Source organism: Crocodylus siamensis, chromosome 2 (assembly GCF_052110815.1).
Source record: "Crocodylus siamensis isolate JL-2025a chromosome 2, ASM5211081v1, whole genome shotgun sequence".
Lineage (NCBI taxonomy): Eukaryota > Metazoa > Chordata > Crocodylia > Crocodylidae > Crocodylus > Crocodylus siamensis.
This window is the reverse complement of record NC_143396.1, coordinates 6531332-6603420: the sequence shown is the minus strand read 5'-3', so window position 1 is coordinate 6603420 and position 72089 is coordinate 6531332. Positions and strand designations below refer to the sequence as shown.

Genomic DNA, 72089 nt, shown 5'->3' with positions numbered 1-72089 from the left:
TCCCTCTTCTTCCCTTATTCACCATCTTGTTTGGCTTAAATATAACACCACCCACATAGGACTGCTCATTACCCCTTCTTGAAAGCCACTTGATAATGCCACGGTAAGGAGAACATCACATTGCTGCCTACATGGAAACTTCATATATAGCATAGATATATAATGGTGATAAACACAACAGCAATCGCCCCTTTTCCACAATTTCCCCTCCAGACACTTCCTTCCCCACCCCCACATACTTAGCTGACTTATGGCCCTGTTTTTTCCAGTGTGATGATAAGATTTTTCCCACAGTGCCCCTTGAAATGGGGTAGAAGTAAAGAACTGCAGGTCTAAACTGGCTGTTTTAAAATTAGCAGCTACTGGAAGACTGTTGCTGTCCTGCCTGCTAAGTCCCTGCTGTGTTTCCATTCTTTTTCTTGAAAAGATGGTGCATTGTCACAGATATTGCTTTATAACTTAGGCAGATTTAATTAAACTTGTGTGTAACATCTCGGTGGGTGCATCTACAAATGCAAGTAGTGCAATGCAATAAACTCCCACATGGCTCACATCAGAGTTTATTGCTCCTGAGCATAGCATTTACATGTGCACCTGGGACTGCAGCACATGGAGCCAGGTTGGAGCAGCTGCAGCTGGCAGGGGACCCAGGGGCAGCTGGCAGGGGACCCAGGGCATCAGCCTGCCAGCCTGGGGCTCAATGTGCTGCAGAGGGGCTGGCTCAGGCACAAAGGGACTTCAGTGAGGGGCTAGCCAGCAGGCAGCTCCAGCAGGCAGCTCTCACACTGAAGCACCTTCCTGCCCCAGCCAGCCCTGTCAGCATCTACACATGTGTTGTGGTACAGTAAATAATGGTGCTACAGCTTAGTAACTGCATTAAAGTACTAACCTACAGTGGCGTTTATTAGTTTCCTGCAGCCTAATCGGGCCACACATGTAGATGCTGAGACTTTACTGAGGAGCTAATTAGGCAACTTGCAGTAAAACATTACGTGTAGATGCACCTAATGGGTAACTAGCTGCTGTTTAAGTGGTCACTGCATGATGTGTAATTCGTTTTCCTTCACTAAAGCCTTGGATTCAAGATGTCTCAGTGAATGTTCTGCTGTATCCCCCGTTCTTGTGCGTGGGCTGTGCCAATGGAGGTAAGATGGTTCATGGGATCTTAATTCTGAGTTTTCAGAGTTTCAAAGCTGTTGGTTTAATTGAAAAAACCCCACAAAATTACACACCTTATTTCTGTGTTTACTGCACAAACCTTCCCCCAAAATCAGCCCTCCAAAATTGAGCTGCATACCTTTGAGCAGGGGAAACTGATTTTTTCACCGGGGTAGAAGCATGAAGACTGTGCGCTGCAACACGGCTTCAAGGGTCTCTCTCAGCAAGTAAGCAGGAGGACCGGTGTCCAGTGCTAACCCCATTGCAGCTGCTCTCAGGTTGCTGGCTTATTTTTTGAAAAGCAATTGGTGCTACCACCATGTGTATTTGTAATCTTCCTGATAACAAAGTGTTTTGTTTTTTGAGAGTGATTTCTGTTTAAATGGGCACTCCTGTAGTGAAGTAAAGCTCAGTGTGGGGATACAGAGTTAGACTCCCCTGGTTCAGCCAGCTCTGCATTGATCTTTCAAGCTTTCTCGATTGAAATCTTTGAGCACCACTTTTTTCAGGTCTGAATTGTTGAGTTTAATGACTACGGCTGTTTACTTGCTGTCTAGCCTCCATCACAGCTTTCTCTAGAAGTGTCTGCTATTTTTTCCAATTGCACAAGAGATTTTAGCCTCGCTTCAAGCCTGAAAGGTGAGAAAACAGCAGCCAAATACAATAATGAGGTTCTGCGTGTAGTCACTCTGATATAAATCCATTGTTCTTGATACAGCTACATGAGTGTGATGGATCAGATTCTGATCCAATTGTCAAAAAATGACTAGTGATTTTTGGGAGGGTTCTGATTTGCAGAAACTATGGGGAGAACCTGCTCTTGCAAAGCTGAGCTCCTTTCAGGTTTTGTAAATTTGGGATCACCAGCATGAGGAATGCAAAAGTCATTAGTCCTTTAAAAAAAATTTGGCTCAAGACATCCCCAGCTTTGTGAATATGTGAGTTTGTAACTCTCCACCTCGGGAAGCATCAAATAAATTTCTGAAGGAAGTCAGTTTTGTGAACCCCCATTTTACAGAATGGGAAACTGATGTACAGAAGTAAAATGACTTGCCTGCCAGTATATGTAGTGACTGAGAGGCAAAGCCAGGTATAGAAGCCAGTTCTGGGGCGTCCAAACCCAGCGCTCTATCCACTAGGTGCGAGTGCCTTTCTGCCACTTCGTTTAGGTCCATAAAGTTAATCATGACCATGCTGTGAAGTGGCAGCAGAAGTGGGGTCCTTCCTTGAGAAGTCTCCATGATCAGAAGACTTTCAGAATGAAAGGAAAAAGCCCCCAGACCACTTACTGGCACCAAGACCTGCTGGTATTTATTTACTATAACCACCCTCCCACTTAGAGACAAATCCACCCATCTGAAAGGCCAGGTACGGTCTCCTCAATGGTATCCTGAAGGATTTTATTTAACTGGTGCTTTTCTCACAAGCCTTCCTTTTTTCTATTCCCCTGGAGGACTCTCCCCATGGTGATATCTAATTATATTGTATAGCATGGGGAGCCTGATATTTCATGATTCTTACTGGGTTTTGGGGTTACCAGTATGCCCTGGCAGTCTCAAAATGAAAACCCATCTGGGAGCCAGAAGTAAAACAGATGCATGCAGAAAGGAGCTAAAGCAAATGGCCTTTGCAAATACAGTTCTTAAGCTAATAGAAGCTAATTTTATTCCCTGGTTTGATCTTTTATTTAGGAAAGGGATTTCCTGCCGGGACGTCTATGTTAATGCAGCACTAGGTGGCAACTGCCATGAGAGCTGTAAGAATGGACTTGAAAGAAATGGGCTGGGGATGGGAAGGAATTTAAATGCATACAGAAAGTTAGTTACTAACTTTGGTTGGTAATAAGCCTGGGAAATAGTAGCACGTTGAAATCAGATGGCTAGAAAGGAGGTCTGTCACTGCCCTCTCCTGGATGCCATTGGAACTCTTGGGTTGTGTGTCAGATCGTAGGATCCTAGGGAAGTGGGGCTGGAAGGGACGTCCCAAGGTCATCTGCTTCTCAAGTAAATCCCAGGACATCATCCTCCCATTGTACTCGGCCTTGGTGAGGCCGCAGCTGGAGTACTGCATTCAGTTTTGGGCTCCACCATTCAAAAAGGATGTGGAGAAGCTTGAGAGGCTGCAGAGGAGAGCCACGCGCATGATCAGAGGTCAGGGAAGCAGGCTGTATGAAGACAGGCTGAGAGCCCTGGGACTCTTCAGCCTGGAAAAGCGGAGGCTCGGGGTGATCTGGTGGCCACATATAAGTTCATCGGGAGTGCTCATCAGGATCTGGGGGAACGTCTGTTCACCAGAGCGCCCCAAGGGATGACAAAGTCGAACGGTCACAAACTCCTCCATGACCACTTCAGGCTGGACATAAGGAAGAACCTCTTTACTGCCTGAGCCCCCAAGGTTTGGAATAGACTGCCACCGGAGGTGGTTCAAGCTCCTACTCTGAACACCTTCAAAAGACATATGGATGTTTATCTTGCTGGGATCCTATGATCCCTGCTGACTTCCTGCCCCTGGGGCAGGGGGCTGGACTCGATGATCCTCTGGGGTCCCTTCCAGCCAATGTCTATGAAATCTATTAAATCTAAGGCTGAGACAGAAGAGCAGCTCCCCATTGCAACTCATAGCGCTTTGCAGGAAGCACTATGAGTTGCAACAATCCCTCAGACCCAACAGAAAATTGCTGTTGGATGGGATTCCAGCTGCTTGCTGCAAGCCTGCAGCCCAGTCTCTGTAGCAATGCTACTCCTCCCTCCCAGCCCGGACGCTGTTTTCAGAATGGAAGTGGGGGAAGGGGAGCAGAGGGAGCTCGTTCTTGGGGTGGTGTGGGTGGGAGGCTTCAATCCATGCTCCCCACCCTCTAGCACCGGCTGAAAACATTCTACCTAGTGTCATTTGCAAATTTGCTAAGCATGCACTCCATCCCATCATCCAGCTCATTAATAGAGATATTAAAAAATACTGGACCTAGGAGAGAACGCCTGGAGAACCCCACTTCATACCTAGACATCAAGTCATGAAGTACTACTTGCTGAGTGTGATGATCCAACCAGTTATGTACCCACCTTATGGTACTTTCATCTAGCCTGTATTTCCTTAGCATGTTAATGAGGATATTGTAGGGGTCGGTGTCAAAAGCCTTGCTAAAATCAAGGTATACGACGCCCGCTGCTCTCCCCTCAGCCACAGAGCCTGTCACTTTTTATCATAGGAGGAAATCAGATTGGTCAGGCATGACTTAAATGTGGTCAACCACTAAAAGAAATTCTTCTTCAGTGCAATGGTGTTTCTGGGTCAGAAAGCTTCCAGTGAAGCCATTTGACCTGAAGGCCTCAAAGCAAAATCCTTGCTTAGAAATTCCCTTTTGTGTCCTAAAGGCTTGGATGCTTGTGGGGACCTCACTGTGTGTACAGTCCTAAGAGAAGGCAAGCAGCTCGATCCTGTGCTTGGACACTAGTCTCCTGCATGACCATTCACAACTCCCTTGATGTGTAACTGGCCAGTACTGCACCCTCAGTGGTGGTGCACGGTGCAGGAACAATGCTCAGAGATTCACTTCTGCCGTGGGAGATATCGCTTCGTCTCTTTGCCATGGACAAGTGCCAAGCAGTCATTGTAAACTCCAGTTTTTAGCAACCAAAAAGATGATGGTGTCCTGCAGCAGCAGTTAAGCCACCGGCCACTGTTCACTGCCATGGGTGCTCTGCCCTCCCCACTGTTGGAGCTGGATCCACCTCGGGGAAGGGGCCAGACGGAGGAGGAGGAGGGAAGATGAAGTGCATTGCAGCACCTGGGACTCATACCCTGCCCACCCACCCATCATTACGCTGCTGTTTGAGTGACTTATGTAGGGCCTAGGTCCAAAATTTAGGTCCTGAACCCTGACCCCCACCTCCTCCTTCATATGTTATCTCCTCTGAAGGCACTTTTGGTAAATGACCCAAGTGCAGGGATGCTCAACCCCCATCCAACCCACCAGATCTGCCCCCCAGAGCTGTGTCATCTGGCCTAGGGGGGCTCTTTATGGATCTACAAATTTGGCAGCTGGAGACCACTTGCCGCCCCACCTTTCTGCCAAGTTTCTGGACCTGTGGGAAGCCCCATGGGCCGGATAGCATGGCCCATGTGTGCCAGATTGGCCCAGCAGTGGTGGCATGGCACCCAATCTGGCTTGCAGACTGGCCTCATGTCACTTATCTGGCCTGTGGGTCCAAAAGGCTGAGCACCACTGGCCTGGTGTTTTATTTAACATAATAGTTCCTCAGATATCTACGCTTTGCTTCAGGGTGCATCCAAGAGTGCCTTAGTCTTGCAAACTGGGGCATTCCCCAACCCCCCTTCACCAAGAGACCCAGTCCCTCAGGCATTTGAAGTGCTGTTTGGATGGGGTTCCTATCAAACAGTTGGAAGAGGGAAGGCTTTCTTCCAAAATGTTGGGCAGGAGGTCGCACCCTGGCCCCTTTTATCTGCTCAAGCCATGGTCATGGCTTTCATCAGGACACAGCAGACCTGGGTTTCATCCCCTCCTCTCTTTGAGTCGGTTTCTACCCATAGCACCTCTGCCTCTGAACACTGCCCTGCCCACCAGCATGTAGGCAAGGCTGGGAGGTGTGGGGGGCATTTGCCCTCTCTCCTGTTTAAGTTGATCTCTCTCAGCCTAAAAGTTTTAAGGATTCAGTGGGCCTAAGGAAGTGAACAGAGTGGTTGTGACGCTTAGGGATTTGAATCCTCTCCAGCACTGGAGGGTGTTGAACTCGGGTATCCTACATTAGGTAACAGGACAGAAGTGGCAGCAACTCCTCCACTAACTACGGTCGCAGCAGTGGCTGCAGCATCTATGCATGTGATGGAAGTGATGGCACGGTTCTTTGGGGAAATCAGATATCTTTTGTTAGACCAACTCAAAACATTGGAAAAATTCTTCTTTGCAAGCTTTTGGGTATCAATACCCTTCGGCAGGCTGAGGAGGCCTCTGCAGTTGGCGTGCACTCTTCCCGCAGGGAATGAATAGTAAAGAAGGCAGAGGCTGGGCTGCATGCAGGACAGGCAGTCAGTGAAGATGTAAATTGAGGAGTCAGTGGGTGAGGGACAGGCTGGGAGGGCTGGAGGGGAATGAATGTAGCTGGTAAATAGTGGAGAGGTACCTGGGGAGTCAGATGTTAGGCAGGTTATAATGTGTCATAAATCCAATGTCTATATTTAGTCCACAATAGAAGTGTTGGCTTTCGCACAGGTAAGAATCAGCTTGTTCCACTGCTGCCTTTCAGTGGCCCCTTTTCTGAGATGCTCCCACCTTGCCTTGGCATTTATTACAAGTCCAAGTGAGCCAAAGCAATTTTCCAAGGCAGGACTGAGAACTGTCATCAATTCAATTGACAGCGATGCTCTAAGAATAAGGGTCCAGGATGTGAGCATCTGCTTATGAAAAGTTTGGAAAATGCCAGCTACCAAGAGGGAAAATGCTCAGTGTTGGAACTACAGAAGTGAGAGAGAGAATTTAATCAAGACTTAGCTAGGCTCATAAATGCCGATATGTCTGAACTCCATAGATGGACAGTCTATTGGAAATATATCTGGGGATTGCTGCTTTTCCTCCTGTTGACTCACATCCAGTTCCTTTTTGTTCTCAATAATGCAGGCACGGGCATGCAGCGCAGCCCTTTGAGAAGACGTGAAGGCATGATATGTTCGAGGCAAAGACCTTGTGTAGCCAGATATCCTGAGCAAGGTGAGAATTTGCTCAGCAGAGACTTTACCCACTTTCAGTTCTGCCCATTTAATTAAGCATATCGTCTGGCTCTTGTGGCAGCAACAATGACAATATACTTGAAAGGGCGGAGGTGGCATTATAAAGCACATCCAAAGCACTTAACATTTTGGAGGAGCAGTGGAGGTTGACTTTTACACTTCCTTTAGTGAAGGGGAGACACTCATATTATGAAGAAAGTGGTCTTCATCCAGAAGATGGAGATAAGCAGAGATAACCAGCAAGACACCCTCGTGTATCAAAACAGAGTCAGAGTCCATTGTAGGTGGTACAATTTCAGCATCGCTCTGACCTCGGTGGAGCACTTCATCATTTATACATCTGTAAATGAAATCAAAATCTGCCCCATGATTCCCTTTTGGATCAAAAGAGTGCCATAGTGACTTGTGATTGCAGTCTGAACATTTGAGTCATCATATAGTAGCTGCGACCCATTATAATCCATTACTGGGCCTTTTCAGCATAGCTCAGCTGCAACTTGTACAGCCAGACTGGAAGGATCTGCCATCAAGCGCAGCCAAAAGCTACAGTACCTTGCAGCCCCCTGCCAAAAACTAAAATTCCCTATTCAGCAAACTCACTTAATTAATGGATCGTGTTGTATTGCATTTCCTTAACTACTCTTGACACCTGAGACTTCCAGCCAAAATCTGTATGTCATAGCTTAGCTTGATGGCACAGATTTACTAATGCGGAGACTCTGCGGCATCTCTGTGGTCTCTCGAAGCATTAGGAGGTCTGTGAAATAGGTGGAGGCCTCTTGTAAAGTCTGTGTGCTTGCAAGCATGCATGTGGCTAGGATCTGGTGGGGCGTTGCAGAAGGGATCCCTGGCTTCAGAGAACCGTGAGGCCCAGAGGTATCTTGTTCACTTCTGTTAATATTACACAGCCAGCGTGGAAAGCATCTTGGAGTCTAGTCTACTCCTTAACCATTTGTGAGCCAAAACCCAATGGCAAAGTTGCTCATTTTGAAGAGAGGTCGATGTAAGCAACAGAAGGCAAATAGCTTGCTTTTTTTTTTTTTTGCTCTCTGCTTGTGTTTCAATGCTGGCAAATAGGAATAAGACACCCACGTTCAGGCTGGTGTCAGTGGAGCTGAACCTGTTTATCTCAGGTCTGGATTGCTTTAATTTGCAAATTCAGCAACCTGGCATTCTCCGAAAGAAAAACTCCCAGTGCCGGATCCCAAGGTGTTTTGCTGCCTTCCTCTGTACCGCCACGCATTGTCACCTGTTGCATCAATTAGATTCCCTTTGATTTTGAAGGGTCAGATTCAGGCCTGGTGCAAACGCGGACTGGGATCTCTTGACTGTATATTAAGAGCCTTTTTACAGACACAGGATGTTGGCTGCTGTGGCTTTACCTGTGGCAGGTTCGGGTGTTGCACTCTGGTTGACGGTAGTTTTAAGAAGAGTTTAGATCATGGATTTGAATGGGATAACAATGGATTTGTATGGACAGGGCTGATCCTGCCTTGGGCAGGGGTTAGACTAAACAGAGGTCCCTTCCAGCCCCATTTCTCTGCTTTTATGTATTTTCTTACCTCGAGTCAGACAACTTGGAGCCCACATGCCTAATTCATAGTTTCATAGTTTCTAGGGTCGGAAGGGACCTGAGCAGATCATCGAGTCCGACCCCCTGCCATGGCAGGAAAGAGTACTGGGGTCAAACGACCCCGGCAAGATGTGCATCTAACCTCCTCTTAAACACCCCCAGGGTAGGCGCCTGCACCACGTCTCTTGGAAGCTGGTCCCAGACCCTAGCCGCCCTGACCGTGAAGTAGCGCCTCCTGATATCTAACCTAAACCTGCCCTCTGCCACCTTGGGACCGCTATTCAATTCTTGCTTAAGCAGCTATAATTTCTATTGACTTTTATTGGAGTTTTGCTCACTTAGGCTAGAACTAAATTTAGCAGCACAACTCCCTGTTTCTCTATACAGATTTGTTCAATAAGGGATTTATTTGTAAAAGGAATATTTATTTTTTCCTTTGCATTTCTCTGGTTATCCCTGATAAGGGCTTGGCGGCTAGTCAAAAATAGACATTATTATTCCTATTTCTTCTCTTCATCTCAGGCTATGAAAAATAAAACAAGCTTTGCGTGTGGCAGTTTTTTGCTGGGTTCCTGTTACTGCTGCTTATTTTTCTCTCTCAAAATGTACTGCAGCCTGTTCTCCGATGGCAAATCGTATCACGTGGCTTGTCCACGATATTTCGAATATACTTGGAGGATGAAGTCACAAGTATTAAAGGCAGGTTATAACCTATGAACCAATGGATGGGGCATGCCCCAAGGGGGAACCTCTGTTCCCAATCCAGTACAAGGTAGGAAGGAATTAATAATAGTTGGAGTGCTGGACTAGGACTCAATCTGCTTTAAATCTACTAATCTCAATCTACCTGGATTAGTCTGTAAAATGCAAATCTACCCTGGTTTCTATGTGACTTCAGACTACCATGGCTAACTAGATGCAGCGGGGATTGAATAGCCGCCTTGAGCTCCCTGCAGGGGGGCTGCAAAGAGGATGGAGCCGGGCTGTCCTCAGTGGGGGCAGATGGCAGCACAAGGAGCAATGGGCTCAAGCTGCAGCAAGGAAAGTTGAGGTTGGATGTTAGGAAAAACCTTCTCACTAGGACAGTGGTGAAGCACTAGACTGGGTTACCCAGAGAGGTTGTGAAGTCTCCAGCCTTGGAGGTGTTTAAGACCCGGTTAGACAAAGCCGTGGCTGGGACGATGTAGTTGGGGCTGGTCCTGCTTGGAGCAGGGGGGTGGACTAGATGTGACCCCCTGAGCTCCCTTCCAGCCCTCTTCGTCTGTGATTGCATGAACTACAGCTCTAGGACTCGAGACAGATGAGGTCAGTCCCTACCCATGACACAGGCTTCTTATATGACCCCGAGTACATCACTTCCTCTCTGGCTGCTGTAGCAGTGGAGGGAATAATTCTTTCTCCCCCTGCTTTCTCTGTCTTTTCTATTTGAATAGAGAACTGTCCAGGGCTGGGTTGTCTGCATGCTCAGGGCCTGGTGCAATGGGAGCTTGATGGTGTTTGCAGCCTCTGGGAGTTGGGATAATAATAAGCCGTCTGTACATTAAGGGAAGGTTGTCAATAGCTGAAATCCTTGCTCATTTTTAATGTACGAGCCTGTGGGAGTTAAGAAGATCAAATATGCAAGAACAAGAAAGGAGGGTGATAGAAACCTGGGTCCTTTTCCTGTTTTGTGACAGGCCTGCTGCATTGCTGGATCTTGCACTCTTGTGCTTCGTGGCTTCATTTCCCCAGGGATAAATTGGAGTCACTGACTGCTCAGAGGTTTCGTTCATTGGTCTTTGCATGATCCCTTGATTTCCTTGGGTAAAAGATGTTCTAGACAATGATTGTCCTACAGATCCCATTTCTCTGAGTGGCTGCTGCTGCCTCCCCCACATCACCACCCCAACACACCTCTACTCATTTCAGTGCCACATTGTTGAGTACTGTGTTTTCTTTGTACCTTTTCCACGAGAAGTCAGCTGGGGTCACAGGGTCCCAGCAAAATAAGCATCCAAATTTCTCTTGAAGGTGTTCAAAGCAGGTGCTTGAACCACCTCCGGCGGCAGGTTTGGGGGCTCAGGCAGTAAAGAAATTCTTCCTTATGTCCAGCCTGAAACGGTCTTGCAGGAGTTTGTGACCGTTCGACCTCGTCATCCCTTGGGATGCTCTGGTGAACAGACGTTCCCCCAGATCCTGGTGGTCACCCCGATTAAACTTATAGGTGGCCATCAGATCACCCCTGAGCCTGCGCTTTTCCAGGCTAAAGAGCCCCATGGCTCTCAGCCTGTCATCGTAAGATCTGTTTTCCTGACCTCTGATCATGCGCGTGGCTCTCCTCTGGACTCTCTCAAGCTTCTCCACATCCTTTTTGAATTGTGGAACCCAAAACTGGACGCAGTACTCCAGCTGCGGCCTCACCAAGGCCGAGTACAAGGGGAGAATGACGTCCCGGGATTTGCTCGAGAAGCATCTATGGATGCAAGCCAGCGTTTTGGATGCTTTACTAGCCGCAACATTGCATTGCAGGCTCATGTTCATCTTGTGGTCAATGATGACCCCCAAGTCTCTTTCTTCTGTAGTGCTATCCAACGTAGCACTGCTGAGCCTATAAGGAAGCTTCAGGTTTTTCCTCCCAAGGTGGAGAACCTTGCATTTTTTGGTGTTAAACACCATGAGGTTCTCATCTGCCCATTTGCTGAGCTTGTCGAGGTCAGCCTGGATCACCCGCCTATCTTCTGGCATGGATGCTTTGCCCCAAAGTTTGGTGTCATCGGCGAACTTGGCCAGTCCACTCCTGACTCCAATGTCCACATCGTTAATGAAGATGTTGAACAAGATGGGTCCCAGGACAGAGCCTTGAGGGACCCCACTGGTCACAGGGCACCACGATGAGTGACTGCCATCAATCACAACCCTCTGGGTCCGACCACGGAGCCAATTTCCCAGCCAGCGGATCGTGGTGGACCTGAGCATGGCCCCACCAGCGGGTGTACAAAAGCCCTCTGAGGGCAAATGAGCTGCCATATGCAGTTGGCCACGGCTCCAGAATAAAGCCTTTTTTCTTACATTCTGCCTTTCAAAAACAAGGTGTGTGTTTTATTTGGGCTGTGATTCATTTTGCACCCACTAAAAGGCTGCACCACAGGCACACATGTAGCAGATGTGTTGCATGATAACTACCGAGTAATTTGCTCTGGCGCATTGTAAGGACCAGCGACGCAAGCAGCAGTTCTGCACTGGCTGCCGGCAGTAGGTACCGTGAGAGCTGGGCGCGAGGTGGCAGAGGAGCTGGCTTGCATGAAGCAAAGGGCTACTGCAGGGAATGAAATGGGCCATAATCCACCCTGTAACTTTCCCACATCGCAAAGGGACTGCCCATTTTGTTTCTCCAAGGGGTAACTTTACTGGCGCTGGAGCGATTTACTGCCCTGTAGGGCTGTTCATCGTGTATCCACTCCACTTTGACTGCGTCATAAAGTCAATTTACTACCTAGTAAATGGATCTCATGTTTATGCAGAACGGGTGGCGTTTTATTTCTTTGGTCAGTCACCTTGTGAGCCCGGTAATTCTGCGAAGCCCCATCTGCACCACCGTAGCACAGAGCTGCTGTACAGTAGGCGGTACACTGGATGGCTGCAACAAGATTAGTTAATTAGAGTCATTTCGGATGTCATGGGCAGGGAGCACGGCTTGCCCTTCTGATCTGCCTGGCCTCTTGGGGAGCACAGAAGCGCAGGCTGTAATTAAGGGGCCTTTGCACAGTGTTTTGTGATTTCCATTAGCTGGGTCTTCAGCAGGAGGTCTCGAAACCAGGCTGTAATCGGAGTTGTGCAGAATGGTATTACACACCGAAGACGCAGCATGTGAGGAATGTGACTTAGTGAAGAACTCTCCCCATCCATTTTATTGGCCCTAAAACACAGCCATCAGACTAACCCAGGCTTGTAGGGGTCCATCTGTTTGCAGACGCGTGCTACCTCCTATTGACTGAGATCATTGTCCCCTTACCTCTTGCTCCTGCTTTCCAGTGAAGCTGTCTACTGGGATATAAAAGCTCTCCACGTTGCGACGAAACCCGGTCTCTGAGCTTGGAGATGCCATCCAGCTATTGACGGGAGCGAGCTCGTCTCGCACGCAGCTGTTGCCAGGACATCGTTCCATGAAGGTTCGCTTCGGGAAATGGGACGTAATAGCAGCTCGCGCCTACCAGTCTGTGTTTTAAATCCATCAGGAACAAGGGTGGACGGCAAGTTATTGAGCAGGATGACCCGTGACTGCACGCGCTACATATTGATATGGCGGCGCACACGCTACAGATAAAAATGGTGGCCAAGCTAATAGAAACGTATAAGACTTGAAGTGGCCACCTTGGGCCACCACCTGCATTTGTAGATGAGATTGCCCCAAATCACCCCTTCAGGCCTCTATACACAACTTCAAGGCACAAAATCTTTCCGAAAAGGAGCTTGGAGAGAGGGAGGTTAAAGGGGGACACGATAGTGGATTTGAATACCGTATTTTCTCCAGTACCATATCTCCAAATATAATACGCACCTTGTTTTTGAAAGGCAGAATGAAGAACAACATCGATTTTTCCAGCGTTGTGGCTGCATAGAGCATGGACAGAACACAACCTTTAGCTGCTTCACCCTCCCTTTCCTACATAACTAAGCTGAATCTCTAACTGCTGCTGAAGGGTAGTTTCCATGGGTAGATCTACGATTCTGAAAGGAGCTAAAACGTCTGCGCTGAAGAGCCTGTGAAACCGAGATGCGACTCTTTTAGGAACAGCAATACAACTAACCCATCTCGAGCCTTTCAGTCCATTGCAACCACCCGGCCCCTCTCTACCAGCCTCTCTCTCCAATTTCTAGCCCTGGTTCTCTCTCTTTCCTCCTTATGAATCTCTCACGCTCCCTCTTGGCACCTTCAACTTCTTTGACTTGTCTCCTCACCTCCTTTGCTGTAGAAGGTCCTTGCTCTCGACCCTCTTCAGTCAACCTGAAACCCTGGTTGAAACCTTCCTCTCAACAAAAGTGCCATGCACTTCACTGGACGTGCATCAAGCACTGCCTTCAGTATTAATGAGTCACCTTCTCTGCTCTTTCAAGAGACAGCGTTGTCCATCACCTCTCTGACCCTACCCAGTCCACAGGACTTCCTTTCACGCCTAGTCAATGATTTCTTGTCTGCTCTGTGCCCCCTCTTCTTTCCCTCTGTTGATCTGGTAGCTGAATCTCTCTATCCTTCGCCGTCCTCTACCATTATCTCTTTTACCCACATTTCAAACTGAAGGTCTAGCAGCTGACCCCCAGCCCTAGTTCACCTCCAAAACCCACTTCTTCCAACTCCTGCTCTCACACTGTAGGTCTCTGGCAGAAATCCCATAGCCAGCCAGACCCCCCGCACTGCAAATTTCTTCTCACTTAGCTCAGCTGGCCTCCTAGCTAAACACTCCTGCCTTCCTAGCATGCCTGAACCCCATATCTGCAATCCCATCTCTCCCGTCACCACCTCAAACTCCTCCTCAGTCTACTCCTTCGGTCTCCATTTCAGTTCTCGCTCTGCAGATGATTTCACTCCAGAATTTGTTGCGCCCCATCCCTGCCTTTTTTGCCCGTCACAGACACAGGAGGGTCTCATCTGCTCTCATCCCCCTGACCTCCTCCACCCCCACTCTCACCTCCTCATTTACTCCTTCCTTCTCCTTCTCTCCTGGTTCTTCTCCCTTGTGATACCAGTGTATTTTAGTCTCTCCCAACTTCAAACCTTCTTCTTTTACCTCTCTTGCCTCTCCACCCATTAACCCTTTCTTCATGTGGGTTCATTAAACATGCTCTTCACAATCATCACGCATGGCTGCCTTCCTCTGATCCCATAGGGGCCTCCCAGTTCACCTTCTTCTGGAAACTGCTCTTTCAAGGGACTGATTTCTTCCTAGCCAAATGCCAAAAGTATGACCCCAGAAGAGTCTCCCTTGTCCTGTCAGCCACAAGATCATCTTGCTTCTACCTCCTTGCCCCATCAACCATCTTCAGCAGAGTTAATTAGGTGCTTCTTCTTGAAGTCTTGCCCTCCCCTGTTTCCCAGGACTCCCCCTGATCTGGCTCTTCTCCCTACCTTTTAATTTTCTTTTTGCCATGGCCTTCAGGTGAGCTTCCTCATTCTCCTTCCAGGTCCCTGCGGGCATCTCCCAGGCTCTGCCTTTAAACCCTTCTTTCTCCCCTTTGCACATCATCTCTGGGTATTCAAGTATCTCAACACAAATGCAACTCCCACTTCGTGCTGATGGCTCAGCTCCAGACCGCTTTGCTTCTGAGCAAAATAAGACTTCATCCTGCCACACTGGCATTTTTCAGTTGATTTTCAGTTCAAGTTCAGCACAGGTGATAGAGTTCATCATGTCCCTACACACACACATCCACCTTGTTATCTATTTTCTTCACTCCTGTTAACAACATCCGGATCCTGCCTGTCACGCAGGCTCATAACCGGTCTGCCATCTTGGATTGCAACCTGTACCTGGCTCCTTGCATCCAGACAATGTCTTCATCTTGCAGAATATTTCTCCATAACTGTTCTCTGATAAAGCCTTGACTCTCCAAGCTCACAGATGGCTCCAGAGCAATTTAATTGCCACAATGCACAGCCTTAACAAATGCAATCTTGCCTTCTTTATATCCACTGAGAATTAGAGTTGACTCAGTCGAAGGACCTTTCCATTGGGGACTGACAATCTGGCAAAACCAAAACATTTCTGCAATACCTTATTCGTTTTTTTTGGTGAAATTTTGCTTTGGAAAATACCTGGACATTTGAAAATGTCAACATTTTTGAATGATTCTTTAAAAAAATAAAAATAAAATTGAAAATCTTTTGTGAAATGGGAAATATGCTTGCAGGCAGATGCAGCAAACAAAAGTAAAAGAAAAATTGTCAAATGCCTTTGCCTTTGAAACATTTCAAAAGGCCAGCGGGACACATGTGCAAGCCCTTAGAAACCTGTCAGATGTGTCAGAAATACTCCAATACCTCTTTAAGTATATGGTTCTGGAGCATTTGACTTCTGGTTATGTCTGCACCAGGACCGAACGGCACGGCTGCCACTGGGATTGATGCCAGAGCTTGAAGGACCTCACTGTAAATGCTCACAAAATGAATGCACTATCTTCTTTCAAACTGCTTCTTAAATCTCCTTGCCCATGATGCCTGCTAAAAATGGGACAGAATTAGGCTGCTGGTGTACCCATCCTGCTGTCTGCTGTTGTCTCGCTGTTTCCTATCACTCCTCTACCTGTTTCTTGTCTATACTCAGGCTGTGAGCTTCTGGGGGCATCGACCATCGTTGTTTGCTTGTTTTGTGTTTTGACACCATCTTGCAGCCTGGGTCCAGGACCACAGCTCTTCAGGCCCAACAGTAATGGAAATAATGCCTCTTTCTCAAGATGCACCAGAAGCTCCCATCGTCATGGTAGTTCATGGGCTGGGGGGGATCATGGGAAATGTAGTCTGGCTGGCGAATCCAGCACACAAAGAAGAATGAAGATGTGAAGCGTCCGATCTACAATTTCCAGGAGACACTGCGGCAGCAATTCAAAAAATGGTAGCAGTAGTGATAATAACAGTAGGAGCAGTAATAGTAGGCAGGATGCTGGGCAGGGTGGCACCTCAGAGACTAACTCATTCAGAAATGCATGGACTTTTGTAAGTGATGGCCTACTTCCTTAGAGGCTAACAGTAATAGTAGTTACTATACTCGTAGTATAGCAGTCATCGTTGGCAATCCCTTGCAGTTGAAGATGGTCGTCCTCCACAATTGCCTTACCTTGGGTTCCAAGATGGTTGACACGGCCGATCTAAGATCGACAGCCTTTGTTGTGGCTCAGGGTTTCCACGCGGGGTGGGTAGCTCTGCTTTCTTGGTTTGGTTCACGACACGCTGTTTCCGCGACTCCCGTGTTTCCATCTCCTGTTGTCACTGTGAGGTTTCAAAGTACTGAGATTCCTGCAGCAAGCTCTTCCTCCAGTTGGGGCGGTCCTGGGTGATCACCTCCCACAGGTTGATGCTGATGTTGCATTTCTTCAAGTTGGCCGTGAGGATGTCCTTGAAGTGCTTTCTCTGCCCCCCTCTTGAGCATACATCTTGACTGAATTGGGAAAATAAAGCTTGTTTCAGGAAATTGGAGTCGGACATCCAGGTGACATGACCGGCCCAGTGAAGTTGATGTTGGAAGAATAGTAGTAGCACTAAAAGGAGTTTTTAGGCATGAGCCCTTTTGATAGAACATTTCAGCTTTCCAAGAAAATATTTTTGGGGGAGGAGCCCTGTTTAGCCAAACCTTGATTGTCCATTAAAAAAAGGCTTTTTGATGGAAGACTTTGAACCAGCTTTTTACTCTGACTTTTCTTTCTTGCATCACTTGTTAAAGCTGCTTCAGCTTTATAAATGTGCAATAACTTGTTTTCTCACCACTTATATTGTCCCATAAAGTTGCTCATTTGAGATCCCAAGAAGAAATTCCAGGAACATTCAAGTGGGATATCTTGTATTTCTCTGTAAGATGCTAAAGGGATAGCGATGAATGAGAGAGAATTCCTTGCTACTTTATTTTAAACTGAACATATGTTTGGGGCGGTGGAGTGGGCTGACGTATGGTGCATATATTTAGGAGACTTAACTCAGAAATTCTGTTCCAGGTTCTGCAACTGATTTGCTGCGATTTTAGGTGGGTCACTAACTCTCTCATGCCCCAATTTGCCCCCTCCCTGCTGCATGTTTGGGTACTAATAGCTATTGCAGAGGGGTGTGAGCACAATTCAAGTGCATCTGAGATCACCTACGGACTCTGATGCCAAAGCAGCTCCTTTCCATATCGTTACTCATTAGCCTATACTAGTCATTAAGATCACAAGGGGCAGGGATGGGGATCTGGAGGTAGGAATGTTGTAGACAACTTGCAAGTGCCAATATTTAGGACCGGGGATCATGGAAAAGCCTCAGGGGGCTTAAGAATTAGAGTAATACCCAGGTCATAGCACCAGCTCAAAGTGCTCTCCATGCTTCTGGGGTCAGCAACCGCTCTAAGAGAAGAGTCTTCAGATCCCCAAATCTGTAACAGCTACTGCTTGCTTCCTTTCAAAATGGATCATGCTCTTAAATGCAGATCATCAGCAGACTGTCCTTGGATGCTTTCCTCTGTTTCCTTCCAGGGACAGCACTGCATTGCATTCATCCCATCTTTCTGGCAAAGGAAGGAGCCCTTGTTAGTCTCTTGGAGTCATGGTACTCCAATCTCCAGATGACAGCCATCAATCATCATGGAGTCGCTGCAGCTCTTGCTTTGGTGCCATTGCCACAAGGGAAGGATAAGCGATGGATGTTGTTATTCAAGGCCTGAATTGCAGCCTGTTGCAATGGACAGGAGTCTTTCCATATGCTTTTCATCAGCCCCCATGAGAAATGAGATAGAGGGTCATAGGCATAGGCCCAGGCTTTCTCCACTTTGGTAGCAGAGAGTAGTCAAAGAGTATTCAGTGATTAGTCATCATCAATGGTGCAATGTCTAATTGAGAGGAGAAATCCACTGGGGTTCCCCAGGGGGCTGTCTTGGGTCCTGTACTGCTTAAATCTTCACTAATGATTTAGATGATGGGATCAAGTGCACGCTTAGCAACTATGCAGGCAACACCCAGTTGGGTGCAGTTGCAGATGCTCTGGAGGATAGGACAAGGATCAAGAATGACCTGGATAGACTGGAGAAATGGGCCACAATCAACAAGATGAGATTCAGCAAGAACGATGCAAAGTCCTATATTTGGGGTTGAATAACTGCATGCACAAATCCAGACTGGGAAATGACTGGCTAGGTCCACCATAACCAGGGGGTTACGGCATACCGTAAGATGAGTATGAGCCAACAGTATGCTCTAGTTGCTTAAAATGTCACCCATCATCCTGGGTTGAATGAATGGGAATCATTTGCAAATCAAGGGAGCGATTCTTCCGCTGTATTTAGTTTTGGGCCCCACACATCAAGAAAGAGATGGACAGTTTGGAAAGAGTCCAGTGCAGGACAACAAAAATGATTAGGGACATGGGATGCGAGACTTATGAGGAAAGATTGAAAGAACTAGGATTATTTAGTCTGGAGAAGGGAAGACTGCGGGAGGATTTCATACCTGTCTTCAAATACCTGGAGCACAGTTACAGAGAGGATGGGGATGGGCTGATCCTAGTCCTGGGCTATGATCAATGGCCTGAAGCTGCAACAGAGGAAATTTAGGCTGAAGATTAGGAGGAACTTTCTAACCATGAGGGTGGTCAGGCATTGGAACAGGCAACAAGAGAAGCTGTGGCATTGCCATCCTTGGAAGTTTTCAAGACCAGGTTGGATGAACATTTGGCTGGGCTGGCTTGGTCAGTGCTGGTCCTGCCTAGAGCAGGGGCTGGACTAGATGACCGTGGGAGGTCCTGTGATCCTATAATGGGGTGCAGTTCAGCAGGGCATCAGGTGCATCGTGTTCAAACCTATCCTCCAAAATGTTTCTTTTAACGCAGCTTCTGGGGGGTAGTAGAAAATGAGAGCAGATCTGTTTTCTCTCCATGGATGGCAAAGAATGAAGGAAGGGGTAATCATTCAAGAGGGATGAGAAAAGAAAATGCCTTGTGCCTTGTTTTGAGAAACTATCCAAGTTTCCTCTTCTATCAAAGACAAACTGCCCTTATCCCTCCATTGACTTCCCTCTTATCCTTGCATGACATGTGAAATGCCAGCAGGCCCAGCACTGCCCTATTTACCGGCCCCACTTCCACTCCTGAACTGCTACCCATTTTCCTTGGCCATCTGTGAAATCCTCGCACCTGCCCCTGTTCTTTCAGATGCGCCTTATAAATAGCCACAAAACTCTCACCCACTCCCATAGCGCTTGCAAAACACTTGGCGTCAGCGATGATTAGACAGTGGGGGGTGGGTGGTGACTGCTGTTCTCATTGCACTTGCCATAAGTGCCTGGTTGTTACCTGGCACTCCTCTACTCTCTGCTCTCTATCTGTATCTTGAGCTGGTGGAGAATTTTCCAGTGAAGGGTTTTTTTGGTAGAAAATACCAGTTCCTGGAAACCAAGTCTTTTATGGGAGCTGCGAACTTATTTGGATAGGTGTGGAAGTTGGGAATCCAAGCAAGAGTGCAAGGCTTGTTCCTCCAGAATAGCCAATAGTTTGGTTATTTAGAGCGTAAGTGGCTGACGTTCAGGTCCCTGCTTTGTTGCATGTGGAGCAAATAGCTGAACCCATGTCTCTCGCATTCAGGTGAGCCCTCGGTATCGGGCTATTGGCTCTTCTAAGGGAAGGGGATCGCTCTGACCTTTGGATCAAGTCTGAAAGGACTTGAGCTGTGGGACTGGAAAGTTTTTTTGAGGTTGCATGAACTTCTATGGACTGGGGGAAAAGTCATGGAATGGAAGCAAAATTTTGTTTTGCTGCCAAAGTGCAACCAAGGGAAGACTCCTACAAATTAATCGTGTAACTCGGAGTTACATGGTTAAAGTATAGGAGCGATTCTGTCATCCCGTCTGGGTCCATATGTGCCCCTATTGCGGGAGCAGAGACGGGCAGACGTCTCCGTGTTCCTATAGCGGAGGACTAATGGAGCCACTCCTGCACATTAGCTGGGTAACGCGGAGAAGATTGCACGCTGCACTTCGGTCGCCCACTTGGTGAAATGCAATCCCACCCCTCGTGACTCCTATTTCCTAGTTAGAGCATCAAGTCCTTGAATCGTTCTGCCTTGCCGACTGCTTGAAACGCTGACTGTCTCTATGCTTGTACAGCTCTCAGCCGAACTGGGTCCCTGCTGGAAACCTCTGGGCAATGCACATATTCCCTTCGCCGAGGCAATGAAGTAAGTGGTTGCTGCGTAGGCTGGTGTTATGCTAACAGAGGCTGTCACACCACTTGGAACAACACAGCCAATTTCCTTTCCTTATCCTTTCTCCCTCTCCATTTTACCCAGCTTCGGCATGGTGCTGTTATTTCACAAGGATGTTTTCGAGGCTGAAAGGCTCGAGGCTTCATTTCTGTTTGTTAAGGGCTATGGGAACTGCAGAGGGGAGATGCTGTGGGCCAGGCTTGTAAAGCTGCATTTCTAAGAGCAAGATCACGGGTAGGGCAGAGCACGTGACCTTCACATCCCAGGCTCTTTTCAAGCCGTCCCTTCTACACTTTCACTAGTTTCTCAAAGCAAGGCACAAGGCATTTTCTTTTCTCATCCCTCTTGAACAATAACCCATTCTTTGCCATCCATCCAGAAAAAATGATCTGCTCTCATTTTCTACTACCGCCAAGAAGCTGTGTTAAGTGAAACATTTTGGAGGACAGGTTTGAACACGATGCACCTGATGCCCTGTTGAACCATTTTAAGATCACACTACAGAGGCAGCTCTGTTACTAGGGCTTTGTTAGGCACTATCCCCTTCTCTGGCTTGCATTAGGGTCTTCTTTTCCCTGCTAGGTGACTGCTCCTAAACCAGACAGCATCTTTCTCAAGGCTTTTTTGCCCTTTTCAATAACTGCTTACATAAGAAGGTAAGCAATGCCACATCAGGTCAGACCAATGGTCTGCCTAGCCCAGCATCCTGCCTCTGACAGTAGCAGCTGTAGCTGCTTTAGAGGGAGAGTGTATGAACAGGGTAGATCTAGAGAGCCGTCTTTTTTGTCATACCTTCCAGGCAGCCACCATCACTGGTTAGAGAGATGTCCTCCACTGTACTGTTTAATAGCTGTTAATGGGGCTGTCATCCATGAATTTGTCTTTTTGAGCTTGGCTATGCTACCTGCTTCTGCCACCTCCTGTGGCAATGAGTTCCACAAGGTAACGCTGCGCTGCAAGAAAAGCCACTTTCTCTTGTTTGTTTTAGCCGTGTCTCCTGGCCTTTTCAGTGGGTGCCCCCTGGTTCTAGTGTTTGGGACTTGGCGAATAGCAGTTCCCTATTTGCTTTGTCGGCACTCTTCATGATTTTATAGGTAGCCAGGTGGTAGCTGTATGGGTCTAGAGGCAAAAGCCATCAGGACTCGTGGTAAAGGTGAGATTTTCTATTAGACCAACTAGATTTTTGCAAAAAAAATTTCTTTGCAATTAAAGAATTTTTTTTTTGCAAAAATGTAGTTGGTCTAATAAAAGCTACAACCTCTACCATGAGTCCTGATTTTATATTGTATCTCCCCTCAGCTTTCCCTTTTCCAAACTGAAGAGTCCTAGCTCTTTTTGGCCTCAAATCAAGAATGACCTGACCTGTGTTTCCTTTGGCCTGTAATCCCACAGTCAGAAAATGAGTGTTCTGCCACGGGGATTTCAAACCCGGCCAGATCTGGACCCTGGGGCTCCTCACGCACCAGGCCCAGCCTGCAAGAAGCCTCGCTGGCTGGATCCAAACCCAGCAGCAGTGGCAACAGGGTGAAGGGTGGCTCAAGGGGTTAGTGCAGTTGCTGCTTGCCCCCGTCATACATGGATGTCCGTTGTGGGTTTCCATATCTGGGAATTGGTTGGTAAGTCCTACGCTTGCTTGTCCGGCTCCTATATTCCTGGCTGGCTGGATGTCTCATCAATCCCCTTGTTCTATCACATTGCTACAAACAACCAAGGGAAAAACAACCCTGGGTGGGAGCTGCCATTTGCAAAAGCCAGCTCTCAGACTCCGGTGTATTCCTCTTCATTGGAGTAAATTATAGCTTCTGAATATAATTAGCAGCAAGTTAGTACACAGTGAGCTGCTTTCAACCTGACTCAATATAGTCTGAGTAGCATGCTCAGGGAAAAAAACAACAAAAAACCAATATTCAAATGAGGTTTTTCAGCCAAATCACGTGGTCCAGCGATGACAAACAGAAGTTCCCGACGACTTTGGCAAGCTTGCGTGCGAGGGGCGAGAGTGACAATGAGACTTGCTTGGTGTGTAGGGAACAGGTTGAGAGAGGGAATCAAAATAACAAATGGCGCGGAGAAAGTGTGAATGAAAAGGCTCCCGGTTCCTCCTCTTGTTCAAGATGTTCAGTATAATTGGTGGGCAACCAGTTTCAAGATACTTAAAAACCAAGTGGATATTTAATCCATGGAACTCATGGCCGCAGGGGACTGAAACCAAACCCTTAGAGGGACTTGGGGAATTAAGACTTCAATTATATGGAGAGAGGCTGCTTATGGATGTGAAAATAAAAAAAAACCAGTGCTTTACTTTAAACTCAGCACATCCCGATGCTGAGTGCAGCTCATGCCCAAAAGAGGCATCGTATTTGACCCGGCTCGTCCAACATCCGTATAGATCGGCTGCTTCAGCAGGGCTTTTTTGACATATTTATCTACTAGTGGATTGAATCAGCTTTAGATAAAAGCACAAAAAAGTCCCACTGAAGCATGCGATCTATGCAGACATTGCGGAGCCAGGTCGAACTAATAATGTGCTGCCTCTTCCGGTAAAACCTGGGGATTATTTTTTCCTTCATGTCTGTCAGCAGTCAGACTGTCCAGAGTCCTATAAGGTAGGATAAAAAAAATGAATACTAAGAAAGAGTTCAATATTAGCCCTTTCTACTCCTCCGCCTGCTCCCACCAAAGTCAGTGTTAGACCTTTTGGGCTTCAATGGGGCAAGTTAATCAGCCACGTGCTCTCTGAGATCAGGAAAAAAAATTCCCAGTGGTCAGATTTTTATACTCGCACATGAGTTTGTTTGCACCGCCCTTTCAGTTGTCCCATTAGACAATAGGCCCTCTGATTTGACCAGGTATGCCAGCTCCTATCCGGCTGTCCCTAAAGTGCTCCAAGTTCAGAAAAGTCATGTTGTTATTTTAACAATTCCCATCCCAGCAGGCAGCATCCCATGGAAGGAAGATGAAAGGCCAAGAGAAATAAATTCCCTTTTCGTTTACGTCCTTGCAGTCTGCACGTGAGGCTGGGGGAAGGTCTCCAGTCCATGACGGAAAAGCGGTCGTTCATCCCCGCGGCCTGCTTGTGGCAAGCTCAGCAAGGAGCAGTGAAACTCGGGGCCTCGTTGCACCATGAGCCGCACAAATGGTGCTCAGTGCTCGTGCTAGCTTGGAGTATGGAGCAGTCGCTCCTCAGGCCAGATCCAGCTGTTGTGAAACTCTGGATGAGCCCTGCAGCTCATCGTGTTCGCGCCGCTAGTGAGAAAACAGGAAGCGGGGAAAGCTCTCCATAGCAATGAACCCATCTGCAGTGGAGCTATTTATCACACTGTTTCACATAGCTCGGGCTGGTCTGCAGTAACCCGGGCTCATTAAACAGACTCCCAAAATGCCAGCAGGTCAGCTAATTAGCCCCACGACAATTCAATTAGTGTGTGCGATTGGAGACACCCGGCGTGCACGCATACATGCCGCATCGAGGACAGAGCTACTTCAAGGAGCTCGTTGGACGAGCTGCTGTTAGTAATTCCTTTGAAAAGAGTGCACTTGGTGTGACCCTGGCTGTCGTTGGAGGCGTTCAAGGATGCTAGCTTTTCCTCCTTTGAAAATGTGCTTTCGACCTTGCTGCTCTTAGTGAGGCTGAATCCTACAGAAATGAGGAACATAAAACATCGTGTATTACCACGCGGGGGTGGGGAGTCTAGTGTATTTATCCATATCAGTCTCATAGCGCAAGTTGCTTATAAAGTACCAAATAATTTTTTTTTTCCTTTACTTATCTTCATATGCCAGATATGGTAATGACAGCCTTTCTGACTGTTTTAGGGCAAAAGACTGGAATCTGTACAAAGCCAATTAAACTTACCGGCAGAACTGTCATAGTCTTCAGAGAGGAGAAAATTACACATTTAATAGCAGCCCATGGGCCAGCATTAAAAAGTCGCCAGTAGATTTGTTAGAAAAATAGTTCACGGGATGCATCATTCCCATCCCGCACCCCAGCCAATGTTGAAAAATGCCATTTTCTTGCAATCAAATGTTCTATGGGCATGTGTCGGATACAGAAATGCAATTCAGCTGAAGGAAACCATTAAAGTGAAGTGTTTCAGCAACATTGAAGCATACCGCTTCAACATTTCAGGACTATTTTGATGAGTTTTGTTTCCAGACAGCTGTTGGTTCAGAAGCTCATCTAGCTTAAACATTTAAAAATGCCACATTGAAATATATCATTTCTCAGGTTTATGGTGATGGCATGTTTCCATCCATATGAACCATAAATATTTTTTTTAGTGAAAACCTTGATATGTGATATTTTACTGCACTGGAGAACTAAGAGAAATTTGAAAATAGCAGAATTTGCCCAGGCAAAGAAAACCGTGGTTTCATCACAGCTCTTGTTAGCAGCAGACACCTACAGTTTACAGAAGCTCTCCCATTGAGAAGAGTCACAGCAGGGTACGACTGAACCTGATGCCATTATTCAGTTTTTCCTCCTACAGATGAAAAGTCACTTGACTCGTAGGTCGAGCTAAGCTTGATACGAGGACTGGAGTTGAATTTCTAAAACCCTCCTGAATTCTTTAGGAAACAAGGTGCTGAATGGATACAACAGCATCATCCTAAGCATGGGCAGATCTAGAGCTTCGGAAAAGGGGAGTGCAGACAGTGAGGTGCATCAGCACATACAAAAAACAACACATTTTTTCCTCCAGTTAAGCTAGAAACTTTGCTAATGCTCTAGGGGCCCAGGATTGTATTGTTGCATAGTTTCATAGTTGATAGGGTTGGAAGGGACCTGAGCAGTTCATCAAGTCCGACCCCCTGTGATGGCAGGAAAGAGTACTGGGGTCAAATGACCACAGCAAGGTGATTGCCTGGCCTCTTTCTGAAGCCCCCCAGGGTAGAAGCCAGCACCACTTTTCTTGGAAGCTGGTTCCAGACCCTAGCCGCCCTGACCGTGAAGTCGCGCCTCCTGATGTCTAGCCTGAATCTCCCCCCTGCCAGCTTGTGACCGTTATTCCTGGTCACTCCTGGCGGTGCTCGGGGGAACAGGGACTCCCCCGGTGCCTGCTGGTCCCCCCTGACTAGTTTATAACAGGCCACTAGATCCCCCTCAGCCTTCTCTTGTGGAGGCTGAACAGGTTCAGGTCCCGTCGCCTCTCCTCGTAGGGCCTGCCCTGCTGCCCCCGGATCATGTGAGTGGCCTCCTCTGGCCCCTCTCCATGCTGTCCACATCCCTCCTGCAGTGCGGCGCCCAGACCTGGATGCAGTCCTCCGGCTGCGGCCTGACCAGTGCCGCACAGAGGGGGAGGATCGCCTCCCTGGACCTGCTCGAGATGCATCTGTGGATGCATGCCAAGGTGCGGTTGGCCTTCCTGACCGCGTCCCCACACTGCCGGCCCACGTTCATCTTGGAGTCAATGATGACTCCAAGATCCTTTTCTGCCTCTGCCCTGACGAGAAGGGAGTTCCCCAGCCTGTAGGTATGGAGCCGGTTGTTCCTCCCCAGGTGCAGCACCTTGCACTTGTCAGTGCTGAATCCCATCCTGCTCTCATCCGCCCACCCCTGTAACCTGTCTAGGTCCGATTGCAGCCTATTCCTCCTGTCTAGCATGCCCACATCCCCCCACATCTTAGTGTCATCAGCAAATTTGAACAGGGTGCTATTTACCCCCTCGTCCAAGTCGCTGATGAAGATGCTGAACAGTGCGGGCCCGAGGACCGAGCCCTGGGGGACCCCACTGCCCACATCCCTCCAGGTTGAAAATGACCCATCCACCACCACTCTCTGGGTGCAGCCCTCCAGCCAGTCGGTGACCCATCTGACTGTGTAGGCATTGATACCACAGTCGCCTAATTTCTTAATGAGAATGGGGTGAAAGTGTTGAAGGCCTTCCTAAAGTCCAGAAATATTGTGTGCCAACAGTCCCACAATGACCTCTGCTAATTCCCTCAGCACTCTGGGGTGGAGATCATCAGGACCTGCTGATCTGAACACGTCCAGTCCCTCCAGAAGTTCCCCGACTAGATCCTCACTGACCCTGGGCCTGGCAGTGCCTCCCCTGGGTCCGTTGGGGATCCCAGTGGGAGGGATGCCCCAATCCCTGCTCAAAAAGATGGAGGCCAAGAAATTATTAAAGAGGTTAGCTTTGTCGTCTGGTGTGACCCCCAGATTTCCTAGCGTGTCCTGCAGAAGCCCCACGTTACCCGGTACCTTCTTTTTACCCCCTATGTATTTAAAAAAAGGACTTCTTGTCCTTTATCCGGGTTGCTAGTCCCAGTTCCCCCTTGTCCTTCCTAACAGCCCTCCTACAGTCTTGGGCAATGGAGGTATGGTACTCCCTGGTGATAGCCCCTCCTTTCCATTGGGTGTACACCTCCTTTTTAGCTTTGAGATGTTCATGGCTTCTGGTGAGCCATGGGGGCTTTTGAGCACTCCTGCCCCTTTGATCCACATGGGGATTGTCACCCTTTGGGCTTGGAGGATCGTCTCCTTAAGGAGCAACTACTCTTCCTGGACTCCCAGCTCCCTACCCCTCTGGGACCTCAGTGCCTCCCCAATTAGTCTCCTTACCTCATTGAAATCTGCCCTCTTGAAGTCCAGGGCTGGTTCTGTTTAGAGGGGTCTGGTAGATTATAATAAGCCATGAAGTCAAGTAACTCCCTCAGCACTGCCTGAATAGAAATGCTACCACTGCTGCTGGGCAGGTGGTTTTAAACTTTGAACGGAGCAGGAATCAAAGTGGAGGAGGGCACAAGTGCACCAGTAAATCCCCTCTAGATCTACCACTTGTCTTATGTCAATAATTTGGGCTATTCTAGTTGGGGATGATTCTGCTTTGACCAGGGAGTAGCACTAGATGTGACCTCCTGAGGTCCCTTCCCGCCCTTCTTTTCTATCATTCTGTCACTCATACTGCGGTAGCCGATTTCATCATTGTTGTAATTATTTTGCACTTGCTAAGTGCTATAGGTGGCCATGTTCGCATGTGTTTGGTGTTTATGTAACAAGTGCTGGGTGGATGGGAGACTCTGGGGCTGCAGCGTGGAAGCAGCATGCGGCTGGAATTTTCCGCACGGGGTCTCTCAGGGGGAAGTCCAGGGCTTGTCAATAATGTGACGGTCACCACCCCGGGCCAATGAGAAAGCACCACATATAATTAGACCACCCTGCATCACAGCGAGTATAAAAATCATCGCGCTGTGAACTTTGGGGTCTTTGCGCGCCCGGCGGAACGTACCCTACGGATTGAATCGACACGGAGCGACCTTCGGCCTGGCCAGCCGGAGGGAAGGACACCAGACCCGCCTGATCCCGGCGACCCTTCCCGGAGATACAACACCAGTGTGAGTGGGTGCTCACTGGTGCACCCAGCATAGTTGATTTTGTTTTGTTTAAACCTTATTAATAAAATTAAGCCTGACCTTTAAAGCGAGCGTGATCTGCGTAAGCCCGACTGTCAAAAGATCCTGTCCACAATCATCATCTCAGCCCATTACAAAGGAGGCCGCCTATCATTATTCACATCTTGCAGACAGGTGAACTGACCTGCCCTAGGTCACCCAACCAGGCAGTGACAGAGCTGGGAATAAAACCAGTATCCCCTAACTCCTAATCCAGTTGTCTGGCCACACCATCTCTCAAAACCTAGCTCCTATTTCTTTGACTAAAGCAGGGTTCAGCAATTTTCTGCCACCACAAGCCACCTCTTCTGACCCACTCTAAGCCCCAGGCTACTCATAGAGAAGTAGGGTTGGAGTGCCCAAGCTGCTTGCACATCCCCTCACCACTGATCTCCATTCCCAATGGTAATGGAAAAGGGCAGATTCTTCAGTGAGGATAAGCGCAGGCATGAAGTAACAGCAGGAAGGACTGTGGAGGGATGGGGAACTAAAGGGGTGGGTGGCACAGTGCATCTCTGACTCCCCCATGCTTTCTGGGCCAGTCTGGATCTTCACAGGCCAGATTCAATCTCTTTCCAGGCTGGATTCAGCCCATAGGCCATAGGTTGCAGACCCCTGGACTGGTCCACCTACTTGAATTGCCTTGCATTGCATAAAGTTACTGTAGGCTTTGTAAGCAAATACCTCCCCTCAGTCACCCCTTGTATCTCAGATTGGGAGCTGTGAACCTCAGCAGGTCCCTTTTAAACTTCTCCCATGCACCCCTTAACTTTAATACCCCACATAGCTGGGAATATCTGTACACTGCAAGCACAAGCCTTAGAAGGGTTGTGCTACTCCTGGGGTATCAAACTCATCCAGCCCTGAGGATGAGGGTCACTGGCCTGCTCTGTGGGCTGGATCAGGACCATGTACCAAAGGCAGCACTCAGGGCTGGGAGCCTTATGGGAAAATCTTTGGAAAAATTATCAAGGATCACCTTTGTAGGAGTCCAGCGGGTAATATTATGCTGAATGGCAACCAGCACGGGTTCATAGCAGGTCGATCCTGCCTGACTAATCTTGTTTATTTCTATGACCAGGTCACTAGGAGCTTAGATGCTGGAGTTGAGGTAGATGTCTTCTACTTGGACTTTAAGAAGGCCTTTGACACGGTATCCCATCCGATTCTTATAAACAAGTTGAACGGCTATACTATAGACAACTATGCAGTCAGGTAGGTGGCAAATTGGCTTAAGGGTCATGGTGGTGGATGGGTCGGTATCGACTTTGAAAGATGTGGGCAGTGGGGTCACCCAAGACTCAGTGTTTGGACCAGTGCTATTCAATGTCTTCATCGGTGACTCGGACAAGGGTACAGAGAGTACCCTCACCAAGTTCACAGATGATAGAAATTATGGGCAAAGTTAACACACCAGAAGGTAGGGAATGGATACAGGCAGATCTCGACAGGTTGGAAAAATGGGCAGAACGAAACAGGATGCAGTTCAACAAAGATATGTGCAAAGTGCTGCATGTGGGTAAAAAGACTCACCAAGGCACTTACCAGCTGGGGGAGGACCTCCTCAGCAGCACAGTGGTGGAAAGGGATCTCGGAGTCGTTGTCAACTCCAAGATGAATATGAGTCATCAATGTGACAAAGTAATTATCAGAGCTAACCGCACTTTGTCATGCATTAGTAGGTATATCACGAACAGGTCCAGGGAGGTCTTGCTTCCCCTCTATGCAGCACTGGCCAGGCCGCAGCTGGAGGACTGCGTCCAGTTCTGGGCGCTGCAATTCAAGAAGGATGTGGACAACCTTGAGAGGGTGCAGAGGAAGCCACTCATGGTTAGAGCCCTGCAGGGAAGGCCTTATGAGGAAAGGCAGAGGGACCTGGACTTTTTCAACCTCTGCAAGAGAAGGCTGCGAGGTGATCTTGTGGCAGTATACAAATTCATCGGGGGGTAGCAGGGAATAGGAGATGCTCTGTTTACCAGGGCACCCCTTGGAATAACCAGAAACAATGGCCACAAGCTGGTGGAGAGCAGATTTAGGCTAGACATCAGAAAGAACTTCTTCATGACAAGGGTTACCAGAATCTGGAACGGGATCCAAGGGCGGTGGTGCTCTCCCCTACCCGGGGGTCTTCAAGAGGAGACTACACAAGCACCTGGCTGGGGTTGCATGATCCCAGCACTTTTGCTTCCCACTGGCAGGGGGTCGGACTCAATGATCCTTTGAGGTCCCTTCCGACCCTGGCATCTGTGGCACCCCCTGCTATTTGCAGTGCCTGTGGCACCCAGTCCAGCTCACGTGCCAGACCAGTTCTGCATGCCACGTGCAGCATGCGGGATCAGTCCACGAGCCACTGACTGGATCACAGGATGAATCCAGCCCAGGGGCCATATATTTGGCACCTCCGTGCTATTCAGTCACCCACTTAGCACTGGAAAGCGCTTACCAGAGGTATGGTTCAGGCAACGTTATTAATCCATTGTGTGCAAAAGCCCACATGGAGCATGGAGGTTTCTTATGTACAGGGAAAGGAAGTATTTGCTGACACAGCTTGTCAAAATCCAAGCAACCCGGGAATCTGGCATTTCAGCCCCAGCTCAGCTGGCAGACTGCAGCATCTTTCTCAGAGTGGCTTGCAAGCAGAGGCAGCAAAGTGTGGTTTGGCAAAGGCATGGGCAGAGGCAAATTGGGGAGGACTAGGGGGAGACTGTGTGGTCTGCAGACTTTATTAACAAGCAGTCGAAAAATGACTATTTTCCAGGTCACAGCCATAACAGAGGTCACATTCCCATGGTACTAGTGGCTGTACACTTACTTAATACCATATTTTCTCACATACAATGCACCCCAGAAGAAGACGTGCACCTTGTTTTTGAAAGGCAGAATAAAGAAAAAAAAGCTCTTTCTTTGTAATAATAACTGCATAGCAGCAGCAAGAGAGCAAAGCCTCCTCCAAGCCTGGTAAGTGCTGAAAATTGTTCTCGCTGTATTTCTCACATATCATGCACACTCTAATTTCCAGCAGCTGATATTTTTTTTTTAAAAGATGCACGTTGTACACAAGACAATATGTTAATAATATATATATATTGACACCTGATTCCCACTGGACTCGAAGGAAGGTAGGCAGCTCTTGAGGATGGGAGTCTTGCAATGTAAACGGATGAGACGAGCTGCTTGTAAGCTTTTCAGGGCAAGGACCATCTCTTAGGACCTAATGGCAGTCCAGATGTGGAGGAAGCAATACTGGCTCCATTATGAGAAGGGGGGACAGGTCAGAAGGAGGATCTGGGCATCTCCAAGTTAGGCACCGGGCCCCCAACACTGAATCCAGAGTCCGGCACTGGGATCTGGGCTCCTTATAGAGGTCATGATGAGAGTCCATTTCATTTGTCATCTGCCAGTTGGAACCGTTTTCTTCTGGTGGGCTCCGCTCGCTTCCTGCAGGTCACAGTTCAGCCATCACCTTTCACCGCCTCTCAAAACTCGAAGGATAACAGGGTTTCGGGATCTGTGGTTGGAAAGCCATAGGTTTCTGACTGGTGAAGCATATTAGTCTTTTTGGGTCTACTTCTGGCAAATCCCAGGGGAGAAATACATGAAATACATGTTGGAATACGTGGCTTGCCCAAAGTCAGGCGGCAAGGCGTTAGAGGCCAGATGTTCTGAGCTGACAAACACATCTGCCCTAACCAGTGGACCATACTATCACCATAACAAACCATATAATAGGTTTTCCTGGGGGACTCTATAGCTTTCCAAATTGTTGCTCCTTCCTCACCTCCTTTGCGTGGTGCAATATATGCTTTCCATCCTGCCGGAAAGGTGAATGCCCGGGGTCTGTGCCATCCCAATAGTTACAAATCTGTAACTTTGTGTCTTAGATCAGTATTTCCTTTTCTTCTCCACAAAACCGAGAGTACTTGGAGGTGTTGTCATGACTACTGAAGAGTGAACTTGACTCATTTTCGCAGCTTTTGTTGCTTAGAAAATTCTGATCTAAAAATTGGGAGAGGTTTTTTTTTTTCTTTTTTGTGTTTTTTTCATTGATTGTGAAGTATCATATATATATTTTTCCTTGGTAGTAGCTTTTTATAACACCCACTCAGCTGGTTCATGCAGAGACACAGTGGCAATCCGTGCTTGCCATAATGCAGCCCATTTTAGTGTTGTAGTGTAGCCTAAATTAATAACTCCCGAATTGCTGTCTCTCTCTATTTCCAACAATCTTTTTGTCATGTATCAAAAGGTCAATCTGTTTTGAGCTCTTTTGTAGTCGACAAAGCTTTCCTATTCTAATGTATCATAATGCATTCTGATCTGTGTTAAAATTGGTGTCTCTTTTATTTTTATTTTAATGGAACTTCCACTGTCAAATACATTCAGAAAGAGTATTCAAGAGAACTGAAATAATGTATTGCATGATTGGACTGAATGCATGGCGATGTGCCTTTGACTTCAATGGAATGGTACTGGGGGATGACTCTGAAGCATCGGGAATAAAGTTTTATGAGAAGTTTCCAAAGTACTGCCGTTGCTCAACATTTAATCTGAAACTGCATTTTATTTATCTGTCAGGGGAGCATGGTAGAGCTAGGGTGAGAACTTCACAGTTGCTTCGTCTTGGCCTTGCTGGAAGTTTCTGATGTTGTTCGGAGTAGAGTTGGTCCAGTGCTGAATGCTCCTGGAAATCCCACACACGTTTATATGGGCAAACCTGTGGGCTGGAGCCCATAAAAAGCAACTAACGCCGATTCCTGTGACCACCAAGGCGGATTTTGCTTTCCCTTTGTACATCCAAGGACAGCCTTCTCATCACACAAGTGTGTTTTTGACACTTTTGCATGGGTGTTTTTCCCCCTGCTGGGTGGATATGCAAGCATGTGTGCATACACTGAGCATTTATGATAAGCTGCATGCTGCCTGGGCAGCTACACAGCGACATACACGGGCCCATTCTGCATGCAGTCACAGCAATGTAGCTGGCCAAAAAACCCACAAGTCTTCTGCCGTGGCAGGTCCTTGAGACGGGGATGAGTCTTCTAGCAAATAGAGAAGTCACTGGTGAGTCCGTACATAACTGAGGAGGCCATGAATTACAAGTACTGGATGGAAGAGGGTAGAGGCGGCGGTGGCAAGCTGTCCCATGTTTTGGCCCCAGTAGCTGAGTGGTTGGGGCACTTGCCCAGAAAGTGAGAAAACCCAGACATAGCCCTCCCTGAGCCAGGCAGATTTAAGTCTGTATCTCTGACTTCCCAGCACAAAGCTGTAACCATCTTGCCTTTTCCCCCTTGGCTTTATGCCAGACTTGATCTCTGGTACCTGTGTACACGACCGGTCAGCCTACTAGACCTGGGCAATCTATGCACACGTTCTTGCAAGTCTACAGCACAGAGTCGGGGCTGAAAAAGCCCACTCAGATGCCCCAAAAGAAGTCGAATTCCACCCATAACATGACTATATCGTGTCCCTGGTGCTCTCCTGAGCACACCCAGCCCACACGCTCATGCCTGCACATGCCAAGCCTGGCAATGCAGCAGTGCAGCTGGGATTGTCCCAGATGAGGTGATGCAAGTTATAATTCAAAAGTGCTCCCCAATCTAGAAGAGCTGGGAATTGGGAGACTGTCCTTCAGGCAGGGAGTAGTTAGAGAAAAAAACATATATACAAATGTTTGCCAGACCCAATTTTGGATTACGCAGCTTGCTTAAGTTTTCATGCGAGGAACCCAGTGTAAGTAACTCGGGGTGCAGGGCGGGGCAGGTGGGATTGGGAGGGGCTGGCGGGGTTTGGGGGGAAGTTGGTGGGTCTGCGGCAGAGATTGGAGGATGTTGTCCATCCTGGGGCAGAGGGGTCAGGAGGTTACAAGTAGCCTGGTCAGGGTTGAAGGCTAGGAAGGACGCAGCCTTGGGGCTGGAGAGAGTGGTTGATTTTTTTCCCAGCCCCAGGGCTATGCTGTATCACACAGAGCTGCAAAATGTGTGTAGACATTTAATAGCTGGGCTAACCCATTCCTGATAAGTTAGTTCACCTACTCAGGTGAATTAACTTAGATCAGGATCACCATTTGAGTTAGGATGGTCTAAATGTTATGTTTGTACATACCCAAACAGACTTGTCTGCTGCTCTGCGACACAAGGTTGTTGCTTAGCTCTTCTTACTCACGCCTGACTGTCTTTCTGGAATCAGACCTTGTGGCAGAGGTGAGATCTTGTATTAGACCAACTAGATATTTGCAAAAAATACTCCTTTATTTGCAGGCTTTCAGGCACACTCACCCTTCTTCAGGCATAGGTGAATGCAATTATCACATTTCTCCTAGGAGAAATTTGGCAATCTTTGCATTTGCCTATGCCAGAAGAAGGGTGATTGTCCCTGCAAGCTTGCAAATAAAGACATTTTTTTTTACAAATATCTAGTTGGTCTAATAAAAGATATCAGCTCTGCCACGCGGTCTGATTCCTTTTGCCTGTAGGCCAATACAGCTACAACCTGGATACCTGACTGCCTTTAGCGAACCCAATGATCACTATACTCTGCATGCAAAAGTGGCCATGTGTCACAACCTGGAGTGGCTTCTTGTCCAGGCTTGGTGCATGCAGGTGGATGGATGGAGCTTTCCTGCCTGAGAGCCTGGTGTAGACGGGCTCTTCATGGATCAAAGAAACCTGAGACCTAGATAGACAGAAGGAGGGAGTGTCTACTGAGACCTGTAAATAAGAGCAGGCTGCTTCTCATTTGAGTGCTTTTTCGTATGCTATTTGCAATGTTAAAAGGCCATTAAGTTTTGACGCTGGAGATGGAGGAGGCACTAAAATATCCATGTGTGATAAGGACTGGCCAAGCAAATGGTGTCAGATAGGTTTGCAGACAGAGGTCATCCTCCCCTGTGCTATGGGCTACAGTGATGGGGTGAAGTACCCGTACGCCAACTCATGTCAAAAAAAGGGTATGTGCTCTGGAGTTTTACCTTTTGTGGTGAGGACTTAGGTGGGGACTGGAATATCTCTGCTCCTCTGAGGGACAGAGGAAGAGAACAGAGATGATGTTTAGGATGGTCTCCCTCTGAAGAGGTGTAACATTGCAGAGTTTGTTTTTCAGCCTATGATGCTCTGGAGCCAGAGCCTGGAGCTAAGAGGGAGTGGAGCAGTATTGACAAGGAGTAGGAGCAGCAGGCCAGAGGCATGGAGACAACAAAAAATAGCAGGTTAGGCTAAAGCTACTGGGAACTCTTCAGTGAGTTAAAACAGAAAAAAAAAAAGCTTGCAAGAAGTGGAAACTTGGACAAACAACTAGGGAGGAGTATAAGAATATTGCTTGGATGTACAGGGATGAAGCGAGGAAGGCCAAAGTGCAATTGGATATGCAGCTAGCAAGGGACGTGAAGGGTAACAAGAAGTGTTCCTACAAGTCAGCAACAAGAGGAGGATCAGGGAAAGTGTGGGTCCCTTCCTGAACGGGGGAGGCAACGTGGTGACAGGCAATGCAGAAAAGGCTGAAGTGTTTTTTTCACCTCACTCTTCATGGGCAAGGTCAGCTCCCAGATTACTGCACCAGGCAGCACAGTTTCAGGAGAAGGTGAGCAGCCGACAGTAGCAAAAGAACAGGTTAGGGACTATTTTAAAAAGATGGACCTGTACAAGTCCATGGGGCTGGATAGGATGCACCTGAGAGAGTTGAGAAATGTCATTGCAGAGCCATTGGCATCATCTTTGAAAACTCATGGCCATCGGGAGAGGTCCCAGACAACTGGAAAAGGGCAAACATAGCGCCCATCTTTAAGAAAGGGAAAAAGGAGAATCCAGCCAGTCTCATCTTGATCCCTGGAAAAATCATGGAGCAGATCCTCAATCCATTTCTAAACACTTGGAGGAGAAGAAGATGATTAGGAACAGTCAGCATGGGTTTGCCTGATTGCTTTCTTTGATGAGATGACTGGCTTGTGGATCCGGGGACAGCAGTGCACTTGATATACCTTGACTTTAGCAGGGCTTTTGGTACAGTCTCCCACAGCGTTCTTGAAAGCAAATTAAGAAAGTGCAAGTTGGATGAATGGACTGGAAGGTGGACAGAAAACTGGCTGAATTGTCAGGCTCAGGGGGTAGTAATCAATGGCTCAGTGTCTAGTTGGCAGCCGGTATCAAGTGGCGTGCCCCAGGGGTTGGTCCTAGGGCCCGTTTTGTTCAATGTCTTCATCAATGACCTGCAAGATGGCCTAGACTAGAGCACATCCCCAGCAAATTTGCAGATGACACCAAGCTGGGCGGAGTAGTAGACACACTGTGGGGTAGGGCTATGATTCAGAGAGACCTAGACAAATTGAAAGACTGGACCTAAAGAAATCTCATGTGGTTCAATAAGGACAAGTGCAAAATGTTGCACTTAGGATGAAACAATCCCCTGCACCGGTGCAGGCTGGGGACCACCTGGCTAAGTAGCAGCTCTGCAGCAAAGGACCTGGGGGTGACAGTGGACAAGAAGCTGAACAGGAACCAGCAGTATGCCCTTGTTGCCAAGAAGGCTACCGGCACCCTGGGCTGCACTGGGAGGGGCGTTGCCAGCAGATGGAGGGAAGTGATTTTTCCCCTCTATTTGGCCCTGGGGAGGCCACATCTGGAGTCCTGTGTCCAGTTTTGGACCTCCACTACAGAAAGGGTGTGGACAAATTGGAGAGAGTCCAGCAGAGGGTAACAAAAATAGTTGGGGGGCTGGGGGACATGACTGGTGAGGAGAGGCTGAGGGAACTGGTTGCAGCTGGTGGGCGCTCCCCCACCTTGGCCACTCCCTATGCCATGCGCACCCCTTGCCACACATCCACATGCCATGTTCCCCCCACGCACCCTATGCCACACCCCAGAGCCAAGCGCCATGCCGTAAGGCCGCAGCCAACAGATGTCCTCCCACTATGGCCACTCCCTGTGCTATGCCCCATGGCCGCTCACCTCCCCCTGCACGCCATGCACCCTGCATGCTCTGTACCGTACCCTGGGGCCATTCCCCATGTCACACAGCAAAAGCCAGTAGGCGCTCACCATGCCATGCCATGTGGCCATGTGACACCCCCCGCCCCATGCAACCTTACGCAACGCCTCCCAGCATGGCTTGTGCCACACCACAGGGCTCCACACCATGCTGCCACAGGTGGCAGCTGCTCTCCCTGCCATGGCTGCTCTCCCATGCCATGCCACGTGGCCATGCGCCAACCCCCTGTGCAGCCATTTGCCACACACCCCCGTGCACCCTGGGGCCACTCCCCATGGCACGTCCTGCCCCGCAACCATGTGCCATCCTCCCAGCCATGTGCCATGCCCCCCGCACATGCCCTGCACCACATCCCAGGGCCAGTCCCCACACCATGGCTGCTCCCTGTGCCAGACCCTGAGGCCATGCCCCCTTGCATGTGGAGTGGGGCTGGACCCAGAGCAGCAGGGGGAAAAGGGCAGGACTGGGAGCAGCAGCAGGGGGTGGGAGAGCAGAGCAAGACCCAGAGCGGCAGCAAGGAGGGGAATGGGGGGATTGGAGCAGCAGGGGGAGGGTGCAGGGCACAACACTGGTCTCCATCCCCACCCCCCACCACCGTCATTCATGACGGGCATTTTGCTAGTATTGATCATATTTTCCTCCAACTTCTTAATAAAAATGTTTAGGTCTTTAGATTTATCTTCATATTTTAGTGTCTTCTGTTCTATTCCTTGTTCTTCTTCCCTGCATTCCCCCTGTTTTATACATTTCTGAGGCCCTGGGTCAATCATTGAATCTCTCTGAAGAAGTATTAAGACAACAGATCCCTTCTGCGTCCCAAATTTTGACTTTCTTTGCTGAAATCCTGTAGTATATGACTCCTGGCAAGTCTTGGATTTCATGGCATAGCTGTCAAAGATGGGCTTGTGTCATACACTGTTAACTTGGAAAAGATTAGCGATGGCAGGCAGGCTGGCTTGTATGGATAGTTTCAGAAAACAATCTCAGGGGCATCATTCTCCAGTATCTGACACCTGGTCACTCAAGACTTCACATGGATTTAATCATCTGACACATCATAGAAATGTTCGTGACTGACTACAGCCATAGCCTCAAGCACATCAAAGAGGACAGTAGCTCCGTCGTGATTTCACCCTAGAATTGTGGACAGGACCATTTGTTTTGCAGCTCTGTGTGATACATCTTGTTCCTTGTCATTAATGATTTAATTCACCTGCTCTTGAATCTCTGAAGCCATCCTAAAATTAGATCTGGGTAGGAAACTGTTTTCTTGTCCTGGGAAAATGTTGAGGATTTCAAAGATGGGTTCCCATTTGTAGCAGGCAGCTTTTAAGAGAGCTTTTAAATAAGATAGAGTAAGTGAGCGATAATTCTCCCTGCCATCGCCAACACCCTGGCTGTGAGTAGGGTTGGCATGTTGTTACAGCTGTGATGGTCCACTTAGGGCATGTATGTTCCCTCCATCAGTTGTAGGAGACTTTGGGTTCACATCTCTGCTTTAACTGGTTCAGTTGCTCTTAATCTGCTCTACTGGAGCTGATCTACTTTGTAAATCGGTATTTGATGGACTGTACAGAGAGAAACTCACTGTATAGCCTCATAGGTAGGGACAGGTGTCAAAGGTTGGAGATCCAGGTTCAAATCCCTGCTCTCTCCTTGCTTGACCATAAATTCACCAGATGGCTCTTGAGGTCCATCATCATTGTTAGTAATCCCTTGATTCGTAGATGATTTCTACAATAGCTCATTGATGGGTCTTGAGGTGACTTGAGAGTCCAATCCTTGAGCCACAGATCTGTCTGTAGGAATAGCAGGTCTTTCCACAGGGGAAAGTAGGTTGCAGGCTGGGATTCCCCTCCTCTTCCTTCCTTCCTTCCCTCTCTTTTCTCTGCTTTGAGGGCAAGAAGTTTTACCTCAAAATGGGCTGTCACTTGGTTGAGGTTGCAATGCCATTGGAGTTTGTTAGCAGCCAGCTCCTCCCAGCTCTTGATGTCAGCATCTGTCTTCTTGGGGCTTGCCTTCAGTTTCTTCTTCTAGCATTTCATCTGGTTGCCATGAGATCTCAGGCCACAAAAGAAGGTTTCATCAAAATCATCAGGCTTTCATGTAGGGCTTATTTTGAGAAATCAGCATTTTCAGTCCACAAAAAAAAAAAAAATCCCAGCAAGCTCTATCTTAATTGTCTCCCCTAGAAAGTCAAGGAACACCAAACACAAGAGGCATTTGTATGTACCATATTTTTTGCCCTTTCTTGTGCTGCAACAGCATGACTGTTTTCATGAGTGGATTTTCTGGATGCTTTAATAGTCTTTCTAGAGCATTAAAGTAAAACTCAGATGTAGTTTAGTTTAGCTCACTGAGAATTAAAGCATTGGGTCCATGGATTCATCGCGTGCAAACACAAAGGCACTCAAAGATGTGTAATGAGCCTCTTTGTCCACTAAATGGTGCTGCAGCTTTTTTTTGTAGTTCACCCTTCAAATTGCTTTTGCTTTCAAATTGCTTCCATTTTTTTTTCTTGTGCCATTTGCTGGCTCCATGCTCCCACAGCTATGTGGCAGGGCATGGCATGGGGGGCCCTGGGCTGGGGGGCAGCACTGGACTGTTGCGCTCTCCTGCGGCGCCAGCCAGGGACCCGGCTTAATTCATTCAAAAACCTATGGTGTACAAACACTGATATGACACTCCAAAATAAACAACTTTAAATTTTATAAACCTATTTAATTTAAGGAGGATTAAACTCCATGGTGTGTACAGATACCCAAGAGAGTAAAACTACACACTAAGCTCCACCCCAAACCTCTACATTGTGATCCTGTCTACAGTGCCCCAAACCCTGCCTCTCTTCTCTGCAGACTGTGTCTTTCAACCAGAGCTATGGGGGCCTCCCATAGCATAACTAGGGGGGCAATTGGGCACCATCCCTGAGTGTTGTTTACAGGGGTCCCTAGGAGCAGCCTCCTGGGAATCTGTTCATCTGCCTGTCCTTTGGCTGCAGGAGGTTAAGCCTAAGCTGCTACTGCCCTGTAGCAACTGCCTTCCAAGTGAAGAGATCCCTGGCAGGTAAGACTTCGCTCCTCCTCCACTCCAGCTCCATTCTCCAGTGGCCAACAAAAATTCCCCTGCCCCAGGTGCTGAAAGAGTTTGCTATGCCTCCGGGAGCCTCTGAAGCATCCTAAAATGTCTGGCCTATGTGGCATTTTCTGTGTGCAGCAGTGACTTTCTTTGGGTGTAGGACTGGGAGGGGCCTGAGTATTCAGAATCTGGAATGGACTTCCCAAGGAGTTGGTGCAGTCTTCAAGAGGAGACTGGACAGACACCTTGCTGTGATCATTTGATCTCAGCAGTATTCCTGCCCAGAGCAGGGGGGTTGGACTCGATGATCTTTCAAGGTCCCTTCCAGCCCTTCATTTCTATGATTTCTATAAGAGTAGAACTAGTAGACCTGCCAGCCATAGACACCCAGGGGTGAGCTCAAGTGTTATGGAGACAGCCTTGAAGGCTGAGTGTCTCAGCTGCTCTGTGCCTGGAAGATGTGCCTCTATGCAGCTCCCAGCACATATCCCACTTTCCTTACTGTACATTGATATCCAGGTCCTTTTAAGCATATCTTGATTCCTTAGACACTGTTGGTGAAACCCCAAATGCTACCAGGTGTAGCCATCCCTATTTGAGATGCTAAAAGAAACCCAATCCTGGCTCTTATTCTCCTCCCCTCAGAGCATGGTTACTGGGAATTGCTTTGATCCTATAGGGGTTTCACAGAGCCCCTGAAGTTCCTCACTCCAGCTAAATCTCCCATTGCAGTCCTTGGGATACTGGCCTCTCTACAAATTGGCCCTAAAATGAATGTAGTTGCAGTTGGCATCACCCTGCTGAGCCTTTTACCATGGGCAAGCGTGTAGTGTGGATTCTTGTCTCCTTTCTATACTATCTCCAGCTGTGTTGGAGTAGTGATGGCAGAGGTACAACAAGCAATTTTTGCTCCCTGGCTAGTGGGTGCAAAAGCGTTTGCCTCCAGGACTAGTGTCTCATTCGCCCACCCCTTCTTACCCGCTGCTGCAATTGTCCAAGGAATACGCAAGAAGTGGTATCTTTTTTTAGTAATAGCTTTTACCGAACAAACTACATCATTGAGATAGATGTTAGATGAACTTTTAGGCTTTCCACAGTGATATAATTGCCAGTGGGGGGGATTGATGAGAACCACTTCCACGGAGTGATCCCTGGTAACGTCTCTGACGGCCAAGGTCTCCCAAATCAACAAAAAACACCAAAGTGCACAAAGATAAAGATACAGACACCGTTTTTGTCATACAAAAGAAAGAAGAAGTGCCTGTGGGGTCCAGATAGGTTAGCAGAAGGAGACTGGATAGACTTTCGACAAGCTTTAAGAGGCATTGGGTGTTGGCTGCAGCCATGGTTGGGAATTGTGGCTGGGCTGTGCCATGCCAGTGCACCCCAGGACAGCACACAAAAAAAAAAATCATTGGCCTCTTTCAATTATATAGCATTGAGCCAATGAAAGATATTACCAAAAACATGTTGCTTGTCTAAGCTGGCTTAGAAGAACTAAGTTAAATTAAAACTTCAGCTGTACAGAGCTCGGCAGGAAGCATGAGTTGGCAAGGTCTGGTCTGGTTTGGTCTGCTGTAGGTGGGCTGTGGACAAAAGCAGCTCATGGACTGCTATTTTAAGAAGCATGACAGCTACTATAAGTGCTGCCTGGTGTTAACCAGCATATGGAGAATACATCATTTAACACAGGAGGGACTGGATTGTGTTTTTCAAGCTGTTTCTCTTGGCCCTGTAGTGAAGCAACAGGACAAAGCCTTTCACCTGGAAGAAGGTCAGGCTGTATTTTCACCGGAAACTTGCATCTACCCCAACCCTGAATCTCTCAAGGTTCTCAAGAAAGTGTCCCTGTTCCTCTTCCCCCCTCCCCCCCCGTTTCATGCACCACTTAATGTCTTAGCTGCTGTCAAAATGCAAAGCAAAAACACTAAGACACTATGAGAAAACATGTAGTTCTTGCATGAGCACCCTTCCAGGTCAGAAGCTGTATTCATTTCATGGGAGCGTGTTTGATCTAAATGTCCATTTTGAAACATTTGGGCTCTTTAGGCAACTCAGTTTCAAATTCCCAGCAAGGGAGACTCGGTCCTTCTTCCTCTCACACAAGCTAATTGCACAATGGGCCAGTCTTTCTAAGGAGATATTAAAATTAGAGTTGGCTGGGAAAAAAATTCACTGAACCATCTTTGATTTTTAAAAATGCTGGTTTAGTCCAGCAAAATTTGGAGAAAGTTAATTTTTGATAAAGCAATCATGACTCATGGTAGAGGTGTTATCTTTTATTAGACCACCTAGATGTTTGCAAAAAATATTATGTCTTTAATTGCAAGCTTTTGGGCACAGACACCATTCATCAGGCATGGGAGAAAAGATTGTAAAAGTTCTCCTGGGTAGAAATGAAAGTTTATATTTCATAGGAGACTTGGGCAACTGGTGCCACCTTAGTCGGGGGGGGGGGCACATGCCCCCTCACCAACCAGTCAGCAACTGGGGGAGGGATCCCCCCATGGCCAATCTCCCCAACCAGGGGGTGTCCCCCCACAGATGGTCATACTGAGCAGGAAGTGGCCATGGCACTCCCAGAAGTGGCCATGGAGCTACATCTGGCTCTCCAACTCTCCAGCCGGTGCTTGCAAGGGGAGCACCAGTGCTCCCACCTGCCCCCCCTGCCCATCGCCTAAGCAGGGAGCACGGCCTATCAGGGGGTGCACCAGTGCTCTCCTGGGGTGCATGTGTACCCTGTGCACGCCTTACGCATTGCCACTGATAAGAGAGTTCAAGGTGGTAAAAATCTCCTGTTAGGAAAAGTTCATGTTATATGCAGATTAGGCTCAGAGAAAAGTTGGAATAGTCTGTTTACCTCAAAGTTGTTTGTTGGCAAGCAGGATATATTTGTATTTCCTTCGGGTTATGGTATTTCATATTTCACAGAGGAGTCAGTAGATGGAATGGTCCTCTGGGCAGGAAATTCTTATCTCTTTTCTTTTGATAAAAGCTTTCATAGGGAAAAAGTTTGGAAACCACTTTTTTTCTTTATAAATTGTTTATTTCAGAAAATAATAATAATAAAAAAATGGATTTCTGATTTTTTTTTTCTTTTTTATTATGTGTTATGGTAGGTTTTCGAGGATTTGTCACTTTTTAAATCACTTTTTCATAGCATGTCTCACTTGCTGACATGGTACAACATAATATAATCATAGAATAACATAAAATGAGGGCTGGAAGGGACCGCAGGAGGTCACATCTAGTCCAACCCCCTGTTTCAAGCAGGACCAGCCCCAGCTACATCATCCCAGCCAAGGCTTTGTCTACCTGGGTCTTCAAAACCGCCAAGGATGGAGATTCCCCAAACTCTCTGGGTAGCCTGTTCCAGTGTTTTACTTCCCTCCTACAGGGAAAGTTTTCCCTAATATCTAACCTAAACTTCCTTTGCTGCAACTTGAGCCCGTGGTGACTGGCTCATGGTCTCACAAGAAATCAGTGGCATAGCTAAGGTTAAGAGCCAGAGCTCCTGAGTCTTGGGCCCCTAGCAGATAATACATTTAGGATATCATTGACCTGTTAATCACATCTTAAGTAAGAACTTGGCCATGTGTTCATTCAGTTAATGATGCAATAAAACAGGCAATAAGCCACAAAGTTACTGCACAAAATAGATGCTGTAACTTTATGGCTGGTTCTCTTGTGCCTTAAATTGAACATGTGGTCAGGATCAGCTCCTTGGCGGTCCCAGTCTCAGAAGCACACCCTTGACTCTGATGCATTGCCAATGCTGGAGCACCGATCTCCTAACCAGTGCTCTTCACCAGGCATACTGGGCACCTGGCTGGCTGCTTGTCAGTGTAGGGGAGCCTGGGATCGTGATCCCAGGCTACCGCTGCACCGGAAATAGGATGCAATTGGGACCTGATCCCTAATACTACAATGGCGCCTCTTGTCTTGTGCACATGGCATGGTAGGAGATGCAATCGTTGGGATCATGGATCAGATCCCAGAGTGCCTTTAAGTGAACTTCTGCTAGGGGCATTGGTATAGTGCTCTGTTCACTGGGACGCACCACTGTCTGTGGATACGAGAGCCCGTGGCATTGTTTAACAAGCATTGGCTCTTGGCCTTTTTGGCTGTTTTCCCTTCCCATCACTGTTGTGCAATGTATTGCATGTCAGACCCCTTTCAGTCATACTGATGTGTAAATCACGACAGGATCACTGCTTTATTTGTACATGGCCACAGGAGAAGAAGCAAAGGGCAGCTAATTCTCTGCAGCTGCAGAGTCCAGACTCCGTTATATACTTGTGAGAAAAAGACACACAGAAGTCTCCCCCTTAATACCTTCTTGGCAGTCTGACAATAAATCACCCTGGAGTCCTGCTAGACCAAACGTGTTTTCTCTAGCTGTCTCCCAATAAGTTCTCTCTCAAGGCCCCTTTGTTTTCCAGTTTCATAGATTTCATAGACATTAGGGCTGGAAGGGACCTCGGGAGATCATCGAGTCCAGCCCCCTGCCCAAAGGGCAGGAAGTCAGCTGGGGTCATAGGATCCCAGCAAAATAAGCCGGGATACGTCTTGAAGGTGTTCAATGTAGGTGCTTGAACCACCTCCGCTGGCAGACTGTTCCAGACCTTGGGGGCTCGGACAGTAAAGAAACTCTTCCTTATGTCCAGCCTGAAGCGGTCTTGCAGGAGTTTGTGACCGTTTGACCTCGTCATCCCTTGGGGCGCTCTGGTGAACAGACGTTCCCCCGGATCCTGGTGGTCACCCCTGATAAACTTATAGGTGTCCATCAGATCACCCCTGAGCCTGCGCTTTTCCAGGCTAAAGAGTCCCATGGCTCTCAGCCTGTCATCGTAAGATCTGTTTTCCTGACCTCTGATCATGCGCGTGGCTCTCCTCTGGACTCTCTCAAGCTTCTCCACATCCTTTTTGAATTGTGGAGCCCAAAACTGGACGCAGTACTCCAGCTGCGGCCTCACCAAGGCCGAGTACAAGGGGAGAATGATGTCCCGGGATTTGCTCGAGAAGCATCTATGGATGCATGCCAGCGGTTTGGTCGCTTTACTAGCCGCAGCATTGCATTGCAGGCTCATGTTCATCTTGTGGTCAATGATGACCCCCAAGTCTTTTTCTTCTGTAGTGCTATCCAACGTAGCACTGCCGAGCCTATAAGGGTGCTGCAGGTTTTTCCTCCCAAGGTGGAGAACCTTGCATTTTTTGGTGTTAAACACCATCAGGTTCTCATCTGCCCATTTGCTGAGCTTGTCCAGGTCAGCCTGGATCACCCGCCTATCTTCTGGCGTGGATGCTTTGCCCCAAAGTTTGGTGTCATCGGCGAACTTGGCCAGTCCACTCCTAACTCCAATGTCCACATCGTTAATGAAGATGTTGAACAGTACTGGTCCAAGGACAGAGACTTGAGGGACCCCACGGGTCACAGGGCACCACGATGAGTGACTGCCATCAATTACAACCCTCTGGGTCCGACCACGGAGCCAATTTCCCAGCCAGCGAATGGTGGTGGAGCCAAGGCCACAACCGGCCAGTTTGGCCAAGAGGTGATCATGGGATACCAGATCAAAAGCTTTTTTGAAGTCAAGATATATGACATCAATCTCTTCTCCCTTGTCCAGGTGATAGGTCACCTGGTCGTAGAAGGAAATGGGATTGGTCAAACAAGACCTACCTGCAACAAACCCGTGTTGGCTATCCCTTAGGATGTTAGCCTGGGCCAGTCCCTCAAGGATGGCCTCCTTAATAAACTTTTCTAAGAGCAGTGTGGCGTGACGGTCCCTAGGGGTGCCGTGACCTCCCCTAGTGCCCTGGCCTACCATGCCAACCCGGGTCCTGAATGCACCCTCTATCTCGCCCACCACGTCTTTGATCTTATTATTATTAATAGGAGGCTGCCTTCCTGCCCGTACTCGGGACGGGGCTGGTCTCGTTATACCGGGATTCCATTCTAAGTAGCTCGCTCCTTCTCGGGCCTACTCGATCTACTCATTCCTTCTCTCCAGGGGCCTTCCACTGGGCTCGCCCCCCCTTCTGGGGCTTTCCCCTCACAGGCCGTGCCCCACTGGGGCTCTTCCCAATGTAATATATGTGCCCTCTCCCAGGCCCTGTCCGATGTCCAATATTCACGCCCTCTCCCGGGGCCTGCTCCAAGATACTCGCTTTCTCCCCCCCACACCGGGGCCTTTGCTCGCGTCTCGCGCGCTCCCCTGTCCACACTGGGGCCCTTGTTCATGCTCGTCGCCCGCACTGGGGCCCTTGCTTGCGCTTCTCACACTCTCCGCCCACACTGGGGCCTTGTTCACACCTCTCGCGCTCCCCTGCCCTCACTGGGGCCCTTGCTTACGCTCGTCACTCTCGTCGCCCACACTGGGGCCTTCTATGCCCAATGTGGGCTTCCCAAGGTTGGGGCTCAGGCGGCCTCGGCCTCGGCCTCACCTGGCCCCCAGACTCGCCTCAGGCCTTCTATGCTCGCACTTCTCGCGCGCCCGCCCACACAGGGGCCTATGATCGCGCTCTCACGCTCCCCTGCCCGTAGTCGGGCTTGCGTGTGCGCTCCTCGCGCTTGTCACCCGCACTGGGGCTTTCTACGCCTGACGCGAGCTTCCCAAGGTTGGGGCTCAGGCGGCCTCGGCCTCACCTGGCCCCCAGACCCGCGTTCTCGGGTCTATGCCCCACTGGGGCTCTTCCCAATTGGGGTTCACAATTGAGGTTCATCCCACTGTCGCCCCGCTGGGCTGGGGTTGGGACCCCCCCCACTCTCAGACCCGCCTTCCTGGGCCTGCGCCCCACTGGGCTTCTGCCTCTACCGAGTTCTTCCCGAAGCTGCCCACACTGGGCTGGGGTCGAGACACCCCCACAACGCGGCACCCTCAGTGGTGCCAGGAACACCCCCACTTTACTGGGGAGCTCCTGATGAGGCCTCCTCCACCCCTACAGCCTCGCCCAGTCCTCCGGTCTAATGATCACAATAACCCGAAACGGACACTCAAAGCCCCTCGGCTACAATGTAAATCTTAAGCTGACCTGGCTAACTTTCTCTCATCCCTGTCAGGGTCCTCTCCACCCTGTATCTGCACACTGGTGCACAACATCGCCCTGCTCGCTCTAGCAGAGCTCTTGCTCCTTAGGCTGCCAGAGGGGAACTGACTCTGGCCTTAGCCTTCTCTGTTTATAAAGGCCAGGCCCTGCCCCTGGCGGTCAGCTGACCCACTCTGTTGCCATAGTAACTCCCACCTGCTGCCCTGGTGAGTGGCAGCTGAGCCCATTTGCTATTATTCAGTAGCAGGCACCCTAGTGCCCTGCTACATCCGGCCTTTACTTATGCTCCTTATTATGGCTTAACTTTATTTTTGCTTGGCCCAGTACTTTTCCTCATTGTCTCCCCCGTTGTAAGCACTTGTGCGTACATCTCTATATTCATAATACCTTTGACCTCTTTTTGACGCTCACACTCGTAGGCCACTTCTCTGAGCACCATCATCCACAACTCAGTAGCAGACAACTTAGAAACACTTTGGGCAGTTTTTGCTAAGCAAAGGTGTGAACAGCACAAAATCATTTGGACAATAATAAAAAGAGCAAAAAGGCATAATACACTTATAATCTACCACTTCAACAGGGATTTCACCCATCCCCTTAAATTTGGCAGCCAACCCCACCAATCAAAGAATTTCTCTTCGGCAACAGCATGAATCACTTGCAACTGCTTTCTTATGGTACGGAGATCCCCCTGCACTCACTGGTGCTGATCTATCCAGGTGCAGCATGTGTGGTTCACAGCCGCACATACCCTGCCTTGGGCGGCTAGGAGATAGTCCAGGGCCGTACGATTTTCAACAGCTACTTGCCCCACCTGGGTAATCTCATCATTGAGAGCTCCCAAAGCATTGGCACTAGCATTGATAAAATTCTCCATGACTCCTAAAATATTTATAATGGCTTTTTCTAATTCAGCTACCCCTAACCAAGGGAGGAAGGCCCTGATAAATTGGTGAAACCCCGTGTGTCGGAGAACCAGCGAGTTCTCAACTGCACGCCGATGTCTGGGCAAGCCAGGCGGGAAGTTGAACACTTCGTGCCACAAGAGGCTGGAGTGCAAGTTGAACATCGAGACGATTCTGCCCAAGGTACAAGTGCCAACCCAAATCCACGGTAGAGTCTTATGGGTGTCATCCCCGCATAGCCAGGAGCTGCTGCAGTACTAAGATCTCTACAGGGCGTGTTTCCCTCCCGACATTTTCGATTGACTTGTAGGGTGTAGGAAGGGGTACGTTGGCTTTCCACCATTCTGGGGTGAGATATTGTTTGGTTACAGAAAACAGGACCTAGCGCCACATGAAAATCAAAGCCATCGAGCACTAAACTAGACATCACACTATAGTTCCTATCTGAGGGTGTAAAGATGGCGATGGGTGCCCAGTCACAAAAATGGGACTGAACCTCTCCTGACACTTTCCTCTTTTCTCAGTCCAAGGCCAGGTGAAGGTCACCTTGCATCTGGAGTAATGCCCTACAAAGTGGCCAGCCTCCTCCGTCCTTCCTGTCTTATTAAACTTATAACAGAGGGCCGCTTCCAGCCCTGAGGACAATTTCCAGCTGTCTCGAGCCGCTTTCCACCACGTAGGTATTGACAGCTGGTTCCTGCTAGGAGGGGGGAAAACCTGACAAAGCTGGTATTGGAGTCAGTTCTCCAAACCTCAAGGGGGATTGGCACCCCAAGCATTGGGATCCCCTGGGTCGGGTGCATGGGCCCATGTATGCATACCCAGCAATTTGTGAGGTTTCCTGCATGAGCAAAGCTCTGTCCCAGGAATACAACACTGTTTTCTTCCCATGCTTCAACTGGAACCCCTGGCAAGGGACAAAGCAAAAGAAGGGACAACATCTCAGGCCCTGCCCGAGCGCTGTCCCAACGCAGCTATCTCTTGGAACTCGGAGCAACTTTCTTTGACTAAAATTTCGGTCTCCAGCACACTACTAATAACACAACACTAATCACAAGACTATAAAACAGTGTCACTCCCTGGGGAGTTTCTAAATCTACGCAATTATCTGCAATTTTCCCACGGGTTAGTGCTATTCACACTGATATCACTAAAGTATAGTAGTACACAGAACTAAAGGCTATCTTCGAGACTTCGTCATCTAATCTTCACTCACGGGAACTCTTCCAGATTTCGTCATCTGATCTTCACCCACAGGAACCCTCTGGATCTTCAAGGAGGTATCGCTGGTGAGAGAAACCTTCCACCCCGTCGGGGCAGATACCTTCTTGGAGTGGGAGGTATAGATACAAGCAGAAACCTCGGCAACCTTTACAGCAGTTGGGGTGGTCAGCAGGACCTGAAAAGGCCCCTTCCACCGGGGCTGCAGGAAATCCTTCCTCTGGTGGACCTTAATCAAGATCCAATCTCCCAGTTGGACCAGATTGACAACCGAGTTGCCGTCTAGAGACTAATGTGATGGTGTGGCTTTAACCTGCAATGAGATAACCTTGAGGGTCTTGGTGAGCCCTTGGCAATAGGTTAATAGAGAATCACGGAGATGAGTCAGATGTTGGGGTGGAGGAGCGGCGAGTCCCCTCATGGGTCGACCCATAACAATCTCAAGAGGGGTCAGACCCGAGGATCTCTGAACAGAGTTTTGGATTTGGAAAAGAACCAAGGGGAGGGATTCTGGCCACTTTAGACCAGTGTGTTCACAGGTCTTTGCCAGGCGAAGCTTAATATCAAAGTTTTTCCGTTCCACTTTACCTCCACTCTGAGGATGGTTTGGGGCGTGGAGTTGGAGTCAGATGGAAAGCGCCTTGCAAACATGTTGGAACACCTGGCCAATAAAATGAGGGCCTCTGAGTCCAGGGAGAGGGGTAGACCAAAGCGGGGCACCAGGTCAAAAAGCAGTTTCTTGGCCACAGGGAGAACATCAGCAAAGGTATGCCTCAGGCCAGCCACTGAAAAGGCAGACAATGACCAGCACATATTTCCAGGGCCCTGACCTGGGCAGCATAACAAAGTCCATCTGGAGGTGGGAGAGGGGATAATGCCCCAAAGGCCTGTGGACTGTGTGTGGCTGGCGGGGTGGTCGGCCAGGGTTGTGTCTGACACTGCGGGCACTGGCAACAAAAATGTGCTGCCACCGCAGAAAAACCCGGGGCATACCAATGACGGTCTACCTCGGCCATCATCCCCCCCTTAACCGAGTGGGCCACTGAGTGGGCCATTTGGGCTAAGAGGGACAACAGGGCCCGGGGGGCTACAAGGAGACCAGACGGGTGTCGCCACAGAGAATCAAAGCGGAGAGAGCAGCCCACGGAAATCCAGGTGTCCTTTTCAGTGTCCGGGGCAGCATCCCGGAGGGAGGGGAGGTCGGGGGAGACAGGGGAAGAGAGGTAGAGAGCGGCCTGAAGGACCGGAGCCGAGAGTTTCGACAAGGCGGCGGTCTTGGCTGTGGCGTCCGCCCTGTCATTTCCCAGAGGCACAGGATCATCAGCAACAGTGTGCACTTTGCACCACAGGACAGCAAGGGCAGAGGGAAGAAGAATAGCGTCCAGGAGGGCAGTAATAAGGCGACGATGGGAAATGGAAGTCCCAGAAGACGTAAGGAAACCTAGCTGCTTCCAGATCGGCCTGAAAGAGTGGCAGACACCAAAGGCAGAGCGAGAGTCGGTATAGATATTAGCACATTGTTCAATGGCAAGGTGGCAGGCGCGAGTGAGAGCAATGAGTTCAGCGGCCTGAGCGCTAGTAAGAGAAAGAGGAGCAGATTCAACAACAGCGTGGTCAGAACAGGCAGCGTAACCAGGTCGGAGTACACCACGACTATCTCGAAAACAGGAGCCATCCACGTAAAGAAGGGGGTCGGGGTTAGTCAGAGGGGTGTCAGGTGGATCAGGACGGGGAAGAGAAACAAGATCCACAAGCTGGGGACAGTCACGGGGTTGACCATCAGAAGGTGAAGGTAAAAGAGAGGCAGGATTGAGGGGGTTACAGCGAACAAGGGTCACGTTGTCCGCCCCCAGGAGGACCGCCTCGTAGCGGGTTAAGCGGCCGGGGGACAGGCGCAGAGTATAATTTGGGTAAGCACTGAAGACCCATGGGACAAAGCGAGCTATTGTATGCTATCCTCTAAGGCAACCTTGAAACTTTTCTCATCCCAAAACGGGATTTCTCGGCAAGGCACAAAAGTGAGACTGAGCCAAGAGAGACCTTGTTTTCACTGAGTTTCTAATGAGGAAATAGGAAAGCTTTGGCTAAATGTTTGAACTGGACTCAAACAGACTGGGCTGGACTGGACTGCTTCTCCCTCACCTGGACCAAAGGAAGTCAGAAGGAACTTAGACAATGACACCGCTCCAAGGTATGGCCAGTCAGAGTAACTTTAAAAACCTGCTTGAATGTGAAACTATGGAATAAAAAGTTTAATCACAAACAGGATTGTGTAAAGTATAATCTCAGTGGAGACTCTGGATTCTTATCCCGTTAGCTGGGCCAGCTTTTCTAACTCCTATGCCCCTATGGCATGGGTGGCAATAATTTTGGGCGGAGGGCAAGCCATTGAAGGTCACATAACAAGCAGCCAGGGGCAAATAAATATTAATTTTCTAAATTGTTTAGAGGCTCTGCAGGCCAGAAAGAATGGCCTAGCAGGCTGCTTCTGGCCCACATTTTGCCCACCCCTGCCCTGTGGGCTTACTGCTTTGCTTTTCCCTTCAACCCGCCTTTGCCTCTCCACAGTGTCCTCTCCTTTCTTCCCCCTTTCTCGATCCTTTCTATTTAAACAACCCTATTCCTTTCATTTAGTTCCTCTGCTCTCTGCAAGTCTGTCCATAGCAGCTGATGAAATCGGCTGCAACCTATGAAAGCTCATAACTCTCTGAATAAGTTAATCTGAAGTCAGGTAGGAGGTAAGGCAGGTTGGCACTTAGAGATTAACACAACTAACCACCTCTCTCTACTAATGGGGCAGAAATGATGCAAGGCAGGGTGGCAAGGAAAGGTGTGGGCTAGTCCAGTGGTGTAACTTGTCCCTGGCAGGCAGAGAGGGGCATAGGGTATCAGTGAGCCAAACAAAGGCACGTCTTCAAGCTAGACGTCCTGAGAAACCCGGCATACCCAGGAGAACTTTTGCCATCTTTTCTCCGATGCCTGATGAAGGGTGTTTGTGCTCAAAAGCTTGCAATTAAAGATATTTTTCCCCAAAAATTTGGTGTAGTAAATGATATCACCTCTACCACAAGCCCTTATTGCTGGTTCATGCAAGTGTTCCCAGGGAAATCAAGAGGACCGCTCATGTGAGTAAGAGCTGTTTGCAGCAGTAAGGGGAGCTGACTCCAGTCCCTTCAACTTTAGCCTAACTAGATGTTGACTTGTGCAAAACTACATCCATAAATCCATCTGTTAGACTCTATTTAGCCATGTTAATTATAGATATTTTTTCCTTCTAATTCTGTTTTGTTTGGGGTTTGTTTAAAGATTTTATTTCAGGTCCCTCTAGACCATCTTCAGCCTCCTCATGTCCAAAGCTGCAGGCTACAACTTTAACCCTTGCTAGTCAAGTTTCATTGTGAGCAACAACTACCACTTGTTTCAAAAAAAGAGAAAGGGAAAAGGCTGGCTTACAACTCCCTTTATGACTGCGTTAAAAAAATGCAATTCCCTCAGCAGCAATGGAAGCACTTCTGGAAATCAGGCAAGTTGTAATTTTGGTGTGTTCCTCTGTCCGCTGGGGTCTGAAAAAAGCTTGGCCTGAGGTCTTGGATGGGAGGGGTAGTATTTATCCATGGTGCTTTAATGTTTGTTCCCAAACTGCAGTGCTATTCTGCTTCATTCGTGCCCTGAAATGCTGAAGGTTGATACTTAATGCCTCAAGCAAAGAGCACTACTTTGGATGCTTCAAGGCAGGAACATTTATTGTTCCCGTATTAATGAGAAACAAATAGATGCGCTTATGTTGACTTCAGTAAGTCATCCAGGGAACTAAATGCATAGAAGAGCCACCCTCCTTGCAGAGCTTGAATGTCGACAGAGCATCACTTCCTGGAGCCCAGATGGGCTTCAAGTGGCAACGGGCAATCTGTCTCATCAATGCCCTCTTTGTTTTCCGAGGGACACTGGCTCCATGTTCTCCTGCCCTGATATTCAGTGCCTGCCTCTTCTCCAAGGAAATGCTTTTGGTCTAATGTGTTTATGAACAGCAAGCTGTGAACCAGCTGTGTTGATGCAGCGGTGTATTGGATGTCATCCCGACCAGCAGGCCTCATTTGGTAAACATCTGAGAGATTCTCTAGAGGCCTGGGCTAATTGCCTGTTTCCGTCTCAGTCCAAAATGCAGTTAGCAATGGCATGAGAGGGAGAGAGAGGAAACGGAGACTTCCTCTTTGCTCTGTTCCAAGGACTTGCGTGGCACAGGCAGTTCTGGCTTCAAATAAATTGAGCCACTTGAGAGCTACTGTATGATGCTCTACAGGCTCGTTAGTCCTTGGTAATCACTTCACCATATGGAGTATCCAGGAGCTGGAGCTGTTTTCTCAAAGCCTGCCATCTGAGATGGGGACTTGTGAGCTAACTAATGCAGAGTTCATTGCACAGCTCAACCCCTGGAAGTGCCCTCTTGATGTTGCTCTTAGATACCAGTCCAAGTTAAAGATCAGCCCACGTTGAATCATCATCAGACCAGTGTGGCTAAGTCATAACAGTTTCTACAGCCACCAGTAAGCAAGGGAGTGGTGTAACTCATGTCACATCCAGCCACCGTTGACTGGGAAGTCAACCAAGAAGGAGTTTTATCTTGAGTCCAGAGCTGGGGATTAAACTCGTGCTTCTGGAGTGCCTTGCCACCACATCCCAGATGCCATCTAGCAGTAGAGATGGATCCACGGTTTTACAAAGTGGGGTGCAGCAGCAGTGTTGCACCCGCTCTGGATCGGCCCCTGTCTGGCGGGTACCACCCTTAATAGTAGAAGACCTCATGAGAAATTTGGGCTTAGAGTCAATGCTGAACTTTGCAAAAGTTGAGATTCTGGTCCAAAGTTTGTGCCCCATCTCTCCAAACACTGATATCCCCAGTAAGCCGTAACCTCCAGCTTCCCTTGAGAGTTGGACCTCTCATACACATTGTCTCCTGCAGTCCTGGTGAAAGAAAACCTGAATGTTCAAAAAATGTTTGAATAAAACAGGGGTGTGCCCCAGTGTTATTCGCCAGCATTGCAATCACAACCCTCATGTTCCTACCCTCTTATGAAAGCAGGATGTCTATGGCTCCATAGATATGAACATTGACAGCACAACGTTGATACCTGCCAGGGCAGTGTCCTTCCATTCACTGCCTTGCTCTTTTGCAAAACGCTTTAGGTACCTTTCGTACATAAGGCCCTTGCCCTGGAAAGCCTAATCAGTTCTGCTCTGATGACCTTTCAGTGGATATGTGCAGAAATCCCCTTCTCTCTCTAACAGGAAAATGCTGAGTGGTGCCAAATGTCAAGGAGAGGCAAGAGGCTTTTCTTCCCTCTTTCCATCAAAATGGGGTACCTGTTAGACACGAGATGCTTGCCTCTCATTCAACCTTAAGTAATAGTAACGTCCAATGAGTTGCTATATAGTTGCAGGTCAAATAGTTTGTGTTAATTATGTGATGAAGGGGCTTGTTTTGTTTTATGATCATGTCTCCGTAGTGAACTGGAGTTTGCAGAAAGATGAGGCTATGGGATGTTATACGTGGGAAGTACCTCAAGGGGTATCCAGTGCATCCTTCCTGCACTCAGCCAGGGCTAAATGCATCTATGCCTTCCTCAACAGATGTTTATAATCTCTTCTTAGAAGGTTTTAGCAAAGGAGATTACACAGCTGTGGCAGCTGAAAAGTATGTCTGTGTGATAAAAGTGCTTGCTGAAGGCTCTATGAAGATTAGACCAAGTGTTTTTTTGTATTTGTTTAGATATTAAACTATAAGTTGTTGCTAAAAACCTAATTATAGTTTAAAATGTAGTAAGGCCTTGTATAAAGTAAGGCCTAGTAAATTTAGCAAAGCCTAGAAGTAGTAAGGCCCTGTGGTGCAGTTAAAATGACATTATCAAAGGAATGCAAGGCTTGTACTGCTATTGATCAGTCTAAGGACAGTTAAAGAAAAAGAAATCTAAGTGGTCGTACATTATCGGTGTCCTTCAGAAGCTATAAATTAGCTGAAATATTTGGAAACCATTCAGAAGGAAGATGAAGCTCTGTGAAAAGGATTAGTTAGCTGTTGCCTGGATCAGTGGGCCTGTGGACCTTGAGGAGCCCAAGAACTGCATTCCAGGGTCCTTCCCGGCACCCCTCAGACACCGTTGCTCGGGGACGCCTGACCTCACTGAACTTTGTGGACAGAGAAGCTTGCTGTGTATCTGGCATCAGAGGGGCTGCTGATAAGTTGCCAACGCGAATTGCTTTTGTCTGTCATCGTTTGTCTTGTTACTATGCGTTGTTGTGTTTTTCTTAAGTCAATAAATCTTTCTTACCTTTCTACCCCTGACCACACTCTTAATCTAAACCCTCCGCAGGCAGCTGGGGCAACAGCGTCTTCAAGTCGCCTAGTCCAGTGCTTCACTGCCCTTAGAATTAAAATATGTCTCTGCTACCTAACCTATATCTTTCATAGTTTCATAGTTTGAAACTTTACTGCTTCAATTAAACTGATTTATTCTTGCCTCTTCCCAGTGGGTACTAGAAGACTGGTGCCAAGTTCCAATTCACCTTCTCTCATTTTTAGATTAAAGAAGCCCAGTTTTTTTAATCAGTCACCATAAGCATATCATTCTGTTGCTTTCCTTGGGATACCTTCTGGTTTGTCTACATCCTTCGTAAAGCACGGTCCCCAAAACTGAACGCAATACTCAGGTCAGGCTTCACCAGAGCCGAGCAGAGTCCTTACCTTCTCTGTAATTCATGCAAAATTCTTATTTATGCATCCTAAAATGAGATGTCTCTTTTGTAGCAGTGTTGCATGGCTGAGTCCCAATCACTTTGTGATCCACCAACTCCTAGATCCTTCTACCGCTGTTCTGCTGTCTTGTCAAATATGGCCTACTTGCATATTTGATTTCTCCTTCATATGCCCAGCTCCATACATTGAATTTCCTTCAAGTACCCCTTGTTGATTTTGGAGCATTTCCCTAATTCATAGATTCATAGATGCTCGGGTTGAAAGGGATCTCACCAGATCATGGAGTCCAACCCGCTGCCTAGGCAGGAAAGAACACTGGGGTCAAATGACTCTAGCCAGATGCCTATCCAAAATTTATCAAGATGGCATTTTAATTCTGTGCTTGTTCTCCAGAGTTGTTCCAAGCCTGGAATCATCTGAGTCATTAAGGAAAATATTGACTAGAACAGGACCCAGGACAGTCCCACAGGATCCTACTAGAAATCTGCTCCCGATTTCATAGCAAGCCACTGATAACAACTTCTGGAGCATGGTGGGTTTTGTTCTTGTTTTTTCAACCCATTGTACAACCACCTCATGGAGTTTTCATTTAGATTGACTGTTCATATAGATTGACTACTTTTCCCTTGTTTGCTTTTCAGTCCATCTTGTGGGGAAGTGCCAAAAACCATACTGAAGTCAACATAAACACATGTATTTGTTTCCCATTTATCCATCAGCTCTGGTATGGTGACAATGAAGGAAACTAGATTTGTTCGTATCATGGCTGTTTCTTATCAACTTACTATCCTCTAGGTTAAAGGTATAAAACTTGTCTGGCCCTGCTGAGCAGATGAGTGTCATGGGGTGGGTCCATGGCCTGGATCAGGCCCATGGACACCTCTGCCCCTGCCGGTCTGCCTGATCCAGTGCACATGGCACCTGCCCAAGCCAGCCCGGGAGTCGGCCCCTTCTCTAGCAAGCACCATATGTGGGGCATGTCCCAGGCACTGTGCAGTATGTGGGTCCATGGGGCAGCACCGGGGGCTGGATTACAGGCCTCTGTGGGCCAGATCCAGCCTGCATGCTGCATGCTTGCTCTGGGGGCTATAAATAGATTATTTAGAAATTGGCTCTAATATCTTCTGAAATGTGGGAGTTGTTCTGACTGGTCTATACAGCTCCAGGCCCTTTTTTAAACACGGTACTCGTCTTCTGGGACCTCCTTCGTCCTCTGTGAGTTCTCAGTGATAATTGCTTTGTCCAGTTTCGTACGTACCTGGGGGTGAATTTCACCTGCCCTGGCCAACTCAGGTGCATCCATTTTCTTAACTGTTCCTTCCCTGAACTCTACTTTCTTTTCCCCTTGTCAAAATCAATTTTGTTAAATATTAGGTTACAATTAACCTTTTTAGCGAAGGCCAGGCCAAAGAAGGCTTTGAATAGTTGAGCTGTCTCTGCACCATCCATTATTTGCTCCCTTTCCCTGTTAAGTGGTAGACCTGTGCTTTCTTTTATCTTTCTCTTACTTCGTATGGATTTAGAGAACCTGTTTTCACTGCCTCTTACGGCCTTTGCTAGTTGTAACTTAAGCCTTTCTGGTTTCATCTCTGTGTGCTGTCCCTAGATATTCGTCTGAATCATAGGACCTTGTTTCCATTTTTTATGCATTTCCCTTTTTATTTCCAGGTCCTTAAAGAGCCCTGAGGTAGCTATATTGATCTCTTACTATGTTTCTAAGCCCCCTTGGCATGAGGATTATTTGCCATTGTGCTTTCAGTTCAGTTCTTCTCAGCACTTGCTGACTTTTTCTCCTTTCATATTCTTCCCAAGAGGCTCTTCCCACCTGGTTTTTTGAGGCAGTTGGTCTGTTTTTGAAGTCCTGATTCTGCTGTTCTTTCTCCTTTATTTTCTTAGGATATTGGAGGCTCAGTCTGCCCGCGTTTCCTCTCCCTCCCTCAGATTTTTAACTGGTTCCTCTCAAATTAGAGTCAAATCTAACATTGCTGCTCTCCGCATGGCTTTCATCACCTACTGAGACCAGGCGGTCCTCAGCACCTTCCAAGAAGTTGCAAGACCAAGGGTGGCCAACCTGCAGCTTCGAAACCACACACGGCACTTCAGAAGGTAATATGCGTCTCCTTGAATCTTTGCACAAGCACACGGAGACCAGCTCGCATAGCCGTTATGTCACGTTGTGTGCTTGTACAAATATGCAAGGAGACGGATGTTAACTTCTGAAGAGCCACATGTGGCTCCGGAGCCGCAGGTTGGTCACCCCCGTGCTAGACTCTCCGTGTCCAGTCCTATTGCTTTTCCAATATATACTTAAAATCTGTTCTTGCAACCAAATCTTGTCTTATCCTTTGAGTTGCTTCATGGAGTTGCTCAAGAAAGTCTCAGCCACCTTTTCCTCCTGAGTAGGTGTCTGTACGTAGTGCACTTCTACTATGAAACTCCTTACCCCCTTTTATCTTGACCATGAGGCTTTTAATGAGCTGGTCCTGAATCTCTGTGAACTTCTGAGCTAATGTGCATTTTCTTGATATACAGTGCTACACCACCTCCATATTATTCCTTTGCCTGTCCTTCTTGAATAAGGTGCCTCCTTCTAGACCAATCTTTTCTCAGACTCATGGTTGGTTTCCTCTACTGAAGTTAGCAGATATACATGCCATTCGTGTCTCCCATATACGACATCCGGAAACACATACATAACAAAGGGTGAAAGCGTTTCATAATCAGACTGGACATCTGTGATGAGGAGAGCCAAGGACCCCTACTCTTTTCTCTGCAAGGCTTAGATTGAGCTCCTTGTTATCGTATATTTTGTCCTGGCTATATAGCATGTGCTCAATAATGAAGTTCTTGCTGTATCTATTCCTTGGAGTGGAGTGTTGTATTGTATCCGCATTAGGCATGATGTTCAGTTTATCAAGCTTCCTTGCTGCAGCTGGCTGAAAAGTTTTCAATGAAACAAGTTTTCCATTGAAAAATGCAGTTTTCCCGAATATTTCACAAAAATATGTCTGTTTAGAGAGAAATCTTTAAGAGGGAATTGTTGGGACGTTCTCATTTCATTTCAGTAAGGTGAAAGCCTTTGATTGGATTGTTCTGTTTTTCATTTCCATTTTCATAGATGAACTGTTATTATATAAATAAAGCATTTTTTTAAATTTAGTATCTGGTATCTAGATATCTAGTATCAATGGTTTATGGCCTTTAGATATTGTCAAACCGCGCTTCAGGAGGTTTCCAAATCAATTCATTTTATTTCTTTTCAGAATTTTCATTCCCTGGGAAATTTCTGAAATTTGTACATCTTTTGTCTTTTATTAGACAAAAAACTTGTTGGCCTAATAAAAGATATCTCTACTATGAGTCCTGATTGCCTTTTCCTTCTGAACAGTAAGGCTACAACCTGGATACCTGGTACATCTTTTGTAACACCCCACCCCGCTGGTAATTTGCAATGAGTGGCAACAACCAGCCAATTCTGTTTTGAGCTCTCCAAAGGGGTGAAAAGCTATAGTGGAGCTTTTTTCAAGTTCACCAAAACTTTGTCTTAGCCGTGCCTCTCTTTCCTAAATGCCCCAGGTACCATGAGCAAATTGCTGGCACAACAGGAGCTGGCAACCACTCCCAGTCCACGTCCCTGCCCTTGAGTGCCTCGTTGCTCTTTTGCAGAAGAAAATTTTGTAGTAAATAAAGCAATCTTTTCTTTTCCCCCTCTCTTGAGACTATTTGAATTGCATGCAAAATGGACCTTGAGAGAATTGAAGGATGATGATGATGATGATAACTTTCTTTTTCCTTTCTTGGCACCCAATTTCTAATGGGTTATGTTTTGTGAGCTGCATATTTTGAAGGCTGAAATGAGTGCATAAGTATCTAGAAACTCTGGAGATGTTGTGTAAATTAACTGGAGTGTCCAGCAGACAGAACATGGGTGAATTGCTGAGTCCAAACTATGAGCCGGACCGCCTGTGCCTTGGTACTTCGACCTGGGAAGGAAGGGGATGTCTACATGGCACAATGGAGTGCTGTATAGGGTTGCTGGAACTTGCTCTAAATGCAATCACATCCCCTACAGAGCCACCTCCTTCATTATCCTGGAGCAGGAGTCTGAGCTGGAACCAACCCTGACCTGCCTTTCAGGTAGAAAACTGGCATTTTAGTGGTTCTCTACACTGGAGACAAGTCAGTCACCATCCCGATGCAAGAACCTGGATCAAGAAAGTGCCTCAGTGGGTGACCCAATTGCTCAATTCGCATGAAGCTCAGACTCCAGTGGCTTCGTGCCCCATCATGAACCCGCAAACCTGGCACTATGCACAGTGCAGGTGCACACAACCACTAGTCATATCTGAACATTTGGGCCTGTGTCCCTTTCCTAAGACAACATGAGGAGACAGTGACAGCTGGAGAGGAACCCATCTCTGCTAGCTTTCAGCAGGTGGTCCTAATCACCCCGCTTCTTCAGTTGTCCCAAACAGTGGTCCCAACAGCATAATAACCCATCCATCCCTCTTTTGGCAATGTGTTCCAGTCTACCTGGAGAGTGGTCGCTCCTTAAGGAGACGATCCTTCAAGCCCAAAGGGAGGTAATCCCAATGAGGATCAAAGGGAGCAGGAGGGCACGCAAGCCCCCACGGCTCACCAAAAGCATCTGGGAATGTATCTTAGCTAAAAGAGAGGCGTACACCCAATGGAAAGAAGGGGACATCACCAGGGATGACTATACTGCAGTCACTTGGGGATGTAGGGGGGCAGTCAGGAAGGCCGAGGCAGAGATGAGACTGGGACTAGCTTCCCGGATTAAGGACAACCAGAAGTCCTTCTTTAAATACATTGGGGGGTAAAAAGAAGGTACCAGGTAATGTGGGGCCCCTGCAGGACACATTAGGAAATTTGGTCATCACACCAGACGACAAAGCCAACATGTTTAACGATTTCTTTGCCTCTGTCTCCCTAAGCAGGGACTGGAATAGCTGCTCCCCCGCTGGGTCCCCTTCATGCCCCAGGGGTGGCACACCTGGGCCAAGGGCTAGTGAGGAACTAGTTAGGGAGCTTCTGGAGGGACTGGACATATTCAAGTCAGCATCCAGGTCCAGACAATCTCCACCCTAGAGTACTAAAAGAATTGGCTGAGGTCATTGCAGGACCCCTGGCACGGCTTTATGAGCACTCGTGGTGCTCTGGTGTGGTGCCAGAGGACTGGAAGAGGGCCAACATGGTCCCCATCTTCAAAAAGGGAGGAAGGAGGACCTGGGAAACTATAGGCCAGTTAATCTTATTTCAATCCTAGGCAAGCTGTTCGAGAAAAGTATTCTGGCACACATCCATGAGGGGCCAGCAGGGGATTTCATGCTTAGGGGGCAACCAGCACGGGTTCATCAGTGGCAGGTCCTGTCAGACCAACCTGGTGGCCTTTTATGATCAAATCACCAAATCTTTAGACACAGGGGTAGCAGTGGACATCGTCTTCCTGGACGTCCGGAAGGCCTTTGACACTGTCTCTCACCCCGTTCTCATTAAGAAACTGGGGGGCTGTGGTGTCGACCCCCACACAGTCAGATCAGTCACCAATTGGCCGGAGGGCCGCACCCAGAGAGCGGTGGTGGACGGGTCACGTTCGACCTGGAAGGACGTGGGCAGTGGGGTCCCCCAGGGCTCGGTCCTTGGGCCCGCACTGTTTAACATCTTCATCAGCGACTTGGACGAGGGGCTAAAAAGCACCCTGTTCAAATTTGCTGACAACACTAAGATGTGGGGGGATGTGGGCACGCTAGAAGGGAGGAATAGGCTACAGTCAGACCTAGACAGGTTACAAGGGTGGGTGGATGAGAACAGGATGGGATTCAACACCGACAAGTGCAAGGTGCTGCACCTGGGGAGGAACAACCGGCACCATCCCTACCGGCTGGGGAACTCCCTTCTCGTCAGGGCAGAGGCAGAAAAGGATCTTGGTGTCAACACTGACTCCAAGATGAACACGGGCTGGCAGTGTGGGGACGCGGTCAGGAAGGCCAACCGCACCTTGGCATGCATCCACAGATGCATCTTGAGCAGGTCCGGGGGGGTGATCCTCCCCCTCTATGCAGCACTGGTCAGGCCGCAGCTGGAGGACTGCATCCAGGTCTGGGCGCCGCACTTCAGGAGGGATGCGGACAGCATGGAGAGGGTCCAGAGGAGGCCGCTCGCATGGTCGGGGGCAGCAGGGAAAGCCCTACGAGGAGAGGCGACGGGACCTGAACCTGTTCAGCCTCCACACGAGAAGGCTGAGGGGGGATCTAGTGGCCTGTTACAAATTAGTCAGGGGGGACCAGCAGGCAGTGGGGTGTCCCTGTTCCCCCGAGCACCGCCAGGAGTGACCAGGAATAACGGTCACAAGCTGGCAGAGGGGAGATTTAGGCTAGATATCAGGAGGCGCGACTTCACGGTCAGGGTGCCCAGGATCTGGAGCCAACTTCCAAGAGAAGTGGTGCAGGCTCCTACCCTGGGGGTCTTTAAGAGGAGGTTAGATGAACACCTTGCTGGGGTTGTTTGACCCCAGTACTCTTACCTGCCATAGCAGGGGGTCAGACTAGATGATCTACTTGGGTCCCTTCCGACCCTAGAAACTATGAAACTACCTCTTTACCATGGCAATGTGTGGAAATCAGATCATAGTCATGCAAAACAAGGGTTGGAAGGGACCTCAGGAGGTCACATCTAGTCCTACTCCATGCTCAAAGCAAGGACCAGCCCCAACTAGCTCATCCCAGCCCAGGCTTTGTCCAGCTGGGTATTAAAAACCTCCAAGGATGGAGAATCCACCACCTCTCTGGGTAACCTGTCCCAGTGGTTTCCTACCATCTTAGTGAGAAAGTTTTTCCTAATATCCAACCTCAACTTCCCTTGCTCCAACTTGAGCCCATTGCTCCCTGTTCTGCCGTCTGCCCCCACTGAGAACGGTCCAGCTCCATCCTCTTTGGACCACTCTTCAGGTAGTTGAAGGATGCAATTAAAGCTCCCCTCAGTCTTCTCTTTCCAGACTAAATAAGCCCAGTTCCCTCAGCCTCTCCTCACAAGCCCCCAAACCATTTTCATTGCCCTTCTCTGGACCCGTTCCAATGTGTCCACATCCTTTCTACAGTCAGGAGCCTAAAATGAACACAGGACTCCAGGTGTGACTTTACCAGTGCTGAACAGAGGGGAAGAATTGCTGCCCTCCATCTGCTGGTAAAGCTCCTACCAATGCAGCCCAGGATGCTGTTGGCAACAAGGGTGCACTGTTGGCTCCGCTTGTTGTCTACTGTGACCCCCCAAAACCCACTACACCCATATCATAGGACATGAACACTTAAGCCAAAGCAGGCTCTTCATTCATTATCAGCCTCGTGGTGTCTGGAAAATATGACTGGGCTTTTCTGAATTAATTCAGTAGAAGGCAGGAGCTCGCACATCCCCTTAATTCACACTCCCCATGTTCCTCGCTTAATTCTCATCAGCAGTAAGACAGTCTTAGCATCCTGTTAAAGGCCCAGTACTGTAATCAGACACTCCCTGTAGGACCCTGAACCTTGCACCAGGGAGGTAGCCGTTTTCTTTGGGAAGTGCCATTGCAGAATGATTTATCTACATCTCCATGGGGGTGGCAGGGAAAAAGGATTTTCTTTTTCCAAGCTGTGCAGCACACGGGGAAGAGTATAAAATATTAAAGTTGCAAACAAAGCAAAAGGGTTGGATTTTGAAGGACTTTCTTCTGGGCAATTGAGTAGTGTAAATTTTGTAGTCATTTGACTTTATCATTACATGTGCAGTAACTCACTGATATCATCCATAAAACAGCAGAACACCAGGGACGGAGGCAGCAAGATAGATGTTTGTCAGGCTGTGCTGAATGCATCGGAGGCAAGGGTTTTTGGGGGTAATATCTTTCATTGGATCAACTGCCTAGCAGAAAGAGATTTTAGACAAGCTTTCATGCATCAGGCACCTTTCCTCAGGTCTGGCAAAGAAGCAGACATCGCTTGAGCTAAGAAACAGATAGAAATAATAGCCTGGGGAAAAGCCCACATGTCAATAAAAACATTTGGCTTAAAGCAGTAATTTTCAATAGGTGCCATGAGATCCTTTTAAGGGTGTCATGGCGGTGAGGGCGGCCATCATAGAGTCCATTCCAGTTTTCTGCTACTCTGTCCTCTGTTGATATGAAACCCGATGCCATTATGTCCTCTATTCCTCTATCTTTAAGAGAAAAATAGGGGACATAAAGGTGCCCGGTTTCAGAGGACGACCAGATTGTCCTCTATGATGGCCAACCTACATGGTGTGTGACACAATATTTGCACTGTTAGGTGTGCAAACACTTGTACATGATTCACAAGATTAAATGAGAATAAGAATGTGGAGTGACAAAACTCTTCTGCCTTGCTGTGGTCTTCCTGAGTTCTCTGCCCCAGAAGAAACAGTATTATTATGATTATTATGATTTATCATTATTTTTCCCATAAGCGCAAAAAAAAAAACCAAGAAAGCTAATTGCTGCATTTTCTAAGGGAAGCTTTGAAGCTAACGAGCAGTGCCTTGACCCCTCATTATCTCAGGCCTGGCATTCTGGACTGGCCGTGCTTGAGATGCAATGCAGCATTACAAATCTTTGGACTGGTTTAAAAGTTTGAAAAGCTTCATGGCTTCTTTTTTTTTTTTTTTGCATTTGAGGTTTATTTTGTGTTTGAGCTTTTGAAATGCACTTGGGTCATATTTTCAAGCTTCGTTTCTTTTTAACGAAGCCCAGACTTCTCCTTTCATTGCTAGATCCAGCAGTCAGGCCTTCCCGAAAAACACTAAATATCACAAGACTTAAGGGGAAGAAAAAATTCACAACTGATGGCAACACTTAGGTGCCAGACGTACTGTCCCTGCTCAACACATCTGCGAGAGCTTTACAAGGTGTCAATAAAGTCAGGAGGCTTTTTTATCGAAGGCGGAAGTCCTGGCTAGTCGCAGCACTGTATTGCTGGAGAAGTAACCCAATTCAGTCAAACTGCCCTGATTTCTTTGTGGATGTCAGTGTTGCCGGTTCCATAAAGGGAGGTTTTTCTCTGAGATCTCCATCTCTAATCCCCTGGGTGGGATTCCAGCTTCTGTGTTTAGCGCCCATCTTCAGGCTTAGTGCACTGAACTGCCCAACCTGCGCTGTTTGAGGGGCTGACTCCTAATCATTTACTGGCTGTTTGATGCAAAGATTTCGGTCGGCTTCATGCACTGTTTGCAAATGTAGGCCACTGAGGACTCTTCACTGTGAATCTTGTGTACTTACCCTATTTATGACTTGAAATATGTATTATTTTTCTTATGACCTGGAACAAATTCAAAACTCCCATATAACCTTATAACTCCCTCTCTCTCAGAGCTTTGTTATGGATATGAGAAGTCTTTTCTAAGCCAGAGCTATTTGTATGGAGTGGGATGCACGCAGCAGGGGCTGCTACGGCATAAAACACTTTGTTTATCTTGGTTTGATGTTGTAACCACATGCGCACGAAGCTTCACAGGCTACTGGGAATTTCAATGCTAACACGTTTTTTAACTTGCACAATTGGTGCTGAGAGAGAGGGTGTTTGAGCTATGCAAAGTCCAGTCCTTTGCCTCATTGGACAGCGATCTTCACCTTAAAAGCAGTTTAAATAACACAATGTTCACACAAGGCCGTTATGTCTACTATTTGAATCAAATGACTGGGTGACAGCTCTTAGCAAATGTTTGTTAAGAGATGCTACTGTTCTCAACCTGCCTCTCTGGACTCATGCCATGGGGTGCATCTACACATGTATCTTAATGTGCAGCAATTAACTCCGGTTCAGATTGCACCAGAGTTTATTGCTCCCAGGTGCCACATTTACGCATGCACCCAAGACCGCAGCACGTTGAGCCAGGTCAGAGCAGCCCTAGCTGCATAGGTGCCTCCTGAACCTGGGGGTCACAACGACCACCCACAGGTGGAGATGCAAGCAGCGGTGGGGAGGGCGGGCCAAGAGGGGACCGTCCATAGGTGGCTGTGGCTGTGGCTGTGGCTGTGGCGGGCAGGAGGGAGGGTCCCTCTGTGACCAGTTGCCTACCGGGGGGGTCCCCCGTGGCTGGACGCCAAGCCCAGAGGCACTTCTTAGTGGGAGTACCCCCTGCCCTCCACCTGCACCTCCCATTGCCTAAACCAAGAGTGCTCACGCTCAGGGGGAGCACCAGTGCTCTCAGGGGGTGCACATACACCCCCATGCACCCCCTACACATCACTTATGCCTGACTGGCAGGGGCCCAAGGTGTTCAGCCTGCCAGGCCAGGGCTGCTCTGACCCAGTTCAGCATGCTGTGGAGGGGCTGGCTGAGACATGAGGGTGCTCCAGTGCAGGGCTAGCCAGCAGGCAACCCCCACACTGAAGCACCCTCATAGGTGCTAATATAACCCTAAGAGGGTTATATTAGCACCCTAATATAATATTAATAGGGCTATATTAGCTAATATATTAGGGTTATATAACCGTAATAGGGTTATATTAGTATCCTAATATTAACACCCTACTATAACCCTAATAGGGCTGCACGTGTAGGTGCAAAGACATTTACTGCAGAGCTAATTAAACAACTCCTCAGTTAACATCTTGTGTAGACTTAAAGCTGTGGATTCCTGGCTAGATGGTCTTGCCCCTCTGCACCGTGAGGGACCCAGGACAAGGGGGTGATGTTCCCTATCACCCCTGGCTCCCCCATGTAGGAGCCACTGGCCTCCAACTATCCCATGACCCAGCCAGGCGGGGTGCAGTCACAGGGAATGGGGCCCTGGCCAGGCTGGTTCATGGGATAGTCGAAGCCCAGCAGCTCCTGCAGGGGCACAGCGCTGGGGAGCCAAGCGGGGGCATGTGGCCCCCAGTCTGTGCATGGGGCAGGGCCAAGCTGGGCTCCGCCTCTGCTCCGTGCCTCACTGCTGCCTTTGACAGTGCCATGCAACAGTGAGACAGAGCCCCAGGTGGCTGGAGGGAGCAGGGGGAGGGGGCTGCCTCAGCGTGCTGGAGACTGGGGGAGGGGGAGGTCCTGGGAGGGAAAGGGATGAGGCTGGGTGTGTGCATGCATGCATGTGCACGTGTCTATGTGTGCACATCAGTGCATGTGTGCGTCTGAGTGTGCAGTACATCTGTGTGTCTGTTTGTGTATCTGTATGTCCGCTTCTGTGTATGGGTGTGCCTGCGTGTGTGGGTGTGCACGCACCTGTGCATGTGGGTGCCTGTGTTCATGGCAGGTAGAGTGTATTTGTCTTTGTGTCCATGTGCAGAGAAGGAGTAGAGTGCGCACCCATCTGCGCATGTGCGGGCGTGTGTCTGTGCATGGGCGTGTGTCTGCGTGCATGCATGCATGCATGTGTCTCCGTTCGCGGCAGGGAAGTGTGTTTGTGTCTCTGTGTCCATGTGCGGAGGGTGAGTGGATTTGTATAGGAAAGTTTGGATAGGGCTCAGCCTCAGGCATGGGGCTGGACTAGAATGATTCATCCCATCCTGCCCTACTTCTGTATGATCCTGTGATTCTAATTCACTCATGCCAATAAAGTGCTTTGAGATCTTTTGTTGGAAGGTCTTAAAGAAAGAGGGATAATTACACTTCAGTCCCTATGCACAGTTTGGTCTTTGGCTCCTCTTTTAGAACTGTCAGTTTTGGGTGAAAAATTAGCACTCTTTGTCATTGGATATGGAAGGGCTGTTATCACGGTTGACACATCGCTGATTGATATGGGGACTCGAAGAGCTTCAAGCAAGAGCTGCTGTAGCTTGAGCTAGAGAAACAAGTTTCCCTAAGTGGGGGCTGTAGTTGGAGCTGTGTGGAAATGTTTTTTCTGAGCTATTGCTATTTTTGAGACTTCAAAACTTTCCCTTTCAGGATCAGAACAAACCTTTCGAAGCATTAAGTAAGCACAAGGAGATTGTGAGTGGCTAGGACACTTGGGTAGGCTAGGGGACAACATAAGAACTACCATACTGGATGTAGCCCCATGCTCTGTCTCCAACAGGGGCAGGTAGAAGATGCTTCGGGGCTGTGGTTTGCAAATTGTCTTTTCCCCCCTCCACATGCCTCTACCTGCAAAATGTTGTTGCTCTTACCCCATACACTTGACATGCCACTGCGCCTTCATTCCTAAGGAAGAAAGTCTACCTCCACATGTGGCAACACCATTACTCACCACACGCTGACCAGCTACAGACTCCACTAACATCACTAACATTTAGGCACGTGCCTTCTTGGCAAAGCCCACCAAACCCTCTGAAAATCACTGCTTCAATGGAAGTGTAAGAAAAAGGGAATGTGTAGAGCGCCACACACTCTGTCTCCCCCCCATAAAAGTTTGCCTTCCTGACTGTTGTGATCAACAGCTCCTGATTGACCTGTACACCATAAATAGGTCCTGTATAAAGCGACCCAGACTGAGCAGCTATGCTGGAGCGGGACCCATGTGCCGCACACTCAGTGGGTCCCACTCTCCTGTTTCCGTATCTTGCCTGCCATGACTTGTTGTAATTGGAAAGGGTATCAGGAGGTGGCATCTGATTGGACACAGTTGGCTGAGACTAGCGTGGGTCATGATGTCCTCAGGTCTTCCTCCCTTACACCCCATGCCTTTCCATATGGGTGTTTGTTGATGATTAATTCAAATTTCTGGCCATACTGGGCATCTGACCTCATTGTTCAGGCAGAAGAGCCTGTGGCAGAAGGAAATTGCATTTCCTGGGGTAAATGCGCTTCAGCTGAGCCTTCTGATCTTTGCTGCAGTTCTCTGGTCAGCAATGTAGGGACTGCAGAAAGAAATGAATAAACTAATATAACTTAAATACCCATGCCCATCCCTGCTTCAAGCCTTTCCTAGGCTCCCCAGAGTATCTTGGCTGCCCGTTCTTAGGGAGTCCAAGCTCTTCAGTGCTTGCCCTTTATATAGGCTCAGTCCGAGTGGGCTGGTCCATCCTGGGCTGCGCCCTTTGTACAATGTGGGGCAGGGGTATCACAAACCCCTGAGTGGCTCCTAAATGACGTCTTACACACAGTGGGAATCAGGATCCTGTCCAGAAAGCCGGAGTGCTCCTGGTCCTTGGCTCCTGGTCTTCCATCTCCGTGGATTAGCATCGTGTGGGGCAGTGCCTATGCTGGTGTTCTCCCCTTCCTGTGGTTGGTGCAGCCTTATATAAGGAATTCTGGGTTGGTCTAGGCCAACCAGGACCCCGCTTGTTCCCACATGCCCCGCTGCCACCAGCAGGTGCTGAGAGCCCCAGAGGAGCTCATCAGCCCCTGCACCTGTCATTTCCAGGCTTCCTGTACCAGCTGCCTGCCCTCCATTGGGGCATGGGGCCTGGCCAGGGGTCAGCCCCTGATGAGTACAGGGCTCAGCCTGGCTCCTGCTACACCCTTGGAGACCCCCAGTTCAAGTCTATGGTCTGATTCTAGCCTACTGGATAAAAAGGGTCAGTTTTGCTCAAATTTTAGTCAAGTCCGAGGGGAAAAAATTGGCAGCTGAAGAAAATTTTTAATTTTCTGAATCAAATCTTTAAAGCGAGACGCTGGAACATGGACCTCTCTTTCTGGAATGCTGTTTTCATTTACCAAGTCTTTTTGAGACACAATATGGCAAGACTGAAATAGGCAAAGGTGATTGATTGATTGATTGATTGATTGAGCTGGAATACATTTTGACTGAGATCTTCCTTACTCTATTATTTCCAAGGATTCAGCTTTTCATGATGTCTCTTTGCCCAAATGGTTGACAGACTGCATGCTCCTTTGGAAGCTTAATGACCCAACAGTTGGTCAACACCTTGGTTTCTGTGCAAAATCACACCTGACAGCAGGGAGTATGACTTGGTCAAGACTAAAATGACATTAAAATATGCTCAGTAACAAAAATTATTTAGTTTTTATTGGGGAACTGTTACAACCAGTGGATGACAGCTTTTTGGGTAAGCTCTCTAGCTGCAGTCATACCTTGGGGCAAAATGGCCTTCAAGAAACCAAAGTAGTGGTGATCAGCTAAAATGCCAAAATGAGGGCAGGGGGAAATGTTTGCATGCTATTGACCACCTCTGTTTCTGGACTGATGTATATGCAGTTGAAAAAAAACTAAGTTATGCTTAAAAATATACCCAGACTGTCATTAATTCCACCACCACCAATAAATCAAGCCCTCCGGGCCCTGGACTCTGTTACCTGCTAACAGCTAAGCAATCGTATATGGCTCTCTGGTTTTTGAGAGAAACTATTTTTGCTTTATTGTATTTAATTTAAAGTGCATATGAATAATTACACATAACAAAAACTCAAGTATAAAACCCAGGAAAGACAAGACAGACAAAAGAGAGTAAAATGCTGCAGGCACCAAATTTAATCTGTAAACAACTGAAAATATATTATCCCTGCCTATCATAGAATCACAGTCAGAGTCAAATTATAGCAACAGGCTTTGACGTGTAAAGAATAAAGGTTTAAGGAGCTTAACACCTGAGTTTTATCACCACACCACACATTTTCCATCACTGTAGTCAGTCAGGTGAAACGGCCACCTTATGCAATCTCTGCCTGCAAGGTGCACAGAACTGCCCTAGCTATAATACTATTTTCCAGGCCCTGCAATAGTTGTTTTAGCCACATATTCTTAATTTAGCTGGCACAATACAAAAATGAGTGCAATTAATTAGTGCAGCGAGAGTAAGATGTACTCAACTGCAGGGTCCAAATCATCAGCCTTTGAAAGTATGTAGGCAAGTCCTTTCCCTGCAATTGATAACTGTTATTATAAATGATAATTGATATTATTATTGTTAATGATCAAGTGGGCATATTCTCCATAAGATCTGTGGAGAGCTTTTCAAGGTTGCTAAAGGAATACTATCTACTTGCATCCCATAAGGAGGTCTTAAAAAAATGCTCACCCCTTTGGCCTTGGTGCTAAGAGCTATACAATGCGCACAGAGCTCCTGTGAAATCCAGTGGTGGAGTTCACAGGTAACAGTTTCCCAGCCAGGATATGCATGTATAGCGACCTATCTGCACATGGGCACCCTAGTGGGTACAATGGCCTCCTGCCCAAAGTCTACAGCTCTCTTCGCTTGATCAAAAGGAAATTTCCACTTGCTGTCAGCAGTAGTAGGATTGTAGATGGTCTCTGCAGGCCAGCCAGTAGAGGTGGCATAATCATTACTCACAAGCAGATCTGATGTCTTCCCACGGAAGAGAGGACGTCCCCTTATGCATACATGGGATTTTAGATAAGTGAATAACAGTAACGCCAGCAGTGGATTTCTGGAAAATCTGGGTTTTGCATTGCTCGTCCTCCAAAGACAATCATGGGAAGTGTGTTGCTTTCAGTAATACTTGCTCCTAAGTCATCGTTGGCACTGAGCTCCTTTTTGCAGTTGTGCAGTCGTCTGTGTGGGACAGACACCTATTTCTTCACATCTTCTTTGGCCAAGTAGCACCTGCAGACTCCTGAGTCTCACTTGTGCTAGGACAAATTTCATAGATTTCATAGACATTAGGGCTGAAAGGGACCTCGGGAGATCATCGAGTCCAGCCCCCGCCCAGAGGGCAGGAAGTCAGCTGGGGTCATAGGATCCCAGCAAGATAAGCATCCAATTTACTCTTGAAGGTGTTCAATGTAGGTGGATCGGGTCGGGTGCTGCCTCCAAGCTGGGATGGCACCCGGCCTGCTAGCAGCCTGCCCAGTGGCCCTGGGGGACGCCACCACTGTGGAGGGAAAAACTGGGGCCCCCTGCAGCTCAGGGGCCACTTGGCCCACTGCTAGCTCACCCCCAGCTGTGGGAAGGCTCCAGCTCCACCAAAAAAAAAGAGAAAAAAGGATCAGGCCCCTCACTGTAACATGATGGAAAAAATTGAAATGGTGGGTTTCAATTAAAAACCCAGTGTTTCAATTTAGGGGGCACCGAATAAGACCTTGAGGACTCAATCTCCGTCATGTGTACAAGCGCCCTAAGTTTTCCCCTAGTTACAGATAGGAGCTTCGTGGGATTTGTTTAAAATACTGGCAGTTTCCCAAAAAAGCTCCTACGTGACTCTCTTTCAACGCAGCGACTGTCTTCAGCTATTTTTCTTCTGAAGTCTGGTTCTTTCGCCAGAAGTTGCAAGGAGCCGGGATACGATGGATTCTTGAAAACTTGGATCCCTGACCCCTGAAGCAGAGCTCGAGCCAGACAAGGCACACAGCCATTAGGATGGTTCCCATGGAGGTTGTTCACATGCTGCTGAAATGTGCCGATTGGTGGAGCGATAATTGTAGCATGTTGATTTTCTGGGGTCATCTTTGGAGTTTTTTTTAAAAGA

At 48.1% G+C, this 72089-nt stretch overlaps 1 pseudogene; it reads right to left on the bottom strand.

The window, feature by feature from the left end:
* Positions 1-16430: 16430 nt before the first annotated feature.
* LOC149869832 (syncytin-2-like) lies at positions 16431-48132 on the bottom strand (annotated as a pseudogene).
* Between the last annotated feature and the right edge of the window lie 23957 nt (positions 48133-72089).